Here is a 69,945-nt window from a genome sequence, read left to right on the forward strand (position 1 = left end):
GCCATTGTAGAACACAGTAGAGAGGAGAATAGGAGGAAAACTACAACTAGCTGTCTCTGTGTCATCCTCTCTGGCTCCTCGTCTTCTGTGCTACCAGTTCCATGTGGTCATCACTCACCACCTCTTGAAGCTACACCATGCAGAGTATTCAAACACTATGGCACCATTTTTTTTGCATCGTTCTGCAAAATCCATGCCCTTTAAAGCCAATTGCAGGAGTAGCACTAGGTAGATTTCCTTACCAGATCTACTACCTTTGCCCAACCAGCTGGCATTGTGTTACTTGTTAATGTTTGTCCACACGAATGTAGCCCAGGAATCCCCTGGGCTGCTTGGCAAGAGGAAGAACACATTGTGTGAGCCCCTTCTTAGAACATGGGGTGGGGGAGTGGTTAATGCAGTCATTGTTGGGTTGCCCTAGTCAAATATTGGAGTGTGAACATTTCTTCCTATATGCTGTTTTATCATGCAGTTGTGTAGATCAGCCTTTTCTAGCCTGGTGCCTTCTAGATGTTTTGGACTGCAACTCCCATTAGCCCCAGCCAGCATGTGCTGATGGGAGTTGTAGTTTAAAACATCTGGAGGGCACAAGGCTGGTGAAGATGTAACATGAACAGAGCTGAACCTAGGCTCAAATGACTAGCAGATGCATTTTCCTGTGTGGAAACTATTTTCTCCCTTCTTGTATTCCAGAATGCCAGCAATTCTGCATCTGCTATGCCTGAACCAAAGTCTGTATGCGTTTCAGTAGATGAAGTGGTCTCCAATGGAACCGACACCCAAGAAGTCCACCTACTCAATGGTCATTTAAAAAAGGTGGACAATGCATTGACAGAAGCCCATCGCTTCTCCTACCTTCCGCGGAGACCAGCTGTGAACATTGAGTTTAAAGAACTCTCTTACTCCATCCAAGAAGGACCATGGTGGAGGAAGAAGGGTAAGTCTGTGAGAAAATTTCCTGTTCTGTTCTTGTTGGAAGGGAAGCAAGTGTTCTCATCATGACACGGTTCTGAAGGGGAACAATGGAAATTAGATGATAGCAAAGGCAGCCTGTGATATGTCCTGAAGTTAAAGATTTCTATTTTTGTCTTGCTGAGGCATTGTGATAATCTTCTGCTGTAGTCATGCTTGCTTTCTTGTTTGTCTACATCAGGGGTGGCCAACTTCCAAGAGACTGCGATCTACTCACAGAGTTAAAAACTGGCAGTGATCTACCCCCTTTTTGTTGAGCTTTTTTAAGAAGGAAAGCCCTATTTTTGGTGTTTCAGGTCATTTTAGGGGTGCAGGGCAAAGATGTTGAGCTTTTTTTTAGGGGAGCCAAAGTTTTTTAGCTTCTTTGGGGGGAGCCACTGATCTACTAGTGATCTACCGGTAGATCACGATCTACCTGTTGGACATGCCTGCTCTACATGGACTTGTGGAAGTGTGCTTGAAGAAAGAGAAACAAGAAGACAAAGGAAATTGCTCAATCAGATGGCTCAATAAATTGGGATGGATCCTTTGATAAAGGATGAATTAAATTTAGATGGTCACCACTTCCAAATAAGTCCTTGTTCATAGAACTGTAGAATTGGAAGGGACCCAAGGGTCATCTAGTCCAACCCCTTGCAATGCAGGAATTTCAGCTAAAGCATCCATGACAGATGGCCATCTAACTTCTGTTTAAAAACCTCCAAGGAAGGAGAGTCCACCACCTCTTGTGGGAATCTGTTCCACTGCCAAAAAGCTTTTACTGCCAGTCCTTGTTGTGGAAAAATAAATGGTGCTTTTTTCTAAGTCTGCAACTAGGAGACTTAGCTAAGGTTTCCTTAGACCAAGCCTTAGCAGAGCCTGCCCTATCATAATCATCACCAGCATCACATTTATTTGTACTTCACTGGCAAGTACCATGGTGAGTTACAACAATTTACAATTCAGTATTGAAAACAGTTAAAACTAAATTACAATTTTAGGAACAGGGTGGCTACTGAAAATAAACATCTCAAGTGGCAAAGTTTGGGGTAAAAAGGTGCGTCTTCAGCAGTCACCAAAAGTTGTATTGAGTAGATGGCCAGAGCCAGATGGGCAATTTAGGGGCTGCCTTGGAGAATGCCCCCTCCCAGGCCACTTCCATGAACTTCTGAGGACAGCAGAATTACTCAGAGATTCCCCGCTCTGCTGCTCTTAACACCCAATAGGTTCTGTAGGAAAGGAGGCAACCTCTCAGAAATTTGGGGCTCAAGTCACTTTAGGCCTTTAAACACTAGTATGAGCATCTTTTAATTGGGCCCAGAAACAAATTGTCAGCCACTATAGCTGTTTTATATGAGTGCTATATGGGGGGTTATATGAGTGCTAAAGACAACCCCAGCTAATAATCTGGCCACTGCATTTTCGACCAGTTGAAGTTTCTGAGTCAACAAGGGCAACTCCATGTGTTGAGCACATTGCAGTGATCTAAACTAGAAGTTGATAGAGCATGAAGGTACCATGGCGCATTAGTACACATTAGGCAGAGGCAGCTGCCTTAGGCACCAGAAGCTCGGGGCAAGTGATGGTGATATGTTGGAGGTATTGAAGCTGGCTAAGCCAACTGTTTGCCTTCATGTGTGTTGGAGGATGCTATCTCTTCGTGAGTGATTCATCTGTCAGTCCAGTTGGCAGGGGAAGGGGAATGCCATCTTGCTTGCCTTGAACAGCAAAATTCCTTGCTGAGCTGTAGTTCCAACAATGTGAAATGTGTGGTGTTGTTTTAAAGGAATTAATATGCATCTTAGATAGCATAACATTCCTTGGCCTTTAGGGAGATTGTAGTGTGTGTGTGTGTGTTTCTATGCCCAAACTGCTTACTCCTGAATAAATCTAATGAAGTCAAGGGCAAACATATATTGTTTCTTTTGGTTGTCTTCAGTGTGCTGATTCCCTGTAAAGCCTATAGGTTCAGCATGTGCAATAGGTGCTTGTGTCTCCAAATTCAAGCCAAACATGTCAAACATGAGATTTTTATTGGATCAAATGAGACTCCTGTGTTTGTTTTAAGTTCCTTTCTCAATAAAGGACTCAAGAAAACCTGAACATCACAGGGTTTACATAGTTATTGCTCTGTGTGAATGGATTTTTTGCTCCATAGCGGTCCCTTATTGGTGGCAGGATGCAGTGCAAAATGAACCACAATTGTGCTCTGGTATAGTTCTTTGGTCATAGGACAGTTCAGGCCTGGGAGAGAACCCTGCCTGAACCCTGCTGCTGCCAGTCAGTGTAGACAGCATTGGGCAAGATGGACCAATGGCCTGACTCTGTATAAGGCAGCTTTCTATGTTCCTACATTCATTTCATGTGCTTTTACTGGTGGAGGAACATTCTTTATTAAATTATAAACACTGTCATCAGAAAAAACCCTCTAATGAATCTGATTTACCGGTATATTTTGGGGGGAAGATTTTATTTTATGGTATCTTTTTATATCTAAAATGGATAGTGTTCCTATATGCTGAAATGATAAAATTGGGGGCAACTTGTACTTAAATGTGAGGGGAAACAAAGTCTCACAGATGAGTATGATAAATAAAACTGAGCTGTCTTCCAACCAGAAATGGGTCTCGTGAACCAAGTAGGAAAAAAAGAAATAGTATTTGGGCCCAACTGTGAATGACTGAGTGCTACTACTAGTTATATAACCTAACTGAATGTGTTTATTGCTGTGACAAACAAATAGACCCCCAGAAATGTAAAGTTGTAAGTCATAAGGCTTAGCTGTGCTATTTCAGAAATAAAATATAAATATTTTGCTCATTACCTGCCGTGTTTCTCCGAATGGAATGAGCCAAGATCTGCATTAGGGCCTGACAACCTATAGAAATGTTACATTTGTCTATAACTGCTGGACTTTAAGTATTGTTTAAATATCATCTAATAATGTCACATTTGTGAAGATTTGTTGCAAGAAGAAGGTTGTTTCAGTCTATAAAATAGCCCAAACCCCCAATAAACTAGTAATGTCTTCTTAATTTGGGGACTTTTGTGGTTGCTATGGAGATGTCTGACAAGCTTCTAGCAAAAAATCACCATGACTTGTAATCGGGCTTTAACACCCGGGAGGCACTCAGGGCCGGAAGGCACTCAGGGACAGGGAGTTCTTATCAAAGTTGCCCAGAGCACATATTTTTTTTCTTACTATGACCAAGTTTATGAAGAAAACTTCTTCAGACTATTGAAAAAAACAATGTTGACTGTTGAAAAGTCTTTTTGTGTTGACCATGACTTTTCCTTTCTATGCAAAAATAAAATCCCATCAGAAGATCAGTTCTGGCTTGGGGTAGTAATAACTCAAAACACTCCCTTAATTAGAGCATGGACAGAGGAGCATTTTATGTTTGAACCATAACCTAGAACCTGTAACAATGGAGATAATAGTTTTGGGCCCAGATTCAGGGTGCTCCCTCTGCATACAACAAAGATGGAGGAGCACTGTCCTATCTGTTCCATAATTCAAGAGCTGTAGTAAGTTGCATGGCATCTAAAAATATCGACTTGTGTGCTAGTATTTTGTCAACACTGAATGAAAAATACTGTCAGTCAGAATGATAACATTTGGCAGATACCATTATGGTTTTCTGCAAGCACCACCAGCAGAATAAATCCAGTATACACTTAGTTTGAAGTCTTGTTTTCTTCAAGTGACGTGTGTCCTCCATGAAAGGAATAGAGGACGTATGTGGGATTCCCAGCAGCAAATACTTCCGCAGAGAAAATTACCCAAGAGAGAAATGCAGCTCTTGAGGCTGGTGTCACATGTTTTAATGAAGTAATTACAGTTCCACATGGGGTTGTCTTCTATTGTCTAAACTGGCATGACTGCATGTTGCCAATTGTGTTACCTTTGACTTGAGCTATTTTAGATGTGTAATTACCAATGTTTGCTTTGAATGTGCACAGAAAATTCAGCCCTTGATTCACCAACTGCTACTTTGTGTGAAAATAAAAGTAGAAATTCTTCCAGTTAGTTTTAAGTACTGTTCCCCAACCCCCTTTTCCACACACAGCTAGTTAAGAGGAACTCAGCATGCTGGATGAATTGTTTAGTGAGTCCAGACACTATTTTCCAGGGACGTCCCTGATTTAGTGAGGCCGTCCTGGTTTATGATTTGATCCTGGAATCTCCTGCTTTTCCTTAGGATGTCACTGTTTTCATTGGAGAAATGTTGGAGCCCTACCCATTGCCACCCCATCACCGCACTTACCTGACCTGAGGGTTCTGGATCGTGGGCTCTACTGCTAGTCAAAACAGGAGCCTCAGTGATCACCCTCTCCCACCGGAAACAAACCGGGACTGCTCCAAGAATACACACGTTGCAAAAAGGAGCACCTGGCCCTGGTCAGCCACTCCCTTACCCGCTTGTGAATGGCCAAGTAGCTAGCCAGTTGATCAGGATTTTAAAAAAACCAAAATTGATTCCCCCCCTTCACTTTTCACTTCCGTCTGTGGCCCCCTAGCCTCATGCTGTTGCCCCCCCCATTAATGCAATTTTCACCTGTGCCCCCCTTAGAATATCTTGGGCCCCCTCCGCCCGGTTGGAAAACACTGCTCTAAACTACTTCAAATATGAAACTAGACACCCAAATGAATATTTAATGTCCAAGCTTCACGTTTTGAAAAATAGTTGTTTTCTTAAAATCTGATTTGCATTGAGAGAGAAAATATATTACCATATACTGTATGTTTGCACCCACCCTGCTCAATTCTTTGCCAGGGGATGGGATGGATTTCTTTATTTATTACAGATTTCTCGGAAAGAAGTGCATAGATAGAAACTAGTTCTTGGATTTCAGAATGCATTGTCTTCCTGTCAACTGCAGTACATTTTTAACTGGCTGAATCTAGACAGGAAATTTAATTTAGGAGTTTTCCACATAAAGCTTTTATTGGCACATAAAAAAAATAGAAACTGGATTTGTTGAGGCTATATAGCCAGGTCACATAGAAATATCACATAAAATGAATCAATAGCCAGCTTCTCTTGCTGTTAAAAAACAAAAGAGAAGCGCCTGTCCCTTCTGCACAGAAGGGGAATGGACAGAAGAAGAAAAGCTGCAGATACAGTTAGAGGCGGCATTGTGCTGTGTGTTTCAAATAAAGTTATTTGTGAAGATGATAACTTACATTTATTAAGTCACAAGTTGGATGAAGGGTGGTATATTAATTAAATAAAGAAATAATGAAGTGTGATGCTGGAAGCCCTGAACATGTTAATTTCTGCCTCAAGTTAAAGCTCTGGCCATGATTCAGGTTCCACGAGAGACTGATGGAACTCAAAGAAGGAGGACCTGCCCCATCAGATACATTTTTAGCGTATTCTGTGAACAGATGTGAAGAGTGCTAAAGAGATGAGCTGTATTTGTTCTTTCATAGCTCTGTGCATATATTGACATCACTGCATATGCACCAGAATTACCATATTGAGATTAAGATTATTATTATTTTAGTTAAGAACTATAGTTTGTGTCTATGTGTGCAAGATTTCTAATTGGACTTTAGTTGTTCCTTTGTTACATGTAATGGAGCAAACATTGAAACATAATTTAATGCCTGACAACTCATGCAGTGAAAAGGATGTACGGTACACAGGCAACGTTTATATTATCATCAAAATATAATGGTGTCTACGGCCATTCAGTAAGGTAGTCTGCAGTGTCCTGCTGTGTGATGAGGAAACCATGACCACTTTAACTCTGACCACATATTTATGATCATGTGTGGACATGTAGTGAAATTCTCTGTACTACTTGACAGGATGTCCCAGACTTAATGGAAAACTGCTTTTGGTAAATCGTTCCTACTCAAAACCATAAGGTCTGATCTACCAGGAAGTTCTCATGTGTAAGCTCCCTTAAAGTGAATGAGAGCAGGATAACCCAACATTTTAATGGGGCTTACGCCAAATAACTTCTTGAATGATTTTTACATTTTCTAGACCAAACATGGCAATTCTGCTCTCTTCTCTCAGAGGAATAGTATGTCTCTGGTAACTTCAGCAGGGGTCATAAATACTTTTCTTATCTTGTTCCATTAACTTGCTTTCCCATAAGCAAAGGACTAGAATAACACCAGCCTTTGGCAAGAAAATACCTGTTGCCGCCTTGCTACCAGCATGTACAAAATATGCTCATCCAGAAGTTCAACAAGTAAGCCTACTATAGGCTTAACAGTTGATACTGTGATGAATATGTCTTTGTATCCTTGGTTGTGACTCCATCCTCTGCCACCCAGTCATCTATAAGAAATATATGTTCCTACATGCAGTCTTGGGGGGGGGGGACAACAACACAGTGATCCACTAGTGATATCCATGTCTTTCTGGCTTGGTGATTTGAGACATCTTAACAAAAGCAAACAACATCCCTGTATCTATATTCATATAGGATGCAAAACCAGGGTAACATAAGACACATATGATGGCACTGCTGAAAAAGTCCCTCCAGTAAGAATAATTGAAAGGAGTTCATTAATCCCTTATTACGGGGTATTCCCATTCGGTTCAAGAAGTGCTTTGCTTTTGTATAAGTGAATACAGAAGTTTGATTCATCCAGTGGTACCTAATTTCTGCTTTATTAATGTGTTTGGGGTGAATGTGTGTAATCTTAAAGTGGGGTGAGGACATGGAGGCGCATTAGTTGCAAAAGAGGCTCAGCCAGGTAGGTGGAATGCACCATTAAAGAATCCAGCATAAGCGTGCTCATTGTGGCACGGGGCCAACTTCCCCCTAATGTACTCTGATTTGAAAAGGAAAGCCTGAAAATGAATCTATTGCTTTCATTATTAATGAAATGGCTGGTACTGTAGATCCATCCATTTGACAGGCCATTTCCACCAGAGGTTTAGTTTTCTAAAGGAAGTTCCACTTCAAGATGCCTCATACTTCAGGGATAGACCATCTGTTTCGCACGCAGAATGCCCCATGTTCATTTCCTGCCATCTTCAGGGAGGGCTGGGAATGTCCGATGTTTCAAACTCTGGAGAGCAGCTTTCGGTCGGTGTAAACAATACTGAGCAAGATGGACCAGTGGCCTGACTCTGCATAAAGCAGCTTCCTCTGTTCCTTCATGAGTTCTCAAGAGTTAAAGTGGCAATTGGAGATGGGGTGAATTGTGAGTCGTTGAAGATGTAGGAATCCCTTCCTGATCATTGGTTTGTGTATCGCTGGGAAGGAGTATTGTACACTGAATTTAATTTTCATCATATTGCAAAATAATCATATATTTTAAGCATATTTTAAATTATTTCCTTGCAAAAGTTCAATCTCACAACTACATCATTCCCAGAGGATATACAGTAAATTGTGCTTTTCAGTAGTAGTGTCACTATCACAGGGAGCAGCTGAAGACTGAGATGAAGCGGCAGAACTGGCACAGGATGTGCTCGGGTATATCTTGTTCCACTCACCGCCATTCTGCCTGGGGGTCCTAGATCTATATAATGGAGACACTAGAGGTGTAAAATTTTCCAAAATGTTGACGCCACAGACAAATTTGCTGTCTTGTATTGCTTATACTGATGCAATAATCAGTTTAATACTTACAGTGGTACCTTAGGTTACATACGCTTCAGGTTACATACTCCGCTAACCCAGAAATAACGCTTCAGGTTAAGAACTTTGCTTCAGGATAAGAACAGAAATCATGCTCTGGTGGCGCACAGCAGGAGGTCCCATTAGCTAAAGTGGTGCTTCAGGTTAAGAACAGTTTCAGGTTAAGAATGGACCTCCGGAACGAATTAAGTACATAACCAGAGGTACCACTGTATTAGGATAGTGTACAGTAGTGCTTTCACAAAAGAAGAATTATCTGTTACTGAGATACATATTCTTAGTTATATGTTTCTTTTGATTTGGTTTTATTTAACACCCCTCATTATCTTTCTTGCATATTTAACAATATGCCTTTTGAATTGTGTGATACAGTGGTGCCTCACAAGACAAAATTAATTCGTTCCGCAAGACTTTTCGTCTTGCGGAAATTTTGTCTTGCGAGGCACCGTTTCCCATAGGAACGCATTAAAATTTAATTAATGCGTTCCTATGGGGGGGAAAGTCCGGGGGCGCCGGTCGGAAGGGATGCCGCGCCCGCCATCTTGGGTGGACTGCGCATGTCTGTACATGCGTATGTTCACCCAAGATGGCGGGCGTGATCGGCCAGTGCCCCTTCTGACCAGCAGCGGACCGCGCCGCGTTTTAAGGCTGCAGCGGGCGAACAGCAGCGCTGCTGTTCGCCCGCTGCAGCTTTAAAACGCGGCGCGGCTCTGGTAGGAAGGGGTGCCGGCCGATCGCGTCCGCCATCTTGGGTACATGCGCAGTCCACCCAAGATGGCAGGCGCGATCGGCCGGCGCCCCTTCCGACCGGCATTCAATCACATTTAATAAATTCAATCACATTTAATCAATGCTCTCTATCGGATATGAAGGAGCACAAATTTTGGCTGGCCAAATCTAACTGTTAAAACTTCCCCAAAATCAATGCTTGAAATTAATGTCATCAGGTAATTTACATCTTGCTTCTTAGCTAAAATATCTTAAAACTGAAAACAGTGTTTAAAAACAGTTGGGGGGAAAAGCAGACTTCACAGTAGAGTTGTTGACAAAATCCAGTTTAAACTCACCAGGTTTTTCTGTGTGGTGTTTGATTTGGAGGTACTGTTACAAATTCATTCTGACACATTCATTGAAACAAGTGCATATTTTGTTCTGCAAGAATCTATACCCTGAGCCTTTTAAAGATGCAAACGATCAAAAATAGGATTTGCTCTAAATTATTTGCTGGTCCTGGTTAGAGGAGTCCAGAAAATCCTGTCCTTATCATAGCAGGTGCATTGCAGCAGAGGCGACCGCATGAGCCAGCTCTCTCTCATTCACGCTCGGTTACTGTCGGTCAATGCACGATAGTAACCTCGGATTGTGATGCTCGAGCAGCGAGGAAGCAGATGTTGGATAGGCTGCACTGTGGCTGTTGCTAAGATGATAAAGAAAAAGAATGGGGAATATTAAGGACCAAAATCATTGCTGGGGGGAAGATGCATAGTTCTATTCTGTAAAAAGCATGTGAATTACGTAATCCACAAGTCACCTTGGAGCCTGCATTTTCAAACACAGCAGAGGTATTCGTGTTGTATACCCACATTTTAAAAAGGGAAATAAGCAGCTAGTCTGAACTAACTGCAGGAAGTAGAAGCCCAGTACAGAGACACAATTTTTAAGCCACCCTTTCTGAATGGTACTTGATTAGTTTAATTGTTTTCTTATTGTTGTTGTTCCAGCAAAAACCACATAGATGCACCTTATCTAAGAAAATTATTTTTCTTTGGTAAAAGCGGCACATGGTATTTTTAGCATCTGACCTGTAAAAACTATGAGTCAGTGACTTAATTGGACATCATATTCTATCAGGGAGAGATGGAATGAGGGCTATATATTTCACAGGTGCCTGCTCAGGTGCATTTCAGGCATGTGCAGATAGACACATTGTACTACATGGGTTTGTGGGTTTGAACCCTACATTGGACAAAATATTCCTGCATTGCAAGGGGTTGGACTAGATGACCCTTGGGGTACATTTCAACTTCCCTATTCTATTCTATTCTATTCTAATTATTCTATAGTTGTCTCAAAGTATGAGGACCTCCTTCATCTAGCCCTACTCCTGAAGATAATACTTTACATAGGCCCTGCCAGGATCTTGAGCAAACTATTTCAGCAGGGGGCCAGTCCACTGTCCCTCAGACCTTGTGGGGGGCCGAACTATATTTTTTTGAGGGAAGGAACGAATTCCTATGCCCCACAAATAACCCAGAGATGCATTTTAAATAAAAGGGCACATTCTACTCATGTAAAAACACGCTGATTCCCAGACTGTCCGCAGGCCGGATTTAGAAGGTGATTGGGCCGGATCCAGCCCCCAGGCCTTAGTTTGCCTACCCATGATCTTGAGTCTCCACTGATATTTAAGGAGGGATAGGACTGCAGAGTCTTCCACAACAACCCTCAACTGTTCTCTTTTGAGTGCAACATCCATCCTGCCCAGCCCCTTGTTCCTAGCCTTAGCTACCCTATGGGCAGCTCTTCTGCTATTTTACTAATTGTGGCCTAGACTCTGGCTCTAGCCCTCCTGAATGAACTGCATCTTGCTTCTCCCTTCCAAGTGTGTTAGCACAGGGACTGATGGGGCTGGAGTTGATGGGAATGGGATGGCGGGGAAGGACTTCGCCTCCACCATGGTAGGTTTCTTAAGGACATACTTTGCATTGCCCTGGAGTGAATGAAAGCTACACTGTGATGCAGAAGAAAGTGAAGAAAGAGGCCTGCTTCTTAGGTACACAGCAGGTTTTACTGTTCCCTACTGGTCTTGCAAACTGGCAAGAATTGAATGGATGTTTGTGCCTTGCAAAGGTAGTAAAAGTGTGTAGAAATGTAAACATGGAGGGAATCGCATCTGCCTCCCCCCCTCCCAGCCTCTGTTTTTTTAAGTCCCACCTACAATGGGATCTACATGCATTTCTGACTGTGTGCACAGTCTCTGAACACATCCTCTAAACCAGGCATAGGCAAACTCAGCCCTCCAGGTGTTTTGGGACTATAACTCCTGTCATCCCTGACCACCGGTCCTGTTAGCTAGGGATGATGGGACCTGTAGTCCTAAAACATCTGGAGGGCTGAGTTTGCCTATGCCTACTGTAAACCCAACCAAAGGTATGACTTTAGTTGTATTTTCTCACATCCATTGGTTTGTTGCAAAATAAAAGGAAATACACACCATACTATATACAACCAACAAAGCGGGGGACAGGACAGGACTAACTAAGCCTGTCAACCAACAAGATCATCATCAAATAACGCTCCCCTCAATCAATGACAGCCTGAATGGTCCCTCATTAGTCAATTGTAGTTTGTATGGGAAATGTGCTTCTGATTTATTTTATGTAGCAAATGTAAGGATAGTTACTTTACTTGTCACATATTTGTCAGAATCTGAAAGAAATAACACATTTTAATTCCATTAAGAATTTCAGGCAAAAATCTTCATTACACTGAAGTGTATTTTTGGCAGTACAATAAATAATTATAGTCTGCTTGACCACATTTACACAAAACAACTCTCTCAATAAGCACTTGTCATTGTTTGTAAGAGGAGGACTGCAAATTCCTTCTTTAAAGAAACACACATATGTAGAGACATCATGTCTGTGTTCCTTGCTGAAATGCTGGCCCTTGAATCCAACCTTGGATGCTTGTGTTTTATGAATTAGCTACAGAGTATAAACAGAGTGCAAACAAAATAAATAAGTAAATTAAGGACAACAATGCCCCTCAGGTGTGGGGTGAAATACATTTTTATACTACAGCTCACAACTATTGTTGTTCATTCACAATACGTTCAACTGGGGATTTAACCTCATTTATTTCATAAATGCAGAGGAAGAAACAATTGTTTTGTGTACTTCAGAAAATTATGCATCATTTTCACCTCCAGCTAATTCTTCCCCTTCTCTTCACTCAGTTATGCGAGTATAACTTAAGAACATCCAGGATTGCCCCACTCCAAAATTCAAGGAACCATTCTTTTATATCAGAAATATTTGTTCCTAGTATTTCATAGCATTTCCCCCCCAAAAGTCCTGAATTGCTAAAATCATGGCAATAAAATTGTTGCCATTTTTGTTATAATAAAAGAGGGTCTAGTGGCAAGGACAGCAATTACTTTGTACTCAAGTTGTTGTATTTGAAAACAGCAATTGGAGGAAGAAAGTGGCAGTTTAACACCTTTTGGAGCATTAGTCTTTCAACTAGATACCAGAGGAAGCAATTGAGAAAAGTTCAAGATTGAGACTATTACAAAATCAGAACAAACAGCATCTATTGTGGTGTGTCATTACATAACTGAATGTTTATCCCTGTACACGGGTCCTATCAAAAAGTACCAACAGCAAGTTTGGTGATTTTTAAGTCCATGGCATGAAAGGAACAGATATATTTCTACTTGTGGTAAAATCTAAAACACAGGGTTTGCATGATGAGGGCAACAGCTATGATTCCTTTAACTTTCAGATCTTCTGTGTCGGATCACTAGGAATGAGCTGGATCCATTTGTGTGGGTGCTTGATGTTTTTTAGGAGAAATGAATAGTGCCTAGGGAAGTCATGGCAGGTAAAGGCCATTCAGGGTATACACAAAGTCAATTCACAGTGGACGAGGCCAGATCAAGCAGGTAAAATCTAGGCAGTAGCTCTCTTCTACAGAAAACAGATAAAAACAGGACCTTGGATAGCTCCAAATGAGCCATGCTGCGTGAAGCACAAGGAAGTGCAATATAGATGTTGTTCTAGTAGCAAGATAAAGTCAGCTGAAGGCTTTTATAGGTTGACACCCCTGGCAGTGTCACTGGCTTTGGCTTACTGGAGGAGTTGTTAAGGGTCCTCACCTTATTTTACAGTCTTTGATTTTTGCTAGGTTGAGGAAGTAGAGGTTCTGAAAGGAGACACCCTCTGGGTCCAAGAATAATGGCTGGACTCTGTTCTCTAACCAGAAGTGCCCTGAATAAGCTAACAAAGTTTCTTCCCACCAGAAACTGTGTTTTCTTCTCACCAGAGGCATCTACTGTACAGTGAAGGGTCTAAGAGTCAGGGTCTTAAAAGGTTGCATCTAGTTCTTTGAGATCTCCAGGCTCAGAGTGGAGGCCAGCAGTTTCCAGTCAAGCAACAGGACTGTGGCCAATTCCAAGGGCCCCTGATAAAACAGTTATGAGAGATAATTGTCCCTCCAGAGAGCTGGAACCAACTAAAGTCTTATGTAGGCTGACCAGTCCTGTAGCAAGTAGGCTCTGTCTCTCTGGGGGAGCTGGTTAAAGGGCCCTCACTTTGTTTTGTAGCCTTTGATTTTTGCACTGCTGGGGAAATAGAGGGACTAATCCTTGAGTTAGTGGCAGAGCCATGCCCTCTGGCTGGGGAAACTCTGAATAAGGTAATCATGTTTCTTCTCCTGAGGACGTAGCCTGAACCACATCAGAAGTCTATGGAGTACACTGCAAGGTGCCTGGATTGTAATCCAAGGCAGGCTCAGACTTTGCCTTTGATTATTTGGGCATGATTGTCTCAGGATAAGTTCATTTACATGACAAAACCATATATGAGTTCAGGGGGGTCTAGAACACTGAAGGTTTAGCCAACTGCCTTCCATGTTGCAGCAACCAGATGGATGATTTTTCTTACATCTAGGAGACTGGAGTTCTGTTTGATTCCCGGGGAAGAAAAGTAGAGCTTTTCTTGTTATCAACCCACTGGGCTTGAGTGAAATGGACTGAAACAGTGTATTTATGGGAACTCTCAGAAGGAACTTCTTCTTGACAGAGCTCCAAAAAGTATCTACAGAGTTACATTTAAAAACCCTCAAGTCTGCCTTGCTTATCCAAAGAAATTCATTAGTCTTTTCTATCTTTGCGAACATGTACAAATACATGGAGATCATCTGGTGCAATTAATTGCAGGGTCTATCATGCAAACTAGGAAGCTGCTTTACAAATGAGAGTCAAGTAACATAATCTACCAGGACAGGACAGGCTGATTTGGAGGTGAGCCAGAAATGAATCTTCTCTCAGTTTTAACCTAAGCTAACCTGACCTGGATTTAGACCTATCCCATGAGGCAGAATTTCAGTAGTCAATGTGCTCTGGGTAGAAAATGTATGAATATTGTGATTATATACTTTTAGTTGTAGAGATTTTTATTGTGTAATTCAATATTTTGCCTATGTGTGGAGTTTTTGTTATTGTTTTGTACTGGAAGTATGAAAGAACATCTGTTTCTGGAAATTATTCAGTTCTTTGTTGCCATTCAATTAGCCCTTGTAATAACTTGAAAAGAAAGGAGCATGGAGAGTATAAAGGGGAAGCTGAAAGTCTTCTCTAAAAAGGATGGGAATTTGGAAAAAGCAGTGCATTTTAATAATGGCCTTCAACCACAGTTTGATTTGTTTGGACAAAATTAATTTCTTGGATACAATTTGTCATGGACAAGATATTCATCTTAACTTGACAGATCCTTCAGAAGTTAATTGGCAACAGGTATGGGTAAAAATTCAACAGATCAAGTTATGAAGATGCTGACCATTGACAAAAAAATGAAGACCATCTTAAATAAGCAAAGTGCATGCTTTGGGATAACATTTTGCTTATGTTTGTTTAGATAAAATAGCATATTTGCAGTTCTAACAGGGAGAATTTTAAGTGAACTCAAACGTTTTGTGACATTATAAACTATTCTGTAATATGCTGGGGAATAAAACTGATTATGTGGAAAGAATGACAATATGAGGTATAGTTCTAGGTCACTATGGTGGTAAAATAGCCACCCAGCCTTTTTAAAATGCCATCTAAATAGTTTTGTGATTCTCCTGGTTTGTTTGTTGTTCAGCTATTCCTACTATTAGCAATAGATTTTTTCCCCCTGATACCCAGCAGGGAGGTAGCTCAGCAGCAATGTGTGATAGGCAGCAGCGATAGCTTTGTCTTCCTGGAACCTGATCACATGTCTGAAACAGGGGATGTGAAAACTTCCCCCTTGAGATAAACTTAGTCTTGTACTGTATTAGTTACCATGGGTTAAAGCTGTAACGCTGCTATTATTATTTACCAAATTTCTATATCACCCTTCATCCAAAGATCACAGGGCAATTTACAATATAAAAAACCCCAAAATACATACCATAATAGCAAACAAAAACAACACATGCACACACACAGTTTAAAATGCCATAGATTGTTAAATTAGCCAAAGGCCTGGGAGAAGAGGTATATTTTTGCCTGGCGCCTAAATATATGTAACAAAGGTGCCAGATGAGCCTTTCTGGGGAGTGCATTCCACTTTAGACAGGTACTATAATCTCAAAAAAGTACAGTGGTACCTTGGAAATCGAACGGAATCTGTTCCGAAAGTCCGTTCGACTTCCAAAATGTTCAGAAACCAAGGCGCAGCTTCTGATTGGCTGCAGGAAGCTCCTGCAGCCAACCAGAAGTTGTGGAAGCCGTGTCGGATGTTCGGGTTCCAAAGAACATTTGCAAACCAGAACACTCACTTCCGGATTTACTTCATATTACTTTATCTACTTTATCAGCTGATATTAATCCAACATACTGAATGTAGGTTGTCTAGGATTTGAAAACAGATGAAAGTTCAGTATTATCATGGTGCTCAGTGTTTCAGTTTCCGAACTGCAGGAACAGTAAAAACCATCCTTCTAAAATGCAATGCATTTTCTTTCTGCTAGCACTGATGTGTTCACAGTGTAGTGGGTTTCTGTTTAATGCTTCTACACATTTCAGAAGAAATTATGATGGCTAATTAGAATAGTTCAGGGATGTTTTAGCAGGTTCTGTGTTTAGTGTGTTGGCATTGAAAATATTTTCATTTTTGAGACTTCATTAATGCAAATAATCAAGAGGAGAGCTAAAAACGCTGTTGTCAATGCTCTAGGCATAAACCAAAAATCTGGAAGAGATCCATAGCTTGTTTCCATATTCATGGGAGGATTTTATTTTATTTTATTTAGCATTCAGGAACACAGATACTACTGTTACACTAAATTTTAGAGAAATGTTGGTTTCTCTCAGTTTCCCCAGTTTTCCCAATCAGTTCTTCACATTTCGATATGCGTTTGCAGTTTTCTTTTAAAATCCTCATGAAAACTACTCAGCATTTTAGTCTGGATATACACATTTTTGTATGCAGTTTAGCCTAGTATACATATTTTTGCAAAGCAATGCATTTTTGGGTGCTATTTTCCCTGGCCCATGCATTTTTGTGACGTATAATTACTTGGCTGGGGAGTTGTGCTGCAAAATTTGGAGAAATGTGGATTTTGTGCTTTGCTTTGTGCATTGTCTCAGAAACTGCAAACTGAACCGAAGTTATTCCACTTCCCTACTGGAGGCCATTAGAAATGTTTTAGTGGTGTTGTTACTAGTTTTAAACGAAATCCTGTTAAGATGATGGGTGGGGCTTCCATTGCCTCTGCTCCTCCCAGTAGCCCCATCCTCCCAGATGTTCTCCGGCAGGTTCCCCAAACCCCCCACAACTGATTTGTGGGCACACAGGGAGCTGCAGAGAATGAGATTGGAATGGGAAACCCCGTTTCATTCATGGAAATCTATCCTGTTGGCAGGTTAGCACCACTGGATGTCAGCCTGTTTTTATAATTGTTATTTTTTATATAATTAGCTGTGATTGGTGTGTTCATAACCCTTGAATATTTGGGCTTTAGCTCATAATAGAATCACAAAATGTAATCGGTGGCACCTTGATCGGCGTAGGCATATTTTTCTCCAGCCCCAGTATGTGTTCTACTGTTGTGAGTATTTGTGAGTCATCCTTATGACCACAGGTGCCTGCCTTGTCTCTCTGTGTTAAGAGAGAGAGAGATCCTTCCAGGAAAGACTTCCATTCAAAAGCAAATGCAAGATCTTTTTTCTAACAATAATAACCTGCCAGATGTTTACATAAGGCTTGAGTTGCTTGAAAAGAAGCTGTTCTGTAAATTCGCAGAAAATATTAAGACAGTGAATCATGTAACTTCACCTCATCACTTTCCCCCTTATTTGGAGGCAAACAAACGCACAGATAAATATACAGAGCAAAACACCTTCTGACTCTTTAATTCCTCAAACCTGTAGGCCTGAAGCTTGCCATGTGGAATACATCCTTGAATCACTTGCATGAAGCCTGGTGGGAGCAGGGTTATTATCGTTCATTGACCCATTTAAGAGGCTCTCTCTCTCTCTCTCTCTCTCTCTGCTCTGGCATGCAGGCATGTGGCTTTATCTACTTATATCTAGCTTTAGGTTGCTTCTCACACAATGCCAGCACCTGCTTTTTAAGAACCAGATCCTGGCAAAGTTGTCTTATTGAAAAATTCATTTTCACAATCTTTTAAGACAACATTTAATGAAAATTATATCTGTGTAGGAGAATGGATCATTTTATTTTTTTCACGCATGAAAGCTGCCATCCTCTCTAATAATTTTAACAAGAATTTCAGTGTTATAGCCTTTTCTACATCAAGCTTTCTTCTCCAAACACACAGGTCCAAGCCTACCAACTGATTGTTTTTTCTTCTGTAACGTTGGCATTAAAGAAACAAACCTTGGCAGTAGCTTATAGGAAACAAAGGATTGGTAGTATCAGAATCTATTTACACTTTACAAAGAAATGCATTGTGCTGAAATACAGGCAACTTGCACTTTTTGTTTCCCACTTCAGGGGCAATGTGTGAAGTGGAGACTTGTGGGATCTTGGTGTGGGAGTTTGCCTATCATAGTTACTCACAACCAAGACCCCAAACCGTCTTTTGATCCTCGTTTACAAGTTTACAAGTTTACAAGCTTTGAGAAAACCCTAGTTTGCACTATTTAGACACCAATTGGAAAGAGACTTACTCTTCATGTGTGGCAAAGGGGGAGGAGGAAATGGATGAGCTCAACATTAACTCATTCATGATCTTCCAAATCAAGGTTTGGAGTGTTGTCCAATTGTGGCTGTTGTGTCAAGAGCATGTTGGTGACTTTTGGAAGGTTCCGGTTTGCTGTTGTTTGGTTTCTTTTCATTCCAATTGGTGAAGTTGTTGATAGTAGACTTTAGCTCCAAGTCAGAGGCGCTGGCCTGTGAGAAGACTGAGGTGAAGGGAGATAATTTCTGCTATCTCACCAAGAGGAATCATAGAATCATAGAGTTGGAAGAGACCACAAGGGCCATCCAGTCCAACCCCCTGCCAAGCAGGAAACACCATCAAAGCATTCCTGACAGATGGCTGTCAAGCCTCTGCTTAAAGACTTCCAAAGAAGGAGACTCTACCACACTCCTTGGCAGCGAATTCCACTGTCGAACAGCTCTTACTGTCAGGAAGTTCTTCCTAATGTTTAGGTGGAATCTACCTGCACTGGGATAGATGGAGGTAGTCAAAAAGGTTAATGTACCGTTTAGCTCAGTGTTTCCCAACCTTGGGTCTCCAGCTGTTTTTGGACTACAACTCCCATCATACTTAGCAAGCAAGACCAGTGGTCAGGGATGATGGGAACTGTAGTCCAAAAACAGCTAGAGACCAAAGGTTGGGAAACACTGGTTTAGCTGCAAATCCCTTAAGAGAAGAGCCAACAACCTTTTTGGACCAGGGGGTACATTTCAAATTTTGAAAGTGTGCTGAGGGCTCCAGTTACAAAATGACTACCATGGGGCATGGCATAACACAAAGCAGCTGTTGGGGGGCATTGCATAATATAAAAATGAAGCCATTGCTGATTTTCTACTCCTTGCCTCCAGGCAACTTCATGCTTACTGTGGAAAGTCAGCTATGTCCTGCTGGTCCCAGCTGTGTAGACTCAACTGTTAATGGCACAAGAGACCCATTTTCTCCAGTGCCAGTCCTAAACTGAAGTGTAGACTGCCATAATGTAGCTATTTATCTGGGATCAAGTCCCGTCAAACACAAAAGACTTCTGAAATAGATATATACGTTTGTACAGTATGTTAACTATACAGTGAAGTGCCTAGACTTTTAGACTCCTGTACAGCAGGAGACATGCCTAAGCTTATTTGCAAACCTTTCACATTTTGCAACCACCCACACTTACTGTGCAATGGTGTTTGCAGAAAAGAACTTCCATGCATCAGGAAGCAAGACAGAAGCAAGAAAAGCTCACCAGATGTGAATTTAGGGGAGCACAACCAGTTTGGTCACACTGGGTGCAGAGACATGGAGGGGCACATGACTTAGAATGGAAGGCGAGAAGCAGAGGGCACTGAATATTGGAATTGCACCGGGCGCTGCTGAAATTTGAGACCCCAAGGTCCACCACTGAGCTCACTAAAAAGGGAGGGGGAAATGGGAGCTTTTAAGGACTCCAGGGATTCCTACTGTTTGCTGTCCACACAACTCACTTATCAATCATAGCTCTAACTTCACTAATTGGCTGAAAACACTTACAGACAGGAGCAGTCAGGCTGCTTCATTTCACAGAAATTGCTTTGAAAGGTGCTTGAACTTTTTGCTTCATAACTTTTTTTCTAGGAGAGCTAGAGACTCTGCAGCAGCTTCCTGAGGTCACCAGTGAAGACCTTCATAGGTCCCCTGGCACCCTCAGATGGTGGGTTGGTGACCCCTCTTTTAAATGACTTAAGAAACAGTACCAATAAAGATATGGCCTGCTAGCCCCAAATTATGTGGTATTTTCTCTTCCTTTTGGGCAGGGGTCTTGGCTCAATCTGTGTGGTGTACTGGTTAAGAGTGGTAGACTCATAATCTGGGGAACCGGGTTCGCGTCTCCGCTCCTCCACATGCAGCTGCTGGGTGACCTTGGGCTAGTCACACTTCTTTGAAGTCTCTCAGCCCCACTCACCTCACAGAGTGTTTGTTGTGGGGGAGGAAGGGAAAGGAGAATGTGAGCCACTTTGAGACTCCTTCGGGTAGTGATAAAGTGGGATATCAAATCCAAACTACTCCTCCACTTCTTCTTCTTCTTCTTCTTCTTCTTCTTCTTCTTCTTCTTCTCTTACTATTTTGTTGATTTTTTGATAACTTCAGCAACATTACTGCTAAGAGAGAATTACTGTAAAGAGAAGTTTGAAGAACTTCACACTTCCTAAGGAAATCTAAGTTGACGTACACACAGCATACTAATACAGCAGTGATGAATTTGTGGTAAATGACTTGTAGTGGAGCAGGAAGCATGAGGTCACACCATCTGCTAAATGGCCAGCCACAAATGCTATAGTGTTAGGGGTCCAACTGCCTAGTGGGCTGTCACGTCTCATTAGTTTCTCTGAAGAAAAGCATTATCCAGTTATTAAATTTATACAATGAACAGGCTGCTTTTGGGGGGGGGGTTGGAGAAAGTATGGCACACACAGCTTTAGAAAGATCCATAAACCTTACTTTGTAAAGACTTCCTTCTGTTTAACAACACAATGCGGTCTGTCAGATCTAATGCCTAGCTGAAATTTAATCCATGGCTCTGAGAGAACAATGAAGTTAAAGGGGTATATGAGAGTTTCTGGAATCTAAATTCTAGGTAAATTAACAATTTAACTGCACACACACACACCCCAGTTCACGCCATAGTTTCTTACCTGAGTGATGCCTGCTTTTGGACAATGGTTCATATAAATGCCTTGTGCTGTTACGCCAGAGATTTAGTTAAGAGATCAGTGTTTATAATCTCTGTTTAACTTCTTAGGCCACAGTTTTACAATAATAGTTTATCCCTTTGGAAATCGTATTTACTTCCTACACTTTTTGAGGAAACTTTCTCACAAGGCTCACATGCTTTTTACATATTGGGACTCTATGATGTGTCTTGAGATATGATATTTTTTTTTGTATACACACCATTTGATTAGGTTTTTCATTAACTGGTGAAGGCATTTTTGTAGGACAGCATATATTGTGGAGGAAAGAAGGGCATCTCTTGGTGTCTCTTCTAGATCACAAATGGTGCCTTGGTCAGCATAATTCCGTTCTGCTGCTGTTTGTTTTGTTTTTAGCAGTGCAAGGTATTCATTCTGTGCAGGTCTTAGACTTTTGCCCGAAAATTCTACCCCGATAGCACCAGTGTTTATAATCACAGGAAGCATGCAATTCCAATATAGAATTTATGGGTCAACAGATTCTAAATCAGATTAGCCTCAAAATGTTCTGTAGCAGAGAAAGGCTCTAGTTCTTTCTGTGTCTGAATATTTTTAATCCTCCATAAGGGATTATAAGGGGCACAATGCTGGTATTACATAGGTAACTAGTCTCTACTTGGTTGACCTTCATAGGCAACAAGACCTTTCACCCATTTCAAGAAAAGAATAATGCATGCCATTGTGCTTTAGGGTCTCAGTAGCCTGAAAAGCTCGTTAACAAAATCCAGTTCTTTAATTCATTTTGTACTCTTCCCCTTTTCAAGAAAAAAAATTTTTTTAATGCTTTTACGCTTGGGTTAAATACTGTGGGGAAGCAGCAGTATATACATTGCTTAATGTGACTAAACCAGTTGTGCAATCCTGGGAAAATACAGTTACTTAATGTGGTAAGGCCAGTTGTGAAACACAGTGATGCAGGCAAGGGGAACCTGTGACCTTTCAGAGGATGTTGCACTTCAATTCCCATCATCCCTACCAAGCATAGCCAATGGCCCGGGGATGATGGAAGTTGTAGTTTGTCTGTCTCTTTGTAGCTTCCTTTCTCCTGAACTGGGATTCAAGACAGCTTATGACATTTAAAAAACATCAGTATAAAAGACAAGACCATGAAAGCAAACTAGTTAAACACAATAGTTAAAAAAAGAAAAAAGAAAACACAATTAAAACCGGCACTGAGTTACTGATTGCCCTGCTACTAGGTGCCAATGATGTTGCCCAGTGGTCAACATCATTGGCACCTAGTTTTCAGAGGCCTACCGAAAAAGAAGGTCTTAGCCTGCCAGTGGAGAGATAACAAGGAGGGAGCCCGTCAAACCTCTCTTGGGAGGGAATTCCACAATATGGGAGCTGCCAAAGAAAAGGCTGTCTCTTGTATCACCACCAGCTGTGCCTCTGGTGTTGATGGGACTGCAAAAAGATGCTCAGCTGAGGATTATAGCACCTGGACAGATTCGTAAAGGGAGATAAAGATCTTTCAGGTATCCTGTGCCCCAGCCACATATGGCTTTATAGGTGATAATCCATCACTTTGAATTGTGCCCAGAAACAGACCAGTGGCCAGTTGTTTTCACAAGGGACTAACATGTTCCCCACAACTAGCCCCAGTGATTAGTCTGGCTACAGCACTCTGCGCCAGCTGAAACTTCCAAACATTTTTCAAAGGCAGCTGCACAGAGAGCATGTTGCAGTAGTCCAGGGGTCCCCAAACTTACCTGGCCTTGGGCCGGTTCCTCTGGTGCCGATCGTGCGCACTCGCTTTTTCCGGTGTAGTGCGGCACCAGAAATAGCTTGTGCAACTGCACTTCCAGTGCACTTCTGGTGTGGCGTGACACAGGAAATAGCGTGTGCATGTGCGCACAGGCCTCCGCAGACCCGGAAGTGCCCCGGAAATTACGCTTGCGCATGCGCACAAGCTATTTCCGGTGCCGCGCCAACCCGGAGATGGGCAGCCATGCCACTCCACACTGGTAAGAGTGGGTGGCGGTTGTCAGGGGCCGGATAATTGGCTGGCGCAGGCCGCATCTGGCCTACGGGCCTTAGTTTGAGGAAGCCTGCAGTAGTCCAACAGAGATGTAACTATGGCATGCATCACTGTGGCCAAATCTGACATGTCAGTAGTTTAGTAACATCTGAAGCACAGGTTCCCACATACCTGCAGTACTGCTTGGATCTAAATTTCTATTTTTCTTTTTCTGCAGTTAAGTCATTTTCATCAAGCTAGTGAAGTTTCCTGAACAATTGCTATATGTTCTCACCCAGCACACATTATTCTTGTTCGGAGGTGGACATCTCTGACAGGGTTCATTGTAAACCTTCTTTCACACTGGCAGCTTAAACGCAGCTTGCAAGATACACTTAAGGCTGTACCTTGACAAATAATTTATGATGAACGCTTTTCAGTATGCAGTTGGTATTTTTTGAAAGGCATGGATAACAAGTGACATTTTATCTTGCTTTCAACTCCTTTTCATACTGTGAAGATTCCTGAAAATCAGTGAGGCTTGCGTTTTCAACACTGTTCAAGAGCCAAGTACATTGGAAACCTTTTATATGTTTGTCAAAATGTCTGTATAAGCACAAACGATGGGGGTATAGCAGCTGGAGCAGTCTGCTAAAATCAATGCAGACATTACAAGCAAACTCTAGGCCTTTCTTTCAAATCTGGCTTTCAGTGGCTGATGAAGATGAAAATGATTGACTTATTAAATGTCAAACTTGCTTTCTCACATTCACTTCCTGCTGTTCTGTGACCATAGCAGAGTCCTGCTGGATGAAACCAAGGGCCCAGCTAGTTCAGCATCCTGGCCTGGATCTAGACCAGGCATCCCCAAACTCGGCCCTCCAGATGTTTTGGGACTACAACTCCCATCATCCCTAGCTAACCCTACCAGTGGTCAGGGATGATGGGAATTGTAGTCCCAAAACATCTGCAGGGTCGTGTTTGTGGGTGCCTGATCTAGACTCAGCAAAGAAGTGTTTCAGTTTAAAGTGTCGTAAATTTAAACAGGGAAAACAGGTGGGGGAAAACAGGACTCCACGTCGCCATCTGGTGGCACAGATACAACACATATAAATTGCTTTTTCTTTACCAGTCTAGCTGAGTCCCTGTTCTCACAGCAGCAACTCGATGCCATTGAGAAGCCCACAATCATCAGGACAAGAGTGCAACCGCATTCTCCCACTCACATTTTCCAGCAACTGGAACCCAGAGGCAACCTGCCTCTGATCCTGGAAGTTAAGAAATAGCCATTGGTAGTAGTATTCTCACCCATCAATTTGTATAATCCCATTTTAAAAGCCATCTTAGATGGTGGCCATCACTATATCCTGTGAATATCTTAGTTTCACTGTTTTATTTATTTATCATTTCGTAAAATTTATGCACCACTTGATTGTAAAAACAAACAAAACTTGAAGCGGTTTACCAAAAAAAAAAAAAAAGAGTCAAGACAATACATTTTATCAATAAGAAGAATTAGAAACAATGATTTGAGACTTTCAAAAAGTTGAAATAATAAACTAAAAAGAGGTTAAAGCTCGCATCAACTTTCAAAATATCTGGGTAGGCTTGTCTAAATAAAAATGCTTTTAGCAGACACCAAAAGGAGTACGGTGAAGGCACTTGCCTGATGTCAACAGGCAGGGAGTTGCAAAGTGTAGGTGCTGCAACAACCTACCGGTAATTGCTGCCTCTTAAACTACAAAGAAATAGATAAATAAAAACAAGAAAGGTGTAGTGTGCTTGAAATACCATGCTAAGACAACTCTACTAGGGAAAAGATGGTAATAAAATGGTGAAGAGCTTTTATTTACAACAAATAAATGTTTACTGTAAGATTTTTCAAGAACATGGAAAAATGCAGACAAGTTCTCTCAGCAGAGCATAGTTTTATTACATATTGAATTATCAAACCAAGCACTTAAATTGAGGCTACCTGACTAGGTCTAGCTTGTGTAGAGACTAGCGACAGCTTGAGTCTTAAATCAATCTTGGGGTGAAAGTACCTGTACTTCAGATTCTAATCTGCTAGAATGACTAGGAAGATATGGGGGTGAACTTCTAAACATCGCACCACCTTCTTTGGCAGGTTTCAAGACCTTGTTGAAAGGAATTTCAGGAAAGTTCAGCAGTGGAGAACTTGTGGCCATTATGGGCCCTTCTGGAGCTGGAAAGTCAACGCTCATGAACATCCTGGCAGGATACAGGTAAATGAAGGCAACAGTCAATTCCCAAATTATGTTGTTTAGATATAAATAATTTTAAGTGTACAGCTTAACTTTTAATATGTGAGACGATAAACATGTGCTTGTAAACGTAGAATGCACTTATGCCCGTTGGAGAACCAGGATTGGCTGCACCTCCTTTGTCATATTTACTCACTGTCACAAACTTGCATTTGCTGCCATATATAATATATAGAAGAACCCTAGGTCTAATCCTTGTTCTTAAGCAAATCATTTCACCTTGTATTTATAAAACATATATATATATATATATAGCTTAACACATATCAGCAACACTGTTGCTCAAACCTGCTCCTGCAGATTTGGATCCCCTGGTTTAAAGTCTACAAGTGTTTTGATAAGACAAATATTTTCACTCATGGTGCTGCATGATTGAGAGAACTCCAGAGATTTAGAAGTAAATACTATGCCACCTGCTCCGAGGGCTGATTTGCTCATTGCAGTCTTCTGAATGTAGGACTTGTCTACAATCTCATGATTTCCAAAACGGACTTGGAGCTCTCGGTGAGTCAGATGAGTGAGTGAGATCACTTCACACAATGTGTTTACTTGCATCTGCAGAAGCAGAATTGACTTGCATATCTTTTGTAAAAAATGTAAAGTGCACATAGGGATAGGAGACAAATTCAATTCAGTTCACCTTTAAACTGGCCTAATTCACACTTTAAGAACCAAAGCATAGCTATGCTTCAAAATTTACACTTCTCCTAATTTGGGAATGAAATTTTCTAGCCAAGCAACGTTTACAAAAATTGAGAGTGTGCATAAACGTTAACATGATAGTGAGAATACCATAACAATGCATTGTATTAGGGGAAATTGCTTTCAAAAGTAAGTACATTAGTCAAATCTGCATACATACGGCTAAATTTGCACCAAAATGCAGATGAACTTCCATGAGGATTTTTTAAAATGAAAATTGATCATTTTACTACAAATTCATAAAATATGATATGCATAAAAATGGCAAATTTGTGCAGAAATGTGGAGAATGGAATTCAAGACTGAAAAATGGGAAACAGAGAACTGTATTTGACAAGTAAGTCAGTCCCTAAGTGCAAGCCAGCCCTTAGCTTTGTCTGCCCCAAAGGATGTGAAGGCAAGTTTCATGCTCTTTTTCTTTTCTTGACCACTTTCAGAGAGACTGGGATGAAAGGAGAGATCCTCATCAATGGACAACCCCGTGATCTGCGCTCTTTCCGCAAAGTGTCCTGTTACATAATGCAAGATGACATGCTACTTCCACATCTTACTGTCCAAGAAGCCATGATGGTAATTGAACCATATTCAGTCTGAACTTCCCCATGACTGTGGCTTCAGGACTGCTTGATCCTTTATAAAGCTTAACCCTGTGTGCTGTTACCCTGACAAACCTCTTTGCAGGCTTAAGTGCTGCAAAGTGAAGCAGTCTGTAGACTTGACCGCTCTGCTCTTGCCTTGGAGCAGACAATGAGAAGTTTGTTTTATAGCTCAAAGGAAGAAGTCCCATTTTATTCATTATTTACGAAACTTCTAAACTGCTCTTCATCAAAATAATTCCCAGAGCGGTTCCAAAGCATTAAATAAACAATCAATAAAACACGACTGAAACGATAAAACCTTGATCAAAACATTCCAGAGTGGTTAACAAACATTAAATAATTAAACACAGACGATTAAGATTAGAAAACCTAGAAAAAAAAGACATCAATCAACATGTCTAAAAACCCTCATGAACAGTAAAACAATAAAAAGCATGCTTTCATCAAACAAACAAACAACCCTAGGACCAGTGCTTTTTCCCTGCAGGTACGAAGGGGTACGCATTCCCCTAAACAAACTTAGTTGGTCACTAAGGTGCTACTGGAAGGAATTTTTTATTTTATTTTGTTTTGACTATGGCAGACCAACACGGCTACCTACCTGTAACCTAAACTCACAACATGTATTTTTGTATTTTTGTCCATTTACTTTTCCCCGATTTGAGCTATAAAATGGTGGTTTTCTTGAGTCAAAATGAGAGTACCCCTAAACATTTTTTTAGGGGTGGGGACCCACTGCCTAGGACATTGTGCATTGGTAGAATTTAATTAGATTTTCCAAAGGCCTGGGTACCAGAAGCCCAGTAATGGGGTGACTATCCATGCCTACAGGGGACCACTATTGTGACTATAGGTGCAGGCTGATAATCAGAGCAACACTACAAAGAAGGCCTTCTCCTGCCACTACCATCCCCAACAGGGCAATGAGAAGAGCCTCCTTTGCCTTGCCTATGTCACTTCATGGAGAGGATTCAGATGAGAATTTGTGAGGAACAATAACAATAACAATTCATATTTCTTTCATTTACCAAATCTTTAAAGGGCTGGTTCATCCTTTACTCTGCACCCCTACTTTTTTCAAATCTGGGAGTCACTCATTTGCACACAGGAGATAAAGCTGTGGTGTATGAAGCAAAAACACATTAGTATTCTAATGTGTGTAGAAAGTGTGGCTCCATGTACAGAAGAGCCTGGCTTGCCAGTGGCAAGTCTTTGAAATATCCTTTCCAGCCTGCTGAATCTAACTAAGTCTTATCTTCCTGTGATTTCAATTTAATGATAGTCCAAGGTCTTTGGGAACGACCAAAATACACGCTCCTTGCCTCTTCCTTCACTTCCCTTTCAACAAGGCTGCTTGTTCCATAAACAAGCACTGGGCTAGGAGGCAAAGCCAGCCGCCTTTGGCCTAGTGCCAGAGAGGCTGATTTGAGCTGACAAATCTAAAAATGTCCGCTGTCCAGGCTTCTGTGAAATCCACTTGGCAGTTACAGGGTCAACTGCTCTGGGGTGGCCTGGTCAAACCCAAGCTACTCATTTTCCAGCGATTAAATGCATTAATATACTGAGGACTTTTTGGGAAAATATTTATTGAAATGTTATTTAAACATATCTTCTAGGATCTAAAGATTCAGAGTAGTTTTTTAAAAAAAAATTGCAGCTGCCCAAAGGAAAAAATAAATAAAACAAATCTGCTGCTATTGGCCACTGTTTTTGCTTTGTCAGCACCTTCGTGTGTCCTTTGCTATGACAGAGGCAGTATGTCTCTGAATACCCTTTGCTGGGAACCACAGGTGGGAAGAGTGTAGTTGCATTCTGGTCCTGCTTCCCAGAAGGCATCTGCATGGCCACACTGAGAACAGGATGCTAGACTAGATCCAGCAGGCTCTTAAGTCCACGTGTCTTTGTGTGATTACCCATCGTTTATTCAGAAAGCAATTCATTGACTCAAAGAGAGAGAAAGATCAGAACTCTGAATCTTCCTGGTTCTTCGAGAGACCAGGAAATTGCAGGGAGGGAGGGAGACATAAAGAGGGTCTTCCCATTGAATAAAAATATGGACTTCCTCCTTATGTTTAAATACAATGGGTGCCTATTAAGATGTTTACATGAATAAACCTTACCTTTCCATAGCAACTTGAGTCAGGCTGAACCAAGTTATAGTCTGAAGGGATGAGAGGTGTACACAGTGTTTTATCAATTTGTTCTCTTCTCTCATCAAACTGATTTCCAATCTTCCCAAGTGTGCCGTTCATGCAACTCTCTTCTTCCTAAGGTTTGTCTGATCATGAGAAACGATTTAAATACAGAGTCAGGGAGGGAAAGAGGTGGTAAAGGACTCTTGCTGGATTGCACCTCCTCAAGACAGAAGCATTGCTTGTTTGAAAAGCGTTCTAATCGCAAAGGCATCCTGTGTATAGGAGCTTCAATTAGCTAAGAGAAGGCTCCGAATTAAGCCACATCTGCACTATACATTTAAAGCAGTATCATGTCACTTTAAACAGTCATGGCACCCCCCCCCCCAAAGCATCCTGGGAACTGTAGTTAGTCAATCGTGTTGATATTTGATGGAGTCCTCAGAGATGAGCGTCTAACAAGGATTATGTTTGGCCTAATATTTCAGGTATCTGCTCATCTGAAACTTCAGGAAAAAGATGAAGGCAGGAGGGAAATGGTATGTATAAATGTGAAACATACTGAATATTTTTAATGTAATTGTAAAAACTGAGCTAAAAAAATATTCCTCCTTGTTTGTGGGGTATGAAATATGTATGCAGCACTCTTTATATCAGTAACAAAGGCATATAGGATATACTATAGGAATTTTGTGCTTTTTGGGGTGAGGGCCGGTTGAAGACATGCTTATTAAAAAGAAGCCCCAGCTGCTTGCCTACCATTTCTAGAACCAGCAGTTAATTGGTTAAGTTTCACTCAATGTAAGAATAAAAGAGGAAAGAAAAAATATGTACTTACAGGAATGTTCAGGCAATTATAAGGATGCTTCATTTAACAACTGGATATTATGATCTTAGCTAGATTTGCAGCTCAGCTTTTGATCTTGTGTAGACAGCTGTATAAATAGTTGTTTGGGGTATGTGGTTAAAAAGAAATTCGTTTTTGCAGAGAGCGTTGCAAATAGTGAGTTAAAGAGATTGCACTGATGAACGTTCCCTAATTGAGCAGGTCTGAACTCCCCACACATCAGCTAATGGGAGGGGTTCAATCCTGCTTGCTGCAGGGATTGGTTCATGCAGCTGATCCAGACACATCTCTACCTGCCCCACACCTGACAGCAGATATGATATCAGGTGTGCATGTTTTTTGAAAATTGCCCCAGTGGACCAAACGGAGGGGCAGGGGCTCCTGGTTTGGTCTGCAGGCTGGAGGCCCCTCGCCCTGTTGAATGTGGACAACACTTGTGAAGACCCTTTGAAATACGTTGTTGTCACTTATTTCAGGTAAAGGAGATCCTGACAGCTCTGGGTTTGCTGTCCTGTGCCACTACAAGGACTGGAAGTCTTTCAGGGGGGCAGAGAAAGCGTCTCGCTATTGCTTTGGAGCTGGTGAACAACCCGCCAGTTATGTTTTTTGACGAACCTACCAGGTAATTTGTATTCCAACATAAAGATGGTATCATTATCAACATCATTATTTAGTGCATGGCTTGCAGTAAAGCATTGACCTATGTCTCACCCTCTAAGGGTCATGTGGTAAAGTGTGTGGGGCCAAGGCAGAAAACCAGTACTTTTAAAAAAATTAAATACTTGATTGCTAGAATGCATGTACTGTAGTAGATTATTATTCCCTATTATTCTTTCATCTTTTATCCAAAGCCAATCCGTTCCCTTCATTAATCCCCACAACCCATTCTAGTTTTAGTTTATTTAAAACTGATTATCGTTCAATCTAATTATTCCCTCTTTCATCGAAAGGTAGTTCCTTCGCTTCCTTAATCTTCCCACCCTGAACTCTTTCTGTTTTTATTTTATTTCATGTTTTACTTTGATTATATGGTTCCAATTCTACTCCCTCCATCCCACCCCCACCCTAAACCCACCAAAAGGAATTTTATGTGCTCACTAGTACCTTTTAAAGCAGAGGTTGGATGACTATCTGTCATGGATGCTTTAGTTGAGATTCCTGCATTGCAGGGGGTTTCAACCAGATGACCGACCTTACAATTCTATGATTCAATATATGATGCTGACTTAACTAGTTCCGATTCTGCTGATCGCTGACAGTTGGTCCCATTGTTTCTCCTGCTGTTAGGCCTTCAGCAGCAATCTCTGGCTGCCAACGCATCACAGGCAACTTCCAAGCAGTGCTGATAATAGGGCACCCAGACATTGGAGTGCAGAACCAAAAATGTGGTGTCCCAGGGGTTGGGAACCCTGAGTTTATAAAACAGAAGCCCACAGTGGCAGCCAGAAGTGTACTGAGATGTGTAAGGTCCCAGATCCTTTGAAAACTAGAACGTATATTGTTGGCCAACAAGTGCAAGGTATACGAAAAGCTGAAAGTGAGGTGGAAAGAGAAGGATGCTTTAGGGAGCAGAAGTCATTCTAGCATAATGGAGCATGTTAAGAACAATCTTGTAGCTGCCAAACTAAAATGTGAAAAACCAGGAAGAGCCAATGGTGCAGTGCAGCTCATTGGAAATGTCTCCTCCTACCCAAACCCTGTTGGGATTGTGGAGCTTCTGTTCTTTTAATTCTAAGGGGCTATTATGAACATCAGCGAGTGAAAAGACAAGCCTGACAAACTCCTTTTCTTCTTAGCGGCCTGGACAGTGCATCCTGCTTTCAAGTCGTATCCTTGATGAAGGCTTTAGCACAGGGTGGTCGGTCCATTATCTGCACTATACACCAGCCCAGTGCCAAACTCTTTGAGCAATTTGACCAGGTACTTATTTTGATTTCTTTTTTTGCCACACGCATGGATGTATAAAGAGTGCACTCACAGCTGCATCTTATTTCCAAGGCCACAATGCTGTATCTGAGATCTCATTGCACTAATAAACAGATAGAATAGCTTCCCAGTCTCACTTCATAGCCAAGAGTATGTATTTCTCCTCTCTCTCTTTCTTTTCCTTGCTGCATAAGCTTCATGTGAGACTGATGCCGCACATCAAACTCAGTAGTATCTATGCTGACTGGCAGTGGCATTCCAGAGTCATTTGGAGAGGGGGCTTTTCCACCCCTGTCTGGAGAAGTCAGGGATTGAAGCTGAATGGAAATAAGATGCACTACCACAGAACCATGGCTATTCTGTGCTGAGGTGGTTTTAAAGGCAGTTTGATTCCACATATACTCAAGAAACTTTGCTACCTCAGAAGATCCTCTGGGAGACTTCTTGTTTGAAAATGCCTGCATGTCGACACCCCCTTTTTATATGGAAACCTCGTGTGTCACAAAGAAGTCAATGGACTGATAGGTTATTATTGAGGGATGGATCTTGATGGTTCCTGGGGATCTTTTCACACAGAGAACCTAACGTACACCACCCTGGAGGTGATTTTCATGATCATGGCAGCACGTTTTCAGCCATTCCAGTTGGAAAAAATTGCTTCCAAGGAGCCACAGCTGGGATTGGGTGACACTTTAAAGTTCTCTGAGGGCCTCATTAAACATTATCTGCTGATGCATGCAAATAAACCCCAACATAACTGCAACTCCTTTGCAAGGGAGGGGGCAGTTTGCAGCAGAGTCCTGTCAGGGGGATCCATTGTGTCAGGACTGTGCTGCAGAATGACCTACAATGGAGTATTAGTCCGGAGGGGCCCTCTGTGAAAAGCAAGTGAAGAGTGACAATTATAAAATCAATTTGCTCAGTTACTCCTCTTTCTTTGATGGTTTCATGTTCAGCCTGTTTTCCACTATGTGTTTGAAGACAGAGTTTAGTAGATAAAAACTCTTCATGTGTTTTCCAGAAGTGAAGGCCTCAGAGTTGAGACTACTTACTTCTGAGAAATCACATTGCTTCCTGATAAGTATACTAAAATTCCTCGGACGTTGCTGTGTCCTTTGATTTAGACTCTTAGCAAGGAATCTTGCTGCTTTCCCCTCTGATCAGATAGTGGTTTACTGAATAGGTTTACAAGGCAGCCAGTCTCGAGTATTATTTATCATTTGTTCCTTTTTCTTTCTTTCAGCTCTACGTCTTGAGCCAAGGGCAGTGCATTTACCGTGGGAAAGTGTTAAACCTAGTCCCTTACTTGAGAGATTTGGGTTTGAATTGTCCAACGTACCACAATCCAGCAGATTTTGGTGAGCAAATGGATTGATTTCTTGGTTGTGCTTATTTGTTTTTGTTTTGAACAAGCTCTCGAGAGCAAAACGGAAATTTATTTTTAATATATGTCTGTCATAAAATGATAACCTCTTTCTTGTTAAATCACACCCTCTAGTGGTAGGCAAGCATGCTGAACTCAGCACATGAAAAAGTTCTTCAAAATGAAACATTTGGACACAGGAAATGTCATGTCTCGTTTCCGACCACCACTTCCCCAGAACAACTGAAATGATTTTTAAAACCTGAATTTCATGAAGTTCTTCCTTCTATTCAATATAAAAATCCCAGAAGTCCAGTTTTATTTGAATTTTGAAACCCTAGTGGCTGGACTTGCTAATAAACTTGATATTTTAAAAGTTTCAAACTGGCTTGCAAGCTAACCTGTGTATGTGTATCTATCATAGGGTTGCCATATTTCAAAAAGTGAAAATCCAGAGATATATTTTTTTTGGGCAAAGTTGTTGAGGTGGGTTTGGGGGGGCATTTTAAAACTATTTCTGAGGGAAATCAGCAAAAATGACACTACCGACATGGGCGGCCATATGTCCAGATTTTCCTGGACATTTTGCCGATCTTCACCTGCTTGCAACTGCAGTATTCCGGACATATGGCAACCCTACATTTCATTAACATATAAAGTAAAGGTAACCAAATAAATGTCAGGGGGTGTTCAATGATAATTATTTAATTGGTAGACAACCCTATATATTACAATCATACGGGTCTGGTCTTACAGGGTGTTACAATTACTTAAGTCCTGTGATTAAGCCCATAACATGTTTCAAAGCTGTTACAATCACTATCCTGTCTGCTGCAACCTGTTGCACCCTGGATGTTTTGGATTACAGGATAATGGCAACTGCAGTCCAAAACATTTGGCGGGCACCACATTGGGGAAGGCAGGAACATGCTTTTAGCTACTTCTATAGTACAGATTTCATCTAAAGTGCCAGTATAGTGTGTACTGCATGCCTGAAGAGCAGATGGCCTTCTTCAGGAACTGTCTAATAATCTTAGTTTGCCCCATGATGTTGCACATGGAGTGAACATACCGAGGTGTGTGTGTGGCTTACAGGGTTGCAACCCCTGCCCCTATCGTGCATTCACCATAACTTATGAACAGGCTGCATCGTATTCACATTGTATCTCTGCATGCAACCCGTGACCTGCATTTCTTCAGAAGTAAAATATCACAGGTTTAGATGCTACAAGCATTTCCTTGTCCCAGAAACCTGCTATGACCATGGGATTGTTGAATTTCTTAGATTGCCGTGGCTGGATTTTGTTCCAAAACTTCGTACTCTCTGAAATAGTTTCAGGATACAGTTTCTGCGTCCCAGGTGCAATTGTCTTTCATAGTGCTTTAATAGCAGGGGTGGGGCTCTTCAGATGTTGGACTTCAACTCCCACCAATCAGCAGTGGTCAGGAATGATGGGATTTGTAGTTCCAACAACATCTGAAAGAGCACAGGTTCCCTGTTTCTACTGTACAGCTTCGTTCCCCACTGTGGTACACAGTTTACCATCGTCAGTGGTCCATAGGATAGAAGCCTCATCTAAAATAATCATGAGTTCTGTAGCTTTTGTAATGTAGAGCCCACTTTCTCAAATGCGTGGAGTATTGAGATAGCTACTGCTACCCTCTGAACTTTAGAGCCCACCATTTACACACATGCACAAAAATATCTCTGCACCCATTTCTGAATATACCTGCCAGCTGAGATTGTTTTGTGCACCTGTCATTTTGCCTTTTCCATGACAATATCACATGGAGGTGGATAGAATGATTCTTTTCTGTTCTGTTTAGTGATGGAAGTTGCCTCCGGCGAGTATGGAGACCAGAACAGCCGTCTAGTAAGGGCAGTCCGAGAAGGAATGTGCGATGCCGATTTCAAGAGAAACTCTGGGGGAGAAAGTGAACTTAACCCTTTCCTATGGCACAGACCATCTGAAGAGGTAATTTAGATGAAAATTGTTACTTAAATGGCTGAGGAAAGGGGATCAAGCTAGTTGATACAGCCCTTCAAACACTTTCTTTTGGGGGCAATACTACTGACATAAGCCAGAAATAAGCAGTTCAAGAATGGCAATTCTGCATCATGGTTGGTGCCATTGCACCAAGGTTACACAAACCAGACATTTGAGGAAACATTTGCATGGAAATGAACGTTGTTATTAATGTTTTATACAGCCAAGAGTTCTAAGCAAGCTTGTTAAGCAAATCTCCTAACTTGGGGTTATATCGAATGTTAATTCTACTCAGGGTAGTTCTGTTAAATTCAGTGGGCATGACTAACTGAAGTCCAGTTGTTTCAGTGGGTCCTCTCTGAACAAAACTTAGTTTTATACAACCCTTGAATTTGTTTGAAAACATTCATATTCACATTCTCCTTATTTATTTCTTCCAGTATTCTCAATGCTATGGGATTTTGGGGGGAAGGAGGGAGTCAAAACAAATTTTCAATTTGACCAGCTGATGCTTATCATTCTTGCCTTATAATTGTGCCTTTATTCTTGTAAACTGCTGGGAGGGTTTTTTTTAAAAAAAAGAAAAAGAAAAAAATCTGAGCTGAGTTTTTAAAAAAGTAAAAGCCTGAAATGTAATGTTCATGTGAAGCGCTTCATCCAGAGTTATTTGCAAGTGCTTAACATTCTTCCTCATCTGAGACTGAAGGGAAACTGACATTCCAGGTAGAAAGCACTTGTTCCCGCAACCCTCCATTAAGTTATGGACTTCACATCAACAAGGTGTGGTGTTGGGGGACTGGCTCCGCCACAAGCAAGGAGTTGCCGGGGCTTTTGGAGTATCGCCAGCCCCCGCCTCCGTTGCTTAGCAACTCTTCCTCGTCCAGTGGAGATACCAGCAGTTCTTCCAGTGGGGAGGGGGAGAGAGGTTTGGAGAGTAGGAGTCAGGGCTTTGATGAGATCTCAAAGCCCTTGCATCAACCTGAGGCGGGAAAAGAGGCTCCACTTCCGTCTCCCCACTTGCGGAGGGGGGAAAGGCGGGGGTTTCATGTTCTGCTCCTTTTATGCTGGAGAAGGAACCGGAAGGGGCCATTCCCGGACTCTGCAGAAGGATGAGCTGGACGTTCATGAGCAGCCGCTGAAAACCCTTACATGTGGCAACGGGCACTGGTTTTTCAACAGGGATTAAATGCATTCATGGGCGATAAATCCAACAGTGGTGACAATGGCTGAATGGGTGAACAACCAGCTCTAGTTTGCAACCATATACTGGTTGCTGGGAGACAGCCAAAGAACAAGGGAGAAGTGTTCCCTTTCTACCTTGCTGGTGGGCATCTCAGAAGCATATGCTTGGCTACTGTTGGAAAGAGGATGTTTGACTAGATGGGTCCTTCATTTCATTCAACAGAGTTCTTCTTGCATTCATTGATCCAAAACTAATGACTGTCCTGAGTGGTACATTTAACTACATTTTTGTTTCTCTATTCCTTCAGGATTCTTCATCCACAGAAGGCTGTCACAGCTTCTCAGCCAGCTGCCTTACTCAGTTTTGCATTCTGTTTAAAAGAACATTTCTCACCATAATGAGGGATTCGGTAAGGCTGGTTTCAATGCTTTAAAAAAAACTCCTTTAGGAATGTCCAAACGGGATTGACACATATGAAACGATGATGAGAGTTGCAGTCCCAAACATGCATTAGCTTGGAGGAGGCTGGTATGGAATGTGGATAGGCTGTTATACAGTATACAAATGATAGATCCGTATCTGCCAAATTAAGCTATGTTACAGCACATGTCTTGAGGGACCCAGGTGGCGCTGTGGGTTAAACCACAGAGTCTAGGGCTTGCTGATCAGAAGGTTGGCGGTTCGAATCCCTGCCACGGGGTGAGCTCCCGTTGCTCGGTCCCAGCTCCTGCCCACCTAGCAGTTCGAAAGCACATCAAAGTGCAAGTAGATAAATAGGGACCGCTCCAGCGGGAAGGTAAACGGCATTTCCGTGCGCTGCTCTGGTTCACCAGAAGCGGCTTTGTCATGCTGGCCACATGACCCGGAAGCTGTCTGCGGACAAACGCCAGCTCCCTCGGCCTATAGAGCGAGATGAGCGCCGCAACCCCAGAGTCGGACACGACTGGACCTGGTGGTCAGGGGTCCCTTTACCTTTACAGCACATGTCAACTCAAAACGTTCTTAACACAAGCACATCTTTGCCTTCCTACCAGGTTCTGACGCATCTGCGGATCACATCGCACATTGGCATTGGACTCCTCATAGGATTGCTGTACTTGGGGATCGGAAACGAAGCCAAAAAAGTCCTGAGCAACTCTGGCTTCCTCTTCTTTTCCATGTTGTTTCTCATGTTTGCTGCTCTCATGCCGACAGTCCTTACATGTGAGTCATGACCTGTGCAGGAGTCATTTTTAAAGGATTTCTGTGATGCTGTTGAAATCTGTGAGAATTTTGCCAGTGACTTGGCTTCCACCCTCTTGAATATTTAATTGATTTTAATCAAACAAGGAAATGTAATGGCCATTACAATTATTATTATTATTTTAAGAAAATCCCAAAATGGTCTTTGTTCATTGCCCACAAATTTTTGTGACCCAGAAGTAAACCACCATTCAGCCTTTTGTGATTCTGTATTTTCCGTGTCTACAGCTAGTAACTTGATAGGCCACCTACATGATTTTTAAAATTCATATATGAATATATACATAGGTAGATATAGGATCCTGGTTTTTCTCTAAAAGGAATACATGCTTACAGTGCTGACCAGTGCATGCATGTAAAATCACTCCCCAACTGGTGAAGCAGGAGCAGGTATGGCCAGGGCAGTGGAGATCCATGTGGGCACTTGCAGCCTATGGTCCAAATTAGGCCCATTTGTCACTCACCTCACATCGCGTGAAGTTAGGTGTGGAATTGGTAAGGTGCAGCTGCAAACCTGAGACCTGTTCCTTAAAGTTGACTGAATACAAGGAACACCACCTTGTAAAGCCCAGCTATCACATTTGAATCATAATGTTATAATCTACAATTGCAATCAGTTTATCTGTTTTTGTTTTTTAATTGTTCAACATAGTTCCTCTAGAGATGGGCGTATTTCTTAGAGAACATCTGAATTACTGGTACAGTCTGAAGGCCTACTACTTGGCTAAAACGATGGCTGACGTCCCTTTTCAGGTAGACCTTTCTTTTCACATCTTTCTCTGTAATTTTGTAGAACAGCAACAACAGTAGGAATCCTGAACGCACACTATTATCTTTTCCATATAAATGAATGGGTGCATGTGGAGCAGCTTTGCAGTGGAAACAAACGGGGTGGAGGAAGGGGGTGCAGTGGGGGCAGACCGCCCCGGGTGTCTTCGCTGAGGGGGATGACATTTGGCAGTCACGGGTGAGCAGTGCACTGAATGTCCGCCATCGGCGGCTTGCTCTGCCCCCGTGGGCGGCTCGCTCCACCCCTGGCTGCAGGGGGTGCACCGCTCTGTGCACCCGAGTGGCTATCCTGCACCTGGGAGGGCACCCTCTGTGCCCCACCCCCTTCGGGAGTGCACCCGCCCTGGGCAGCGCGGGCATATGCTCCGCCACCGGGGACAAAACATACCATGACAGTTGGTGGTCTGGCCTACCTTGGAGCAATCTGGGGGTGGGGGCAGTATGCAGGGAGTTTAGACAAACATTCTGCATGCTGCTATGTGATATATTTCCTAAAACAACAACAGTGAATTTCAAAATATGGTTAGCCCTCCTCTGAAAGGTGCTGGTGGACACTGGTTGAAGTTAAGTTGCTAAACCAATATGGCTTACATGATGAGATGAAGAAAAAGTATTATCCGTCTTCCCATGTGTTCCATCACTGGATGTGGGGAGGAAAGATGCCAACCTATGGTGATACATAAAGAGCTGGTGTATCAGGAAGCTCCCATTCCTCCCTCCCCTAAGCAAAAAACAGTGCCGATTATTTATATCAAAAAAGAAAGAAGTTGTATAAAAGATGTCTGTCTCTTTGCAGATTATGTTTCCTGTAGCATATTGTAGCATTGTGTACTGGATGACCGCACAACCCTCCGACGCACTCCGATTCGTCCTGTTTGCAGCACTGGGGACAATGACATCACTCGTGGCTCAGTCACTGGGGCTTCTGATTGGGGCAGCATCCACTTCACTCCAGGTCTTGGCTCTTGCTTTTTTGTGACATTACACCAGCCTTGGCCAAGCTGCTGCTGCCTTCCACGTGTTTTGGACTACAACTCCTATCAGCCCATGCTGGTGGGCGCTGATGAGATCATAGAATTATAGAAGTATAGAGTTGGAAGAGACCACAAGGGTCATCTAGTCCAACCCCCTGCAATGCAGGAATCTTTTGCCCAATGTGGGGCTCAAACCGTTGACCCTGAGATCAAAAGTCACATGCTCTACCAACTGAGCTGAAGATCAGACATACAGTCCAAGAGCTCTGAAGGTCACTGGCTTGGTGAAGGCTGTATTACACACCCCTGTTCCTTTTGGCAATTGTAGCTTCAGTTTACTTGGCATGCTTAAGGATGTTGCATGCCTTCCAACGAATGTCATTGGCACTGAAAAGTCTTCTGTTAGTGATGGGTCTGGCAAAAATGTGACCCTCGTTTTGCTTTAGTTTTTAATCTTGATATCTGCCTGTTTTTTTTTTTAGGTGGCAACATTTGTAGGCCCTGTTACAGCCATCCCCGTTCTTCTCTTCTCAGGATTTTTTGTCAGCTTTGATACCATTCCAGCTTACCTCCAATGGTTGTCCTACATCTCATATGTCAGGTAAGTGTGAAGGGTGCTGATTGGCACTTCAAGTGCAATTCTAATAAAGTTTCACCATTGATTGATGCATCCTCTTGGTTTAGAGAGTTAGCACTTTTTAAAAATGAGAGCATGTGCATAAAATGTATGGGTGCAGTTTGAGCTTAAAGGGACCGTGTTTGCCTAAGTCTGATCAACTTGATAGCAGAGCCAGAGGATCCTGTTTTCAAAGCTTAGTTCAGAGAGCGTTGGCACATACTCCCTGTGTGACCACAGCTAGGCAATACACCTTTCTGCCTTTCTCTACTGAAGGAATGGAAGTTTTAGCCTTATGTCATTATACAGAGTTATGGAAGTGCCCCACTTTACAGATCCTTGCAGGTTTACTTCAATTAATCGCCCTCGCCAGCTTCCCAGCAGGTGACCAGCCTGCAGAAACTGGAATTTATTTAGTTATTTAAAGCATTTGTGCTCCACCCTTCACCTGAAGGTCCCAGGACAGAAATATGCAGACAACAAAGTCTAATGAAGAATCTAAGCCAATACACTAGAAAACAAAACACAACACAACAAGTTATACAATAAAATTGCAAGCTAGTGAAACAGCAAAAAAAGGGAAGACGATTTCATCTCCCAGTGCACCTTCTCCTTTACCAAAGGCTGGGCCATTTCTTTTCCTCTGCTGATAAGCCAAAACAGTGATATGGTGAGGGGTGCCATCTGTTTGATGGTTTCATACAAGGCTACAATCTAGCAAGAATTAGTTTGAGTTCATATATGGGAAACTGCTTCTGGAGTTAGGATTCTTCTTACCTAATCTGGGTATCCAATAATATTTGTTTAGGGATTTTTTTCTTTTCTCAGCTGGCTTGTTTTCTGATGTATGCCCCCCATTTTACGACTCTGTCAATTAGGTTAGTAAGATCTTATGATTTGTCCGGAGTTTCATAGAGAATTTCATGACGGAGCAATGGTTCAGAGCTGCATCCAGATCTAGCATCATGTTCCCACTGTGCAACACATAACAACCACAAGCAGAAACTAAAGCTACTGATACTGTCATTATTGCTTTTATGGCTTAGCTTTGGGACTGTACGTGGATCGTCGTGAATGTAAATATAGTGATTAAAATGGCCAACCCCTTAAGCAATAATTAATTCAATTACTGTTGTTTTAAGGTACTTGATTATTATTTTCTGTATGATAGATTTGATTCCGCTTTGACCTTGCAAACTATTATTGTCTCTAGATACGGATTTGAAGGTGTCATTCTGTCCATCTATGGTTTGGATCGGGAAGATCTCCACTGCGACAAAGATGATACTTGCCATTTTCAAAAATCAGAGGCCATCCTCAAAGAGCTGGATGTAGAAAACGCTAAACTTTATTTAGACTTCATCGTGCTTGGAATTTTCTTCGTCTCCTTACGTCTCATTGCCTACTTTGTCCTCAGATACAAGATTCGAGCAGAAAGGTAGAGAGGAAGCAGATGCAACGAACAACAATCAGTTGTAGACTGTTGTTATTGTCTGATTGTGGCAGACAAGTCTCCAGTGCCGAGTTGCAAGTGGGATTGTGATCTAGCCCATAGAAAACCATGTCCTGGTGGATTAACGGACACATAGTTAACCATGATTGTGAACTGACTGGATTTGGTCATATTTCTTTTATGCTTTCTAGCTTTAACTAGGAAGACAAACTAGAAGGGAATCTTGTTCACATCTGGGAGCCGTTGCTGCTGATCACAGGAATTTTTGCTCATGGAAGCTGTGTTTTCTTGTAAGGTCGCTGTAGTCATGTGGCAGCAAGGTAAAAAAAAAATGGCTGGGGATCTTTCTTCTATGTCCTGCACAAATGTGAGGAATATATTATCTCATCCTGTTGCATCACTGCAAGTTTCCTGAACTATTGCACGCATTTTCCCCACAAGAAATCCCCTGTGAAAACAGACGCCTGCAAATTCTTCAAACCTTTATAAAATGAATGGGTTGTTGTTGTTTTTCTTAAAAGAAAGGATATATAAGTAATTTGATATCTGTTGTCTTCTTTACATACAGAGTTCTGGAGCTTTATTCTCATGAGCTGGTCTCATACTCCCAAATCACAATATTAGAATGAAATGTCAAATTCCATGAACTCTGTAAAAAGAATTCTATAGGGTGCAAAAAGTGCATTTTATCTATAAGCTGACCACAGATGATTCCTTTTAGCATTTTTCTTTCAGGATATTCTTTCAATCCATGTTTCTTATGGTATTTGAAATATTCATTGTCCACATTTAACTACCTCCCGTGGATGCAAAAGCTTGAGTGTTGCTGCACTGGGAATCTGATGCAGTCTAAGCAAAATAGAATCAGATCTAAACATGTGTTTGAATGTTCTAAAATATTTTAATAACACAGATATTGACAGAAGGGAGAATTGCCAATGGTGCGATGTCACGACTCCTTATGGAATAGTAAAACATTTCTTTGGTGCATATGTAGTTCTTCCAGTTTTTGCAAGGCCAGCATGTATAAAAAAGTCATCGGTTCTTTTTTGTGTGAGTTCCAACATACATTTCTTGGAAAACATTTTGATACATACTGCCATCATAACCCAACACAGAGGCTAGGTGGCTCTAACCCAGTAGCAGGCAGCATGGAGACTCCCAGCAGCTGAGTCATTGCTTCTTACAGGAGGGAGAGGGTGAAGGGAGATATGACCGAGAGGTCAGCATGGTGCAAATGCATCAGCAGGAGTGCTGGATTGGCTCATCTGGTGCATTTGCATCATGTCAACCTCCCCACTGCATTGCTGTTCTCCTTCTGGTAAGCAGCAGCTCCTCAGTTGTCAAGAGTTCAAGTGGGCATCACTGCCCCACTATGCCATTCTTTACTGTCCTAATCCCATTGAAATAAAATGGCTTAAGCTTGCTGCATTGCTTGGTTGCTAGATTGCAACCAAGTGTTCTAAACAGAGGCAGCCAACATGGTGCTGTCCAAATTCTGTTAGACTCCATCACCCTTGACCATTGGCTGCAGCTGATGGGAGTTGGGACCCAATAAGTCTGGAGAGCACAACGTTGACTATCCCAGGTCTAAACAATAATTAACCAATTTTTGCCATTCATTAACATTTTGCTTTCCTTTCGGACCAAGTCACCCTCATAAAATGAATGCAGGGTAATTAGAAGGGAGTTGGCTCTGCATTCCTGATTTCTGCCAAGCCAATGTGCTTCTGTATATTGGCAGAATTTTGTGTAGTAATTGTGGGTTTACCCAACAGTTTAAAGAACGATATGGAAAATTAACAGAGTAGGAAGTAAGTAAAGCATCCTAGATCTGGAAGAGATCCAAACGTTATGCCAAGTTCAGCCCAGTGCACTCAGGTTGGGACATTGAATGAATGACATTATGTTGACTTTATGAGCGACTCAAATAAGGCTGTTTTCAGGCCAGAAGTGGTTTTGTTTCAGCAGCTCATTCAGCAACTAGATAAAATGGCCCACTCAAAGAAATTGGATCACAGTGAGATTCCCTTTTGTGTGTGTAATCTAGAAGAGCCATTGTTCAACAGACTATTTTAAGCACCTCAGAGAGATCTTTGTTAAACCAAAACTGCTAGAATAAAGCCACAGCTTCTGGGTGTCTCTCCCTCCCCACAAGTTGTAAGATTGAAGGTGAGGTATTGGCTTCTAGAGTGATAAATGGCACATTTTAATACAATTTAGATTGTTTTGTGAACAGCTTTATATTGCTAGAGATAATAAGTTCTTTCTTTTTTACATATGGCAGGATTCAAATCTGTACCACTAACTAGAGACCCAAAGTGCAGGCAGGCATCCAGGAACCCATAAGGTCTACCTTACCCAAAAGCAACAGTAATCTGATGTGACAGTGTATGCCTGTCATTGTAATCTGGGAGCTGTTCAAGTAACCAGACTTCTTATCTAGTTGAGTGTCCTCAAATTCATTATTGTAATTCAGGTTAAACAGGTTTCTGTTTTTCAAAAAAAAAGTTACAGAAACCTGTATGAAAGGCACACAACTCTTTCAACTTGAGATCATTAAATCATAATACAATGAGCAGATCATTCTGATGTGATGTTGTCCCCCACCCCCCGCCTCCAAGTTTTAAGACGCTTCACTTTTCAGTGAAAGAATGGTGCAAGAGAACCTTTCACTTTGCATGTGGTGGTAATCTGTTGTGTTGGGTTTTATTTTGGTGCCTCTTTTATCAGAAAGCTGTCGCAGCTTTCAGTATAAGTCAGTGATGGGTTTTCAATGCAACAGTTGTGTTCGATTGAAATTGAGGTGAGTGTGTAAACCTCTCCCTCACGCACAAAGCTGGTTTTGATTGAAAACGGAACAGGTGCACAACAGGAAGGTGATGGAAGACGAAATGAAAACTCAAGACACCTCTTTGTATTCTTATGTTCCAAGCTGACGTTAGAATGTTCTCCTTTACATCAGTTCTGCACTTGGGGAAACACATCTCCTGCTGGTGGCAGGAGACCCCCAGCTGTCCACTTTGTCCATGCATCAAATCAGACATGATTGACCATAATAATCCATCTTCTGTATATTGCCATGAAGAGGCAAAGGGCTAAAACTGCCTAGAGCAGGTGAATGTCACAAAAGGTGATCTGATTGTAGGATATAGCCACAATCAGCCTTCCACAGTTTGCGAATGATGAATTTAATGTCATGGATTTACTTAAAATGAAACAGAACTTGATTGGGCAAGAAGAACTGGCTTCTTGATGCTTTCCATAATAGCCTCAAATTACCTTGCCAGTATGTCCATTTTGTATTTTCAATTTTGGGAATTTAAAGTTGGATTGTTTTCTTTTTGCCGCAATCATTTATAATATTCTTATTCCTACCCACTTGCTCTATGGCATACTTTCTCATAAATAAACAAACAAATCTGCCACCGTGGGACCCAGCTAAAGTGGTGCAGCTTGGAAAATGAAATTTTAACAAGGAAATGAGTCAATCCAGAAATATATTGAACAATTTTTGTTACCTTAATACAGCAAGCATGACACTAGTCATTATATATTTAAGTTTCAATTATCACAATGTTAGTGGGTGCTTTAGGGCATTTTGTTTTCGGGATTGGTATGACCTGTCGCTAGCTGCCTTTATAGAGGCTGTGCCCCATAGTTATAGAGAAATGTCAAATTCTATTACTGGTGGCTTATGATAATTATTATAGCTCCTTTTCAGTGTGATGAATTGTATAACGTAGCCCATGCCAACCTTGTGTCCTCTGGCTGTTGTTGGACTACAACTCCCATGATGACCAGCCAAGGCTGGTTATTTACTCTGTGAATCATGCACTGAAAAAACATGTTCCTGGCTTAGTACCTAGCAGATTTGAATAATTCCACTTGTACTGGTGCATTCCATTACAAAACTAAAACATGAGATTTATTTTTTTGCAAGTAATGAAAAAAAAAAACTGTGAAAGAATTGCACCTGTGGCCTATTGTTTCTTTTCAATCATTTATGTATTCATAGCCACAGCAGCTATCTTCTGCTTCCGCGGCTGCAGATAATTCAACAGGAGTTACAATCGCACATACTATTGTTCTTGCTTGTAGAAGTGCTTGGCAATGGCAATGTTTGCTACAGCATGTGAGCCATCTGTTATCATTGCAATGGCAGAGAACCTGACCTCAAAGCAATCGTGGAATGTTCATAACGCCTCTGGTATTCCAACTAAGTACTGAATCCTGCCCAAACGATGTTTTTCCATTTAAAAAGGATACCCAAGTGGGTCTTTCTTAAAACAGAAAAGGAAATGTTGCATTTGAAATGACATATGTACAAAAGTTAAAAGGGGAAACTGCACAGTTCCTATCAATTTATTCCAACATCGGGGTCTCCTTCCTTGCTTTCTCAGAAGCTCATTTCACATATTTCATGAATGCATGGGGTGGGGGGACGACTCAGGATTATGCCCACTGTTCCCCCTCCTATCTGCAAATAGGCCCTATGTGCTTGCAGATTGCATGCGTATGGACTATGCGCAGTCAGGAACCCAGCTACAGGCAGAGTCCCATATCATGCATACACCTGGCATGTGCATAGACGTGGCTCAGGCGCTCAGCTGAACATGCAAGCATTGGGGTCAGCAACAGTAGCCACAATCTTCCTCCTCTTCCTTCTCTCTCTACGCATTCAACACACCTGCAGTTTTCTTATGAAAAGGGCTCAAGGTGTTTGCTTTTCAAAAAAATGAAATCAAAAGTAGGAAATTGTGGTTTTATAGGTCTATATATTCATTTAGGACTCTAGATCTCAGCATTGACATGAAGTCTAACCCCAGTTACGCAAGAGTAAGTCCCATTGAATTCAATAGGACTTACTTCTGAGTAGACAGGATTAGGCTTGTGCTTGCACTGTAAGTGTATTTTCCAGAGGATTATCTTTCCTTTTATTTATGTGATCTGTTATAAACCTGGAAGTACTAAATAGTCTGTGGAGCTCCTTCTCTTCCTCAGGTTTTGCCGAAATTTTACTAGCCCGATAGTCTAAAAAGAATCCAACAATATTTGTCCTTGTAGCTTTAAACGAAACATTGAATTGTTCTTTTTTTTTTAATGATCATGATGCATCGTTCTTTTAAAAATGATTTTCTGTATGTGAGTTGTAGTGTATGGTATTGCTGATGGTGGATTTAAACTATTTGTACAATACTGGCTCTCGGATGCAGCGAGCTGTTGCCCTTAAACTTTATTTAGTTATTTAAGATACTTAATGTGTATATGTATGTGGGTGGGTTTTTTTTAAAAAAAGAAAAATAATAAATAAAAACAAAACGCAAGAGTCAATGCAAGAAAAATGTCAAAAACTCAGCGTGCTGAAGTGTGCATATACTGTATGATATCCTTCACTAAGCTGATGCTGTCCAGATGTTTTGAACCATAACACCCATCAATCCCATCAACAGCTTTGCTGGCTGGGGCTGATGGGAGTTGTGGCCCCGAACCAATCAGAGGACACCAGTTTAGTAAAGGTTGCTGTCTGTCAACTAGCTCTCCTCTCTTGGGTGTGTAATGCACCCCTGCATTACTTTGGATTCCTGTTGGTTTTGCTGTTTTAGAGACTATTGCTGCTTGCACGCTGTGATACATTTGCACTGTTGTAGATATATGTAAACATTGTCTTCTTTCTACCCCCTGCTCCTCCTCCTCCTCCTCCAGGTGACTTGTTCATATTTTGAAGTTTAGACAATGTTAGCGAACGACATGTACCTGATTCATGTACCCAATCAAAAGATTTAGGATGTCGGCATTCTAACTCTGTACTTTAAAGATGCTAACATGAAAAGGCTTTGTATATTTCTGTATAGTTAATTCCTAGAGGATCTTTGTATGTGCATTATTTTCCAAATTAGAGCTCTTGTTTTCTGAAAATGGAGAACACTTAACAATGTAACAAACAGAGAATAAAATAAAAGTATTGCTATTTTCAGATTATCAGCTTGGTCGCTCTTTAATGGCCAGATTCAACCACCCTTCAGCTTTTCATTTCAGGGATCAGTCTTTAACCCCAAACAGTAGGGGATGTTGCAGAATTCCAACAAAAAGGGGAACAGAAGCAGAAACTGCCAGTGTTTGCTTATACATTCCTTGCCCAGAATTGCAATCAGTCCAATGTCGAAACAAAATAGAAAATTCTTTCCAGTAGCACCTTAGAGACCAACTGAGTTTGTTCTTGGTATGAGCTTTCGTGTGCATGCACACTTCTTCATCAGTCCAATGAATACTGATCAGAATTCCTCATTATTGTTGTTTTTCAGTCTACAAAGACAGTTGGAACAGAAATTGGCTGCCTTCTTGCATCCCTTAACACAGGACACACTTTTTTGTTTTTAGACCACATACCGGTATATCTGCCTTTCTCATTTTTCTGTCTACACACTCCCAAGTCTGCCTTTTTAAAGTCCCTTTTTAGTCGCATTAAAACAAATTGGCTCTCTCTGCTAATTCACAGAAACCTTACTCTAATCTATGAGGCTTACCGTGCAATTGCACTTACATAAGTGGGACCCAGTAACCAAAATACCCTTTCCCATTTTCCCTGTCTAGAAGGTAGATGGAGAATAAGAAACACTTTGACAGTGGTATATCTCATTATGCATGGTGTGGAGAGAATGGCGAGGGAGATGCTAATATTAGAACTCAAGGAGATCCAATGAAGCTGAACAATGGAAGATTCAGGGACGTCAAAAAGAAAGTACTTCACCAAACAGTTAAACTATGGGATTCATTCTTTCAAGTGATGGCCACCAACTTGGATGGCTTGAAAAGAGGATTGTCACAGGTTTCTCTTTGGCTACGGTGACAACTGGATGCTAGGCTAGATGGACTAAAGGGTTCTTGTTACATTTCTCCTCTTTATGCTGGTTTTTCTTCTACTTCTTAGCATGTAGTCAAAGACTGTACACCAGAGGGTGCTGTGAGATTTCCTCATTGCAGAGTGAGACCAGAAATGGTCCTTGCTCAAAATATTTTTACTGAATACAATTCTGTAAAAAAACATTAGAACATCATGGTTTATACTTGTGTATACACATCTGCTAAACTATGCTTTACAGCACTTAATATTAATTTCTTCCATATACTTCCGACAACTCAAATGGGTCTGCACTTTATGTAAAATTGTTTGGGAATCTGTGCTCCAAGGATCACATACAACTCTCAAGCTACTTTAATGTGGGGGTAGGAAAGGGTGAAGAGAAGGAGGGTGAAAATGGGTGGGGAGTCAAAAATGGAAAAATTCAAGGCTATGAATGGCTAGCAGCAAGGATGACTGTGTATTATATCTGAAGGAGTGTCTCCACCCGCATCATTCAGCCCGGTCACTGAGGTCCAGTGCCAAGGGCCTTCTGGAGGTTCCCTCCCTGCTAGAAGTGAACCAGGGAACCATGCAGAGGGCCTTCTTGGTGGTGGTGCCTCCATTGTGGAACGCCCTCCCATCAGATGTCAAGGAAATAAACAACTATCTGACTTTTAGAAGACATCTGAAGGCAGCCCTGTTTAGGGAGGTTTTTAATGTTTGATGTTTTATTGTGCTTTTAATTCTGTCGGGAGCTGCCCAGAGTGGCTGGAGAAACCCAGTCAGATGGGCAGGGTATAAATATATTACTACTACTACTACTACTACTACTACTACTACTATCATTATTATTTTCCAGTAATGGGGACAAGGTGCTTCTGAATACCAGATGCCACAAAGCACAGAGGTAATTGCTGTCGTGCTCATGTCCAGTTTGTCGGTTTCTCATAGACAATGGCTTGGCCATTGTGGGAACAGGTGGGACTAGATCAGCAGGAAGTATAGGTTGGTAAGGCAGGGTGGCCTGAGGCAGACCCACAGGCTTGGCCCCAGGACCACGGGTGCCCAGGGCCATGCATGCCATCGGCACGCCCATCCAACATTGGCATGCCCGCTGATGTACGTGCCTCACGTCAGCACACCCCATGGCATGTGCAAAAATTTGTGAGTGCCGTACCCCTTCATGGGAAATGTTGTGGGGGCTGGAGCACCCAGGGACCCAGGCACCTGGTGCCTATGGCCTGGGGAGATTCCCAAAAGCCCAGAGAGAGAGGCTGCCAGGCCTGAGGTCCTCCACATCTGGTTTAAGTCTCTGTCAAGGAGGGGGGAAATGGAGGGGAGGGGAAATTAAGTAGTGGAGGAAGCTGACTGCAATCAGTCAGTCTAGACTGCAGGCAAGAGCAATCTGTACAATCCACAATAGCCTACTGGAACAGGATGAAGAAAGAGGAGGAGAGGGAAAGAGGAGGGAGAGTCACAGAAGGATGAAATGAGGATGCACCACTCAGTCCTTATAAGTCTGTTAAAAGGCCATGAGTGTCCCTTTCCCTCCCTTCCCCAAACACACACCACACCAACTGCTAGTGGGCATAGATTGGAGAAACAACCATAATATTTCTGTATGCTCCTTTTATTATTATTTTAGGGTGCAGTAGAGTGTTGAAAAACATGCATCATTGGCAGCAGAGTTCTGTTTCATCCACAGGAGAGCACATGCAGGTGCATGTAGTTTCTCTTTATTTTTCTTCCAGAAAATCATCAGAGCAGAAAGGCAGATTTGTGGCTTATTTTGATTTTAAGAGAAGCATTCTGAAAACAAAATAGGAATTTTTAAAAATGATATTAAGTGGGCTCAGTGGGAAATATGTACGCAATAGGGCCGTCATTTGGAAATCAATTCATTTCATTATTTGGCAACGTCAACAGACCACTCCTAAACATGTTTACCTGATCCATTAAGCCCCATCGTGAGTTAGAGGCCCATATGAAATAACTACTTCATTTCATAACACAGTTCACAGCTAATTCTAAATTTGTAACCTTACATGGTGTTTACAACAGCTTGGAAACAAAGACCCCTCCCCACTCCAGCCTGAGGATAACCAAAGTGTTGCCATTCTTGGATGACAACGCTCATCACCCTGTCCATTGGTCATGTTGGCTAGGGCTAATGGGAGTTATCAGTGGCAAAATCTAGAGGGCACCACAATGGCTACTCCTGCTGTAACCTACTGTTCCACTTTCTGTGTGCTTGACAGTGGCTTCAGAAAACTGCATACATTCCTGAAATTCAACATTGTTAAATGCTTCCTTTGATTTGTTTATTGAAAACCCTTTGTGAGCAGCTTAATAATTTAAAATCTCTAAGCTGTACACAAAAAGTACAGCTCAAAAACAATAAAATGGCTTCAGCCCCGCTGAAAGAGGCGGTCATTAAACCGCTTCTTAAAAAAACATCTTTAGACCCGGCCAATATGGCCAACTATCGCCCAGTCTCAAATCTACCATTCTTGGGCAAGGTGATTGAGCGGGTGGTTGCTGAACAACTCCAGGCACGCCTGGAAGAAGCGGACCATTTGGATCCCTTCCAATCGGGATTCAGGCCTCACCATGGGACTGAAACCGCCTTGGTCGCGCTGGTCGATGATCTCCGGCGGGCTAGGGACAAAGGTGAGAGCTGTTTCCTAATTCTGCTGGATCTCTCAGCGGCCTTTGACACCATCGACCATAACATCCTTCTGGACCGGCTAGAGGGGTTGGGAGCTGGAGGCACTGTTATACAGTGGTTCCGCTCCTTCCTCCTGGGCTGTGTTCAGAAAGTGGTGGTGGGGGATGAGTGTTCAGACCCCTGGGCTCTCACTTGTGGGGTGCCTCAGGGTTCTGTCCTCTCCCCCATGCTTTTTAATATCTATATGAAGCCGCTGGGAGAGATCATCAGGGGGTTTGGGCTGGGTGTTCATCAGTATGCGGATGATACCCAGCTCTACCTCTCTTTCAAATCAGAACCAGTGAAGGCCGTGAAGGTCCTGTGTGAGTGCCTGGAGGCGGTTGGAGGATGGATGGCGGCTAACAGATTGAGGTTGAATCCTGACAAGACAGAAGTACTGTTTTTGGGGGACAGGAGGAGGGCAGGTGTGGAGGATTCCCTGGTCCTGAATGGGGTAACTGTGCCCCTGAAGGACCAGGTGCGCAGCCTGGGAGTCATTTTGGACTCACAGCTGTCCATGGAAGCGCAGGTTAATTCTGTATCCAGGGCAGCTGTCTACCAGCTCCACCTGGTACGCAGGCTGAGACCCTACCTGCCCGCGGACTGTCTCACCAAAGTGGTGCATGCTCTGGTTATCTCCCGCTTGGACTACTGCAATGCGCTCTATGTGGGGCTGCCTTTGAAGGTGACCCGGAAACTGCAATTAATCCAAAATGCGGCAGCTAGACTGGTGACTGGGAGTGGCCGCCGAGACCACATAACACCGGTCCTGAGAGATCTGCATTGGCTCCCAGTACGTTTCCGAGCACAATTCAAAGTGTTGGTGCTGACCTTTAAAGCCCTAAACGGCCTCGGTCCTGTATACCTGAAGGAGCGTCTCCACCCCCATCATTCAGCCCGGACACTGAGATCCAGCACCGAGGGCCTTCTGTCGGTTCCCTCACTGCGAGAAGCAAAACTACAGGGAACCAGGCAGAGGGCCTTCTCGGTAGTGGCGCCCGCCCTGTGGAACGCCCTCCCATCACAGGTCAGGGAAATAAACAACTACCTGACATTCAGAAAAAACCTGAAGGCAGCCCTTTTTAGGGAAGTTTTTAATGTTTGATATTTTTGTATTTGGTTTCTGTTGGAAGCCGCCCAGAGTGGCTGGGGAAATCCAGCCAGATGGGCAGGGTACAAATAATAAATATTATTAATATTATTATTATGAAAACAAAGTGATCAGTATAAAAATATCAAAAGAATACTATGTATACCCAGTATACCTGAAGTAGTGCTTCCACCCCCATCGTTCTGCCCGGACACTGAGGTCCAGCTCTGAGGGCCTTCTGACGGTTCCCTCACTGCGAGAAGTGAGGTTACAGGGAACCAGGCAGAGGGCCTTCTCGGTAGTGGTGCCTTCCCTGTGGAATGCCCTCCCATCAGATGTCAAGGAAATAAACAACTATCTGACTTTTAGAAGACATCTGAAGGCAGTCCTGTTTAGGGAAGTTTTTAATGCTTGATGTTTTATCGTGTTTTTAATATTCTGTTGGGAGCCACCCAGAGTGGCTGAGGAAACCCAGAAATAATAAATAATAAATTATTATTATTATCATTAATTACTACTACTACTACTACTACTACATAAAAAACAGAAAATCAGCTTTTAACAAAAGTGCAGAAATCCTTCTATGAGCCCATGGGATGGATAACTAAACTAGTTCACTGCTTGTACCTCAAAGATCACGGAAGTTGCTGCGCAGCTGAAATCTGTGAGCTACTGACTCACGTCAGGTTTCGGGCCTGAATGGATGAGTCCTACAAGTGAAAAGAAGTGACCTAATGTAACACATGAACCGGCTTGGAAAAGCATGAGGCCTTACTGCCTGATCTCGCTTCATCATGTAGGCACAAATGGAAGGGCTTGCTGGTCACTCTGTATCATTTTTAGAGCGTTGCCTTCTTTTTGTATTTTCTTTTGTATTATTTTGGCTTAAATGTCTTCTACTGAAGTAGTAGCTGCCATGGGCAGCAAAAAAGTAAAAAGTAAAAAAGAGAGGGGTGCCATCACAAAAAAGGCATTGCTAATAAGTCACTAGAACTATGATGAAAAGTAAGACTCTAATAAAATATAGAGGGAGATGTATGTGGAGGGCCTTGCCTCATCCTCAACTGTATTTGCAATGTGCATATGCATTCCTGAACTTTAGAAATATCTCAAGACAGGACATACCCTCCAACACGTCCCAGAGGAAAACCAGGATGTACGTCTTTCGAGGCTGTGCTCCCATGCAAGTCACATGACCTGTTGACGAGCACGGCACCCCAAAGCACAGTCTTTTGGACCGCAATTTTATGGGAGTCAGGTGACTCACACAAGAGCACCCCCCCATGGGATATCCCTATTAAATTAGGACAGTTGGGGGATTTGACACAGAGTATGGTGTCCAATGTGGTGCCCTCGATATGTCTCAACTCCCAAAAGTCCCATTCAGCATGGCCAAATATCGGGGTTGTGGGAGTTTCCAACAATATCTAGAGGCTGCCACATTGACCATCGCTGCTGTACAAGTTTTTCTCCTGTTGAACTAATCTGTACATGGGATAAGAGATTGAAACTAGTGTAATTGGTGCCATTGAGAAACTTGAGCAAGTAGATCTTGTATTGTTATTTTACTACCATTGCTGTTCTTGTTTGTATTATACTGTTGTATTAATGGGAGGTTGTGTCTGGGGGGGGGAGTATTTGTTGCTTGCGCTGTTGTTGTTGTTTTGCTATATATTTTTATGTCTATCAAAACCGACTTGCCCTGGAAGGTAGTCTAAATAACTATATACATACCTGAATCACTTCCAGGAAAGAAGCACCAGATGACTCCAGGAATACTTGAATCAAAACAGCATCCTCTGCTGTGGCATGTCTGAGCACTGATGTATGGGTAGCCACAGTTCACTCTTGCTTTGGGCTGCACTGCACATTGTTGTGTGGCTGTTAGAGACAAAGTTCAATTGAATCTGTCATGTGGCACTTCCTTTACGAAGGGTAGGCCCATCATGCTGCAGTCTGATTTCGAAAATTCTGAATTCATTGATTTCCTCTGATTCTGATGTTGTCTCATAACAACTGATAATTACTCTCTAGAAACAGCCATCCTCAGGAAAAGGTTCTATGGCAGGGGTAGCCAATGTGGTGTCGCCCAGATATTATTGGATTGTAGCTCCCATAAACTCATCATAGTGATGACTGAAGTTGTAGTCTAACCCCAGAAGGGCTACCCCTATTTTATGGCATAATTTGTTTTGGATGTTTATTTCTGCTTTCAGTTTGCCAGGCACACTACTATGCTACGCCAAGCACTGTTAATCAACACAGAGAATCTATTTCTGTTGTATGACTTGATTCATGAACAAGCCTATTTCTTTCTAGATGAGAAAAAAACCTTATAAAAACAAACACAGTGGCACATCTTGGATTCAAACTACAAGAAAGAAGATTCCACCTAAACATTAGGAAGAATTTCCTGACAGTAAGAGCTGTTCGACAGTGGGATTTGCTGCGAAGGAGTGTGGTGAAGTCTCCTGCTTTGGAGGTCTTTAAGCAGAGGCTTGACAGCCATCTGTCAGGAATGCTTTGATGGTGTTTCCTGCTTGGCAGGGGGTTGGACTGGATGGCCCTTGTGGTCTCTTCCAACTCTATGATTCTATGATCTCACCAGCACATCTCAGACAACATCAGGCCAAAGGAAAAGATTACATCCCATTATGGTTAACAGAGCAGCGGAAGAGGTGTGTGTGTGTGTGTGTGTGTGTGTGTGTGTGTGTGTGTGTAATGAATGTGAGCAACAACCAAGGCAGCTACCCTGTACATGCTTTCTCTCCTTGACCAAATCTGATCTTGACCAAATTCCCTATTGCAGCAAGCCTATAAATTCCAGTAATCCACTTTACACCACTAGGGATGGTTGATCTGCCAAGTTCAGTTCCTTTCAGTTTTTCACTTTCCTAATCATAAAATTCAGTTCTCCATATTTCCACATCAGTTTGCAATTTCTTTTTTTAAAAAAGCCCTCAACAGTATTTCAGTGTGAATTTCTCCTAATATACATGTTTGTATGTAATCTTGCCTAATATTCACAATTTTGCAAAGCGGTTTCCTCTAATGTAAAGAACTTTGTCTTTTATTTTCAGTAATATGTGCAATTATTTTTGCACACTTAATCCCACTATATATACATTTTTGTACACATTATTTGGTTGGAGAACTGCATTGCACAATTCGGAAAATGATGGCTTTCGAAGGATGGCTCTTCATATCATTTTGAAAAGCGTGAATTATGCAGGTTTGCCTTTAAATGTGAACTGAACGGAATATCTTCCCTATCCCAAAGCACAGCCATTTCTACCACAGCTGCAGGCTTCCATGCATGCACCTTTGCTGAGAAAGTCCTCTGCATATGCAAGCAGCTGCTGTATTTGCAATTCCTCTGTCTCATCTACCATCCTGGACTATGGCCTTAGCCTCGGTTAGACAGTCTAACTGGGCTCTATCCATAGTTTTGGAATGAAAGCAGCAGAGGGGGCCGAACTTTTCTCAACTGTCCCCTTCTGCTAAACAACTACTCATTACTATTCAAGGATTTCTGTCCCAGGCAAGCATGTGCAAAATACCAAAATGGGCCATACAATATCCAACTTCATCCCAAGACACTTAGGAGTATGCATCAGGTGACCCTCAACTGGCTGTGGCTCACTGCCAGATGTCCCCTGCATATTTGAACCTAAGAAGAGCCCTGTTGGATCACACCAAGGATCCATCAAGTCCAGCATCCCATTTTCTACAGCAAGCAACCAGATTCTTAAGGGAAGCCCACAAGCAGGACATGAGAGCCACAGCCTTCTCTAACTTGTGTTCTCCAGCATCTGGTGTCCTGAGTCATAGAGCCTCTGAGCCTAGAGGCTTTGGAGTCTTGTGCCTTCAAATAGACTTGCATCTTTCTTTCACAGCAAACATTGGAGTGACACTACTGTACCAATGGCAAGAAGGCCACTGGCATAAAGTGTGAAGTGGGTAGCTCTTATTTAATGTTTCAAGGAGCTGGTTTAGTATTCCCCAAGAAAAAAAATGAAACGGTTCCACTCACGTCTTTGGAGAGTAAATCCATTAGTCAGGCTGCTGAGTCCTAGAATCAGGACAATAGCGAATAACAAGAAGCTCTTGTGCACCATGGCAGCTCACAGTCCTCTGTCCTGAACCTTCAGGTCTCCTCCAGAAAACAAACAACAATGTTAAGGTCTAGGCAAAAGATTTGCAGAAAACAATTTTTATAGTAGCCTGTTTGTTCAACATTTTCAGATAATTTTTATCTTGGGAGGCAAATGTCTGTCATCATGACTCCACCTGTGTTTTGATTTTGATTAAAGATTTGTATATATGTTCCAGATACATTATCAAGCAGCAGAAATGATGATTCGATCGGTAAACTTAGTGGGAGGGATCTGTGGCAAAGATCGGCCTCAGATTCTTTCCTCATGAATCACCCCCAGCCACCCTTAAATCGATCCACATCATGTTAGTGCAGCACTTCAGGCAACTACAGTACCCATCACTTGACTGGGAAAGAAATAGGACGTGCCAAATTGCGTCAGTTCACAGATGTATGTGAATGTGAAATAGTCTGTTGAGGACTCCAAGGTACCACACTCCTTATGCATTTGAAAAAAAATGTTGAGTTTTTGGGAAACTTCTTTCTCATACAGGCATCTGGAAAAAGATTCAGAAGAAGACAGAAGAAGACAATCCCACTTCCATCATTTGCATTTATACAAAAAGCAAAATGTTGTTTCTAATTGAATATGTGCACTAGTGGACTCTTGAGAGTCCCATGGACTGCAAGAAGATCAAACCTATCCATTCTCAAAGAAATCAGCCCTGAGTGCTCACTAGAAGGACAGATCCTGAAGTTGAGGCTCCAGTACTTTTGCCACCTCATGAGAAGAGAAGACTCCCTAGAAAAGACCCTGATGTTAGGAAAGATGGAGGGCACAAGGAGAAGGGGACAAGAGAAGATGAGATGGTTGGACAGTGTTCTCAAAGCTACTAACATGAGTTTGGCCAAACTGCAAGAGACAGTGAAGGATAGGCGTGCCTGGCATGCTCTGGTCCATGGGGTCACGAAGAGTCGGACACGACTGAACGACTGAACAACAACAACTAGTGGACATAGAAGGATGATTTTATGGTTTACTTTGTTTAGGGTTGCCAGATGTATGGCAGCCCTAACTTTGTTACCCAAGTCAGCAAGAAACAGCTGTTGCTAAGATTACTCTCTGTTCCAGTACTGATGTAGGGCAAATGTATATTTTCACAAAAACAGTTTCCTGCTTGGTGAGAACCTATGTTACCTTAATTTGCCAATATTAGCTCCATTATTACAGTCTTAGCTGTTAGAGTCATGCCTATGTAAAAAAAATAAAAAAATAAAATCTCTCTCTCTCTCATTTTTATAACTGTACATGAAAATAAAATTTGAAAGCTGAGTAATGCATTGACCAAAGGTGTAACTGATGGGGAAGGGTTACTGTGATTAATAGCACCAAAGTCACCCAGCACGGCACAAATGTGCTAATCAACTGATAAGTCTCCCCACAGATAAGCAAGACCAGTATTGCTTCATCTGTGATCCTCCCTAATTTGAGATTAAGTATTTGAAACTCTCCAACAATGTCAAAAGTAGACTACCGGGTTGACCAATCCTGCCCTGAGAGCAGGTAAAATGGCTACTTACAACAATGACCCAAAATGAGAAAATGTATTGCTTGGCATCTTCGAGGTCCCTGCCTTCTCTCCATTCTTGTGCTTCTTCATCTTTAAATTGTACTTTGAAAAGGCCACTTCTTCAAATAAAGGACTCTCCTCTCACAGCCCTTCAATTAGATGGCTGCCCATGGCAAGACAGAACTTATGGTGATTCTAAGAAAATGGCTTTTGGAGTATGAAGCTTTCAATTTGCACATGCAGTAGAAAGTGAGAAAGCCAAAGTATACTGGCATGCATTTCTGGTTTCGCTGCTTCTACTGTAAAATACATATCAGTTTGTCGGAATACACTTCGTAGATCCGTTAAAGATCCACGGTTATTTGTTTATTTTAATGGTTATTAAGAACTACTTTTCGTATCCTTACACTTAAAAGTGAAAGTGAAAGTAAGAATGAAGAGTCATTTTGCCATTAGGATTATTCCGCCTTTAACTTGTAGTCCCGGTAATGTTTCAAAGTTATCAATGAACGTTTATCCTGCTTCCCGCCTTTTTGGAGGGCAGCAACAGTGGTTTTATTGGTTGAATTATTTGTTGTGATGTCATACCTGTTCCTAAATAAAAGGCTGAGGCTCCCCGCTTAGGCACGTTCGTTCTTTTACGTTTGTTCAGTTGAAGCTTAGTTCAGTCAAGTTTAGTTTAAGGGTTTTGGGAGCGGGCTGGACGGGCTGGATGGGTTTCTTTTAGTTAGGTTTAGTTTGCGGAAGATCTTTCGGTGAGGTTTTAGTTAGGCTTTTAGGTTTAGCCTAGGGCTAGATTTGCGGAAGATATTTCGGTTTAGTTTTATTTAGTTAGCATCGCGGAAGAATTGGCGCGCAGGGACTGAGAGCTCAGGGAAACTTAGCTTAGGGCCAGAAGACGAGCCTATGCGGGTTTTGCCAAAGCTACTAAAGATAGATTCGGTGTCTGTCGTCAATTTGGGGAAAAGGGAAAAGGTTTTAGGATTTTTTAATTTCTGCCAGAGAAATCTCATGCTTAAATAACATCCTTGGTTTGGTTTTCTTTATTGCTAAATGACAGTGCAGGAGGTTACAAGTAGTTCCAATTCAGATTCGAGGCATCCGTTACTTTTCGAGGCATCTATTTTATTTTGAGGCATTCATTCACTCACGCACCTTCGGAGTCATTTTCCGTCTTACTCAGCTACCTTCGGATTGTGAGACTTGGCCGGCGCCCGTGCTCAGAAGCACGCGGAACGCTGGCCGCTTTCCCCCCGCAACTGGTACCTCGTGCGTGGGCAGCTTAAGCTCACGCACGGGGAGCTCCAGCACCGAACCCCGGCATCAGTTGTCTATGAATTAGTTTAGGCAGTGCTTCTTTTCTTTAAAAAAATGTTTAGGGGTACTCTCATTTTACTACTCCTATTGAAATAATGCCTCTCAATGAGGCCAAACTTAGATTCACAAAATGTTTAGGGGTATGCGTATACCTGCATTCCCCCAGAAAAAAGCACTGAGTTTAGGTTTGTTATGGATGGGGAAGGATCAATGGTGTGATCACTTAAAGTGTATTTCCTCCCACTGGGGAATACACACAGTATATGCATGAGATATCCTTTAAACTCTGATAGCACACACAGGTGGACAGTACTAACTAATACTTGCCAAAACTGGGAAGCAGGAATGAGTTATTAGCATGATCAGAGGTTTGTAGATTATTATTTTTTAAAAAGCCTCTTGGGATTATGTGTGTGGTGTGGTGTAGTGGTTAAGAGCGGTGGACTCATAATCTGGGGAACCGGGTTCGCATCTCCGCTCCTCCACATGCAGCTGCTGGGTGACCTTGGGCTAGTCACACTTCTCTGAAGTGTCTCAGCCCCACTCACCTCACAGAGTGTTTGTTAAGGGGGAGGAAGGGAAAAGGAGATTGTTAGCTGCTTTGAGACTCCTTAGGGTTGTGATAAAGTGAGATATCAAATCCAAATTCTTCTTCTAATGGTGGAAGAATGTACAAAACATAGTCATTATAGGTACATTCCCCAAGGCTGTACCATCCCTTGGACTGGTTGTAAGTAGGAAGGCACCCAGATGAAGGCTGGCTGGGGGCAGAATGAGATTGATGTGGCAGTATCCCTTCCTCCCAATCTACTAGCCGCCACAGCTCCCAGGATGTTGTGTAGATGGTGTTGTCCTCTGTAAATATTAGCAGCAGTATAAACTCCCACGAAAGAACCCAAAACTGAAATAACTATATATGTAAACACTTAGTGGTACACGAGACCCATAACTGGAATTCTGGGTGTCTTTTACTTTCCTTAAAAGCAGCCATGCAGACCCATGGACTCTGGGGGAGAGTAATAGCACTATCTCTTGGTGCTATTACACACACTTAAATCATCCCCCCCCCCAAAGTTGCATTAGTCACAGGGAGAGGCGGGCAGGTACCATACTGGACAAAGGACTGGATCTGCATCTGATGCAATGCATTTCAATCTCACACTGACACGTCTTGAGAAAGGATGATGGAATTGTGTCCCATACAATTATCTCTTTGGATTTCACAGTGAATGGATTGGATGATGCTCTGAGTCTGAATGATGGTCATAACTTGGAATGGACCAGATTTCCCATAGGTCCACCACAGGTCCCCCTCCCCCCTTTGCCTCTCCACATCATGGAGTATGGCCTGACTGCTTTACGTCACCTGAAGCCATTTATCCTACAGGCACCCAGAAGGATTATAGGCCAACTACATTTCAGAAAAACGTATTGTAAATCTCACATTGGTGAAAGACGGAACTCTGCATCGCCATCTGGTGCCACAGTGTTATAACACATTTTAAATCCCTTTTCTTTACTAATGTAGCTGAATCCCTAGTTTATGGTTCTATGAGTGTGGCCAAAATAATCTCAAGCTATAGACTGTATTCTTGTTGTAAAATATATTGCTAGATATCCAGCCTGGTTGGAAAATAGACTTCTGTCACTTTGCAAGGCTGTGAGATAAGAGCTTAAAGGTGTGGGGGAGGGGTGTCAAGAGCATTAAAAAGAGAAACACGTCATTTTTTGCAATGCTTTAATATGCTCAAAGCGCAAGAAAGTTTCATAAAGATAATGCAGACAGGGGGAAATAAAATGCATTTCTACATTCTCAAGAGTAATAGCCAAGATAGGCAAAAAATACGATGGAGCTGAGACTAATTAGCTACGTTTATAGCAGGCATAGACAAACTCGGCCCTCCAGATGTTTTGGGACTACAATTCCCAACATCCCTGACCACTGGTCCTGCTAGTTAGGGATCATGGGAGTTGTGGGCCAACAACATCTGGAGGGCCAAGTTTGCCTATGCCTGGTTTATAGCCTTTGGAGGAGATGAATTGCAGTTGTTGTATGCAGACAGATATGGACTGACCTCCCTGGCAAGTAAAGAATCAGTAAATCAGGGTAGAGAGCAGGAAATGTAGAAAGGAACTGCTATGCTAGCATTTTGTTTTCTGTTTTTGTCTTGGAGGGATGCCGTTGTCAGTCGTTCCTGGTCTGTGACTTCATTTCGTTCTAATTTGCTGAAATGAAAAGAAGAGAAATCTTCTTTATCGGGTGAACATTCCTGTTTCCATTGTCTGGAATCTGAATAGGGCTTGGGAGGAGTTTCATTGGTTATGGATAAGTTGGGGGTTATCCTTGGTCTTGTCTGGGTGGCTTTCTGTTTGGGTTGTCAACAAAGGGTTGTAGACCCAAAGAAATCTGAAGTTAGTTATGACTTTATTGATTTCCTGTGTCATTGCATCTGCTCATTCTTTCTCTTCCATTCCCTTGCTATCTCCTTGCTATCCCTATCACCTTTGCCCTCTCTGGATTGTATCCAATGCTGTGGGAGAAAACTTCCACTCATTCCACAGGAGTTCAGTGGGGAAAATGGGAGCTGTGATGAAGAGCATGTGCCCAGTGCTTTTGTTGTTCAAAGAAACATCTAAGTCCTCTTATCTGCAAAATAAATCCTGCTGCTGTTTTCTAGACTGAAGCAACAGTAATAGGGTTTGAACATATGCACACATAACGGGTGGGGTAGAGATTCACACCTTTCCTTACGAAAGGTTCTGATGTGCACCCACCAAACATATGTTTAGTGCGGTTATAAAGTGTTTGTGTGTGTGTGTGTGTGTGTGTGTGTTGAAGTGGACCAAGGTAGGTCAGGATTATTTTCTCAGAAATTGCAGGTGTTTGATAATATCTATAGAGAACCCACAACTAAGTGCTGCTCAAAGTGAGATAAATGTTGATGAGGCTGAGATTGGGAAATTTCCGAGCTCTCAGTCCTTTACATTATAGGTTTGCCTCTGATGAAATATTTATAAATGCCCTTCGCATTATGATATTGTCAGTTTAGTTTCATATTTATGCTATTCTTCCAGTGATATACACGGTTTTGTATTTTTTTCTGAGGTAGCAGAGATAAGGCAGAGAAACGCAAAGCAAGGAGTGCAGCTGTGTTACCTCACTCTCCTCTCCTTGTAGCGAGCTGCAACACCCATGACTCTGGCAGTGCTTTCCTGCCTTCCTCCTCCTCCCTCCCTCCCACTTATTTTTTTAACCAGATGTATTACCAAATGTATGGCGCGCACACACACCCATTCCCCAGGAACAGCTGCAGAATAATTTCTTGATAAACAAATTAAACCTGTTGCTTACCTCCTCAGCCTCGGCCCCACCGGCGGCCCCAGCGCCAACCTCGGCGAAAGCCACGGCGAAAGCCACCTCGGCCACCTCGACCTCCTCGGCCACCTCGGCCACGCCTGGCATCTGCCACACTAGCTAATCCTACGATCAGGAGAATGGCCAGCAGCCAGATCCATTTGAAGTTCATTTTTATCCAAAATCTTCACAGAATCTTCAGACCTGTTAAAGCATTCCATACCAAAGGTGTAACTGAACACAGGTTCAATCTGCTTTTTTGCATAAAGAAAGGCCAAAAAGGGCAGTGTTTGGTTTGATATTTGTATAGCATTTCTGGTATCCAAAGTGCTGTTATGATGACATCATTCCTCTAAGGTGAATCAGTATTATTATCTCCCATATTGCAAGGGCTGGGACTGAAAATGGCTTGCTCAAGTGGCAAGATTCAAACCAATGAAAATTTACATCTGAGTAGGGAAAGGAATGAGTGCATGTACGCCTGGGGTATCACTAACCCCCCCCAACATGTTTCAAAGCTTAGGAATGTGCCGTGTGCCATGTGCCATGATGCTGGACTTGATAAACTTTGGGTTTGATCCAGCAACGCAAACCTAACTAATCAAGCTCTGAATCTTTCTGTTTCCTGCTGCATCAGAGAGGAGAAAGAGGTAAATATGAATGAACTTGAGCAGCAGCAGATACTCAAATAAAGGGAAGGAAACAAGTAGTAATACAAGATAAATGTATTTGAATGGAAGAATAAACTACAAGATAAAAATTCATCAACAGGCACAAACGCTTAAGCAGCTGTGTCTTATCAGCACAGATATCACCGTAAACATGGTATATTTACAAAGCGTGAGGGAACCTGGCTGTCCCAGGCTCTTTCTGCAGGCCACAACTCAATTCAACTGGCTCATGGAAATCAAAAGACTCCAACTGCATCCATGTGCATTCACACTCTCACACCTGCCAGTTTCAGAATCTTTCAATTTCTCATTTTGACAATCTCAGATTCAAGTCTGCTGTATTTTGCCATCAACTTTGAATTTTCTTACATGTTTGCATGAAGATTCATCAGAATTTTGCCTCACATTCACATTTTTTTAAATGGCAATATTCCCTAAGAATGCATTTTGCTCTGGCATTCTCACAATTATCTGCCTTTCTAAGCCCCTTATGTGCACTTTCCGTACATCTTCTTTTGGTTGGAGAGGGTAACACAAAATTCGCAGAAGTCTGAATTTTGAACAATCGCCTCATTTCAGTTTGTGTATTGTGAAGTGGATAGAGTTGAATTAAAATGAAAATCAAATCAAATCCTTTGCCTCCCAGTCACTAGAACCACTTGACTTACCCCACCTTAATGAGTTGCTGAACAGCTCGATGACGAACAGCAGTCTATCAAAACTCAGAAGGGCAAGGCTAATTTATATGGTTCAAGAAGACCTCCTCCTTCCTGTTGCAACCCCTTGAGGTGAACCAGCTATCAATAATAGGGCCAATGAAATAACCGTTTTAATCCCAAAAACCAAGAACTGGACGTTGGGTTCAGGAAACAATGCAAATCAACGGACTTTTGTAGCAACATTTCAGTTGATTTCTTATATGTTTTATGTGAAAAAAAAATATCTAACCGTTTTGTGGTCACAAGAAGCTGCAGTTTCCATGTGTTGCATTTTCCTATCTTGAGCAACAGGTAAATGAGACTCAGGACATTTTAACTGGCAACTTCTTTTATCTGGCAATCTTTCTTTTCTTTTTTACCTGCAACTTTCTCATGCAAGGAAGAACACAACTTTAGCAGTTTCATTGGCCTAGACAACCCCCTCATATGTGCTCATTTTAACAGGCAATAATTCCACAAAACCAATATTTTAATATCTACTTGAGAAGGTTTTGATGGTGTTGGGGTAAGGTTTATATTTCAGACTCGGCATTTTTTAAAGCCTATAATTTTTCTGTAGTCATTACAAGTAAGAGATTTTTTAGGAGCTCAGTAATTTCTGTTCCTTTAGAACAGAATATGTGTATTTATTATATTTATTTGTCACTATGTACAAGTGTCTCATGGTGACTGACATAATAAAAGTAAGAAATAACACAAAACATTAGACCCAAAGATAACAGTATAAATTAAACAAGACCTCGAGTGCTGCGCGCGCGCGCACACACACACACACCACTTAAAAGAATGAGGTCAATAAAAGAGGTCCCAGACATGAATAATTACCCTCCCAATATGGTAGAGTAGGGTACCCAATATGGAGGGGTACCACAAATTATGCACTTGAGTTTCCTGCATTTGGGGAAATTGCAGGGGTCAGCACACTCACATTGAAATGGATGAGCCTCAACATGGGAAAACGTCCTTCGTGATTCATTCAAAGTTGTTGTATTGATATGTCACTGAATATTTATTCTTGTCATTGTTTCATGGTTCATATTGCTTTTGTGGTAATTACTTTTTTTGATAGGAGGTACGGTCCATGTGCGGATGGCGCTGTGGTCTAAACCACTGAGCCTAGGGCCTGCCGATCAGAAGGTTGGTGGTTTGAATCACCGCAACGGGGTGTGCTTCCCTTGTTCGGTCCCAGCTCCTGCCCATCTAGCAGTTCGAAAGCACATCAAAGTGCAAGTAGATAAATAGGTAGGCCACTGCTCCAGCAGGAAAGTAAACGGCATTCCCTTGCGCTGCTCTGGTTCGCCAGAAGCGGCTTAGTCATGCTGGCCACATGACCCAGAAGCTGTCTGCAAATAAATGCCGGTTCCCTCGGACTATAGAGCGAGATGAGCACAGCAACCCCAGAGTCGTCCGCAACTGGACTTAACGGTCAGGAATACCTTTACCTTTACCTATGGTCTACATAGTGCAAGGAGAGGGATGAGGAAGCAATATCAGTGGATTCTATTTCAGACCTGTTCAAAACTGCTTCAAATCTGAAATGCAGATGAGCCCCTTCTGGTCCTCAGGACAATGGGACTATAAACATGTCCTTTTCTCAGACTATGACCAAGTGTGTTAGATAACTTCATTGTTTCCTCCCAAATAAGAAAAGCAGCTTCTAGCTCAAGAGGGGTACTTAGTGTATTAATATCCAATTTCTGAGCATTTGAGTTGCACATGTGCCAACTGCATAACAAACTTCCCTGTTGTATTCGGAACGTGAGCATCTCAGTCAGATAGAATGGAACCAACTGATATGTCAAGAAGGAGGTTTCATTTGAGCTCCATTTCTGCTCTTTTCCTTTCCTAACCCCCATACATAAACACATTAAAAAGGATGTAGACTTTTCATCAGCAAAGGCCTGGTTATAGAGAAAAATTTTCGTCTGGCACCTAAAGATATATAACGAAGGCACCAGGTGAGGCTCCCTGGGGAGAGCATTTCGCAGACAGGGAGCCACAGCAGAAAAGGCTCATTGTCATATTGCCGCTCTCCAGACCTCTTGCGGAGGGGGAACATGAAGAAGGGCCTCCCATGGTTATCATAAGTACCAGTGACAGCAGTCGGCTCCTGCTCCTCTTGTTCTGGAGTCTCAAAGCAGTTCTGGGCCAGGCACATAGTAGGTCATGTTCTGGGTCATGCCACTGGGTCTTTTCAGTTTTGCTGCCCCAACTCCAGGGCTGGATTAATACCTTGGGAGGCCAGAAGCACTTAAAAGATTTTGGTGTGCCCATATATATCTCATTCAAAAGATAACCAATAATAAACTGTAAAATAAAATCTTATTTTTCAAAACAAAACAGAACCTACAGCAAGATGGAAAATAATATTTATTTTTCTATACTTGTTTAAATAATGTTTGTTTGTTTGTTGTTCAGCTGCACCATGTGGTACATGGTAAATCTGGCAATGGAAAATTTCTGTGGTGCATCCCTTCCATTTTCCCCTAAAGGTAAAGGTAAAGGGACCCCTGATCATTAGGTCCAGTTGTGTCTGACTCTGGGGTTGCGGCGCTCATCTCGCTCTATAGGCTGAGGGAGCCGGCATTTGTCCGCAGACAGCTTCCGGGTCATGTGGCCAGCATGACAAAGCTGTTTCTGGTGAACCAGAGCAATGCATGGAAACGCCGTTTACCTGCCTACCAGAGCAGTCCGTATTTATCTACTTGCACTTTGACGTGCTTTCGAACTGCTAGGTTGGCAGGAGCTGAGACCGAGCACATACTTATTTTGCTTCTTGGATATTCCAGCCCTGCCCGGCTCTCAAACGCTGTCCCCAGGGGGAGTCCCCTAATGCTGAGAGTGATGTCTCTCCAGGCCTTCCTATTCACCCAAGACTTTTAGTGTCTGTGGTTTTCTTCACTGTTTTAATGCAGCTTTTACTGTCCTCTGCTGCTGCTCCTGGTTTGTTTGTTTTTAATGTGATTGTTGCTTTATTGTTGTTTTGCTACACTAACCTAGTCAACTTTGAAAGATTATTGCCTGGAGAGCAGGGAGAACAGATAGGTAGGCAAGTAGATAAATAGACTGACAGGTGTCCTTCATCCCTAGGTGTTTGGCTTCTGCCTTATCTGTCACATCCCAGCTGAAGCTTTCTTCTACCTGCATTCTTTGCTCTCCTCATGGAATCCTCCAACTTCGTACAGTTCCCACCTCATATTTCCCTGCTAAACTCTTCAATCGTGAGTCAATTTAAATTGGGGGATACCAAGTATGGTTTCTCTCCCTTTCTACCTGTTTAGCTAATTGCATTGAAATGACCATACATGGAGCTAGTTCTTGGAATCAAAGAATCAAAGAGTTTGAAGGGACTCTGAGGCTTATCTACAGGGCCATCTTAAGTATATAAGGCGCCCTGGCACAATGGTGAAGTCGTGCTCCCGCGCTCTGCCAGGCAGCCAGAGGGTGTGGCGCAGCTGGCAGGGATGGCCAGTGGTGCTCCCGCGCTCCGCCGGGCAGGGTGGAGGCGCCCTCCAGGCCATGGCGCCCTGGCGCGATGTGCTATGGCGCACAATGTTTAAGACGCCCCTGCTTATCTAGTCCAACCTCCTGCAATGCAGGAATCAAAAGCATTTAGATGGCCATCCAATGTCTGCTTAAGAACTTCCAAGGAAGGAGAGTCCACAATCTTCTGAGGGAGTCTGCTTCACTGACAAACAGCTCTTACCATCAGAAAGTGCTTCCAGATATTTAGTCGGAATCTTCTTCTTTGTTCCTTGAATCCATTGGTTCAGTTCCTATCCTCTGGAGCAGGAGAAACAGATTTGCTCCATCTTCCATGTGACAGCCCATGAGATATTTGAAAATGGCTATCATATCTCCTGGGATCCTGTAAGTTTAAGCTGTTTTAACCTGTGTGTGAATATGTGTGTAGCTCTTGAAATATAAAAACGTATCCACACACGTGCTGGAACATGCTGTGGAATTTTTCCTGTGGAATAATCTGTGAACCACTTGCCAAGAGCTATGCATTCTGTAGGTGTATGGACCACTGTTCTCTCTTTCTGGCCCACTGAAATCTCCACTGTGCAGAACAATCTAGATGGGACCATACTGAGGAAGAACCTCACAGTTAAGCCAGATGGGTCTATCAGTTTTCTTACAGTGCAATATGCAAGCTGAAAAACAACAGTCCTTTGGAATTAACATTCACTGAATTTCGCAGTGCAGTTCTCCAGATAAGTAATGCATACAAAAGTACATATACTAGTATATAGTGTACATAATAAAGAATGCATATATTAATGAAAATAAGATATATTTCATTTGGGGAAATGGCCTTGCAAAAATGTGTATATCAGGCAAAATTACATTAAAATGAGTATGTTGACAGCACTTACGGTATCAGTCACGCTAAAATGCTGATTCAAGAGGACTTTTTAAAATAAATGCACACTGATGTGGAAAGATAATCTGAATTTGAGAGTTTTGCCCATCCCTAGTAATATGCCACCTTTGTGATGATGTGTGTGAAAATGACCCTTTTGTGCTGCATCCTGAAGGATTTCTCTTTCTAAGGCACAAGGACATAAGCAGTACTTGTATTACCAGCGGAGGAGTAACATTTGCACCATTTGTAATGCCTGCCTAAGGAGGTACTTAAAAGATTCAAGCACAGAACCATCACACACATTTGCATAAAACATGCACAATCCTAATTAATATGTATAGATGCAATTTTAGGCCTATGAGAAAACAAAGGTTGTAGATTAATTCTCACTGTGCTTTTCCTGGATTTCCTGCAGCCCGTATCCAGGGCCAAGAATGAGGAAATGGATCACGAAAAGGGAGACAAAGCACATAACATTAGCACATTTATAAATAGCCACTGGAAGGTAAATAGGAATACACTGCATTTCACCATATTAGGGAGGACTATGACCACAGGTGACTTGTGTGCCTGCTCAAGCTGCTGTCCTGGTGGCAACAGTTGGTGGGCATCTACAAGACCCCGGACTGCTCTCACTTCTTGTGGTTCTTCATCTTTAAATTGTACTTTGGCAAGGCCAGTTCTTCAGATATAGGACTGTTCTCCAACAACCCTTCAATCAGAATGCTCCCAATGTAAAAAAAAAAGGGGGGAGCTATGCCCACTCTAAGAAAAGAGCTTTTGGAGGAAGAGGCATTTTGATCTGTGTTGACATTCAGAAAAGCATATTGAAGGCACAGAAAACATTACTTTGCACAATTCATTATAAACTGGTGGACAAACAACCACCATAACAGTAGGAGAATGTGCAAAATTTAGTTGACATATGCACATTACCCGAGACTTGTGGGAGATTTGTTATACCGACCCCTTCCTGAAAGGTTTATGTGCATGTTTTCCATGAGGCCTGCTTAAGGTGCACAGCTGTCAGTTGTTATGCACAGTAACCTCTCAACATACATTTCTTGTACAATAGACAGCCCAAACAGCCCCAGAATGTTCTCTATAGCCATGGCGCATACAGTTTGTTGTCAGTCGGGAAAGAAAAACAGAAAACTGAAGGGTGGGGTGGGGAGCGTGGCAGTGGTACGTCCTGGTTGGAGAGGATAGCTGGCTTTAACCCTGAAAAACAGCGCTTCTGTTAGAAGGTAAGGATATATTGCAACGTTTTGTTGTAGGTCCTATTGTCCTGTCTTGGGGAGTGGGCTCTTATGTTAAAATATGGAGATGCAGGCTGGGACTTGGGCTGTGTGGAGGGTGAAGCCTATGGAGCCGATGGTGGGTTTCCCTCAGATCCAACCCTCACCCATTTAAGCAGCCAGCACCCTGCCCCTGGTATGAGAATAGGATAATGATTGGATGATGCTTTGAGTCTGAAATCATCCCCGCAAAGCTGCATTAGCCACAGGGAGAGATGAGCAGGTACCATACTGGATAAAGGACTGGATCTGTAGCTGATGCAATCCATTTCAATCTCACACTGACAAAAGGATAACACTCTCACACTTGAAAAAGCATGATGGAATTCGGTCTCTTAGGATTTCACAGTGAATGGATTGGATGATGCTCTGAGTCTGAATGATTGTCATAACTTGGAATGGACCAGATTTCCCATAGGTCCACCACAGCTCCCCCTGCCCCTTTGCCTCTCCACATCATGGGGTGTAGCCCAACAGCTTTAAGTCACCTGAAGCCATTTGTCCCACAGGCACCTTTCTGCAGTGCCCTTCTCCTTTGAGTTAAAGGTTGATGGATGGATGTTCACTGTAGGATGAGGAGCTATTAAACACCAGCTGATTCTATGAGTGTGGGGAAAAATATTCTCAAGCTCTATAGCAGGCATAGGCAAACTCGGCC

General features: G+C 42.3%; 2 protein-coding genes and 1 long non-coding RNA gene across 5 annotated transcripts; 1 reads left to right on the forward strand and 2 right to left on the reverse strand.

Annotated features, from left to right (window-relative positions):
* The first annotated feature begins 694 nt into the window (after positions 1 to 694).
* ABCG1 (ATP binding cassette subfamily G member 1) lies at positions 695 to 41,253 on the forward strand. Its single transcript, XM_033147073.1, has 14 exons — positions 695 to 937; positions 25,280 to 25,397; positions 26,576 to 26,708; positions 29,358 to 29,408; positions 30,193 to 30,338; positions 31,513 to 31,636; positions 32,886 to 33,000; positions 34,833 to 34,981; positions 36,484 to 36,585; positions 37,211 to 37,379; positions 38,071 to 38,171; positions 39,004 to 39,162; positions 39,664 to 39,782; positions 41,011 to 41,253. The coding sequence occupies exons 1-14, from the start codon at positions 718 to 720 to the stop codon at positions 41,237 to 41,239; spliced, it is 1,935 nt and encodes a 644-aa protein (XP_033002964.1). The 5' UTR covers positions 695 to 717; the 3' UTR covers positions 41,240 to 41,253.
* Positions 41,254 to 49,706: 8,453 nt separating this feature from the next.
* On the reverse strand, positions 49,707 to 56,086 carry LOC117045732 (trefoil factor 3-like). Of its 2 annotated transcripts, none has more exons than XM_033147075.1 (3): positions 55,925 to 56,086; positions 53,626 to 53,772; positions 49,707 to 49,903 (listed from the first exon to the last, which is right to left on the reverse strand). In XM_033147075.1, exons 1-3 carry the CDS (start codon positions 56,007 to 56,009, stop codon positions 49,890 to 49,892), a joined length of 246 nt encoding a protein of 81 aa, XP_033002966.1. In that variant the 5' UTR covers positions 56,010 to 56,086; the 3' UTR covers positions 49,707 to 49,889. The 2 variants fall into 2 exon arrangements, with proteins under 2 accessions (XP_033002966.1, XP_033002965.1); XM_033147074.1 differs by lacking the exon at positions 49,707 to 49,903 and adding an exon at positions 52,527 to 52,601.
* A 4,795-nt stretch (positions 56,087 to 60,881) lies between these two features.
* LOC117045734 lies at positions 60,882 to 63,661 on the reverse strand. Of its 2 annotated transcripts, none has more exons than XR_004426459.1 (3): positions 63,575 to 63,661; positions 62,228 to 62,434; positions 60,882 to 61,101 (listed from the first exon to the last, which is right to left on the reverse strand). It is a non-coding gene; the product is annotated as an uncharacterized LOC117045734 (long non-coding RNA). The 2 variants fall into 2 exon arrangements; XR_004426458.1 differs by having other exon boundaries at positions 63,570 to 63,661.
* Between the last annotated feature and the right edge of the window lie 6,284 nt (positions 63,662 to 69,945).

The sequence above is a fragment of the Lacerta agilis genome, chromosome 4 (genome assembly GCF_009819535.1).
Source record: "Lacerta agilis isolate rLacAgi1 chromosome 4, rLacAgi1.pri, whole genome shotgun sequence".
NCBI classification, from domain to species: domain Eukaryota; kingdom Metazoa; phylum Chordata; class Lepidosauria; order Squamata; family Lacertidae; genus Lacerta; species Lacerta agilis.

Coding starts and splice junctions, on each gene's coding strand:
- ABCG1 (XM_033147073.1), top strand. CDS start 718: ATGCCTGAACCAAAGTCTGTATGCGTTTCAGTAGATGAAGTGGTCTCC. Junction 36,586..37,210: donor TCACCATAATGAGGGATTCG/GTAAGGCTGGTT, acceptor CCTTCCTACCAG/GTTCTGACGCATCTGCGGAT. Junction 38,172..39,003: donor TGGCTGACGTCCCTTTTCAG/GTAGACCTTTCT, acceptor GTCTCTTTGCAG/ATTATGTTTCCTGTAGCATA.
- LOC117045732 (XM_033147074.1), bottom strand. CDS start 56,009: ATGGTGCACAAGAGCTTCTTGTTATTCGCTATTGTCCTGATTCTAGGA. Junction 53,773..55,924: donor TGGATTTACTCTCCAAAGAC/GTGAGTGGAACC, acceptor TGTCTCTAACAG/CCACACAACAATGTGCAGTG. Junction 52,602..53,625: donor CTTTCCTGGAAGTGATTCAG/GTATGTATATAG, acceptor TTTCACTTGTAG/GACTCATCCATTCAGGCCCG.